The sequence below is a fragment of the Xenopus tropicalis genome, chromosome 6, assembly GCF_000004195.4.
Source record: "Xenopus tropicalis strain Nigerian chromosome 6, UCB_Xtro_10.0, whole genome shotgun sequence".
Classification (NCBI taxonomy): Eukaryota; Metazoa; Chordata; class Amphibia; order Anura; family Pipidae; genus Xenopus; species Xenopus tropicalis.
The window spans coordinates 87,446,999-87,519,087 of NC_030682.2; the positions used below are offsets into that span (position 1 = coordinate 87,446,999).

Consider the following 72,089-nt stretch of genomic DNA (forward strand, 5'->3'; position numbering starts at 1 on the left):
AGAGACTGAGACATTGCATAATCCATTCTGAGTTACCAATAGTAGCACTCCTCTTAGAATACAAGTGAACTATGTATTTGTCAAAAATATGTTTTGTTGCTTAAGAACAACAGAAAGTCCAGGAGGCAGGGAAATGTTGGCTGTTCTTTGACTTATCACCCTCTTACTGGAACACATTAAAAACACCAGATCTTTTGTAAGGGGTGTGGGAGGAAGAGTTTTCCATGTAATGTTTAGTTAAATCCCCCTAATATTTTATTTAATATGTCTATCATTTACTGGAATAAAGGGCTAGTTCACCTTTCACTTTCAACCATCAACAACTCGTAAGGGGGGGGGAGATTTACTAAAACTCAAATTTTTCTCAGGTTTTTTTTTTTTCAAAAAGTCGAATGAACTCATTTCCATGAATGTCAGATATTTACTAAAAATCTGAATTGAAAAAGCAGGTGCGAGAAAAAGGGACAATAACTACAACTTTTTTGAATTGTTGAACAAAATGCACAAATGGACAAAATCTGAAAACATCTTACAATTCGAAGCAAAGAAAGATCTTCCAAGAAAGGGAATCTGACCATTTGTAAATGGACCACTTAGTATGTTATGGAATGGCCAATTCTAAGCAACTTTTTTATTGGTCTTTATTATTTAGTTTTAATAGTTTTTTAATTTTTACTTTCTTCTTCTGACTCTTTACAGCTTTCAAATGAAGGTCACTGACCCCAGCAGCCAAAAAACATTGCTCTGTGAGGGTATTATTATTGTTCCTTTTTATAACTTATTTTTAAGTCTCTCATTCAAACCACTCCGTGGTTACTAAGGTAATTTGGACCATATAAACCAGATAGCTCCTGAAATTCCAAACTGGCGAGCTGATGAACAAAAAGTAAAATAATTAGAAAACTAAAAATAAACAATTGAAAATTGTCTCAGAATATTACTCTTTACATTTTACAAAAAGTTAACAAGATGAACAATCCCTTTAAATCATTTGCTTAGTTTAATATTATCATTAAGTAGTAATCAGAACACCCATTTAAATTCCAAAGTTAAAACAAATCCTTGTTGATGGTTGAAAGTGATTACTGAACTTCAACCCATTCCTTTGTGGTAACTAGTGGTGTAACTACGCTACAGCAGACCCTGTATAAATCTATATCCATGTGGGGTGGTATTACCAATAATGTAAAGTCACATTACACCATTGGTGTTAACTACCATTAAAGATTATTATATAGAACAAGGATCCCCAACCTTTTTGACCTGTGAGCCACATTCAAATGTATAAAAAGTTAAAGAGCACCATAAGCATGGAAAATATTCCTGGGGTGCCAATTATGGGCTGTGATTGGTTATTGGTAGCCTAATTCTGGACTGACTGCCATTTTTATATACAACCAAAACTTGCCTCCAAGCCAGGAATTCAAAAATAAGCCCCTGCTTTAAGGCTACTGGGAGCAACATCCAAAGGGTTGGCGAGCAACATGTTGCTCACTAGCCACTGGTTGGGATCAGTGATATAGAAAGTGAGTGAATTTTTCTGTGATGAGCAATAATCTCACATTTTATTAAATTTGCCCCTTAGTCACTGAAATTGCATATTTAAATTAGAACACATGTTTTCATCAAAATAATATAAGAATATAAAATTATTTCATATGATAAGGAAGACTGGCATACTAATTCTATTGCAGGGCCTTCCTAGTTTCTATAAAGGTGTTGAGGACTCCAATTCCTCTACTATAAGCATGAAATGAACACCATAATATCCTATGGGTCAATACATAGTACAGATATGGGACCTATTATCCAGAATGCTTGGGACCTGGGATTTTCCAGATAACAAAATTGGTCAATTGGATCCCCATACTTTATGTGTAATGGAACATGGGGTGATTTGTAGCCCATGGTTAAATCTTGCCTGAAGTTTCCTACAGGAATTTCCCCATGTGCCATTATCCTAAGGGGCACATTTACTAATCCACGAATCCGAATCATGAATGGGAAAAAATCGTATTGGAAACGAAAATTTCGTAAGATTGCAAATATCACGAAAATACTTACGAAAAAATCGTATTAGTCACGATAATATCGTATTGGCGATCCGAAAGTCACAAAATTTTCGTACCGAACAATTGTAAACAGCAGTAAAACCTTTCCGATTTTTTCGTGCAAACTTCCGAAAAAGTCGTGCGCCATACGAAAAAGTTGTGCGGACGCTGGAGAAAATCGGCAAAAATACGCGCGGAGCGTTCACATGAACGATCGAGCGTTCGTGCTTTTGTAAATGTGCCCCTAAGTGTTCTGAAAATTAATTTAAACATATAATAAACCCAATAGGATTGTTTTGCCTCTAATAAAGATTAATTGCATCTTAGTTGGAATCAAGTACAAGGTACTGGTTTATTATTATGTAGAAAAAGTAGATAATTTATAAAAACAAAAAAATAGAATTATTTCCTTAAAATAGACTTTATTGGAGCCTTTCCATAATTCGGAGCTTTCTGGATAACGGGTTTCCAGATAATGGATCCTATATCTGTACTGAGTAAAACATTAAAAGGGATAATCATATAATCGTAAATAGAAACTGCTGCCTGGTTGCCAAGGTAATTAAGCAGATAGCAGTAGAAATTCTAGTTTAGGGAGCCACTGAACAAAAAACATTAATATTACAAATACCACACAAATAAGAAAATGACAGCTAACTCCAAATTGTCTTAGAATACAGATGTTTGCATCAACGTTAATGTGAGCTACCACTTTTCTAGGGATCTCATAGCAGCATAACTGCGCATTTGTGCCAGCCCAGTGATGATTGGAATCAGATGTTCAATGCACACTTTGCTGATCTGAGGTCAGTGGCATCAGGGGTGTTCATGTGTGCTTAGGCACTGCATTCCCATGGATTACTATTGGAAGCAATGAGAGGTGGATTAGGCACATTTTGCTGTTTTGCTCCTTATTACAATGGCATTTAAAACACCACATATATTATACAAAAGTCTAATCATGTCAGTACTTTTGTCTCCAGGTATTTTTAGCCTCATTCTGGTGTAGTGTATGGGGGGGAATGTGACACATTATCTCCATTCCTGACAACTGCCTTAGCTTTAACCTTTACTTATCCAGAAAGCATCAAATTATGAGTCGATTTTAAGCAAATAATCTAATTTTTAAAAATGATTTTCTTTTTCTCTGTATTAATAAAACAGTACCTTGTACTTGATCTGAAATCTGCATGATTTCATATTGGTGCAAAACAATCCTTTTGGGTTTACTTAATGTTTGAATGATTTCTAATATATTTAAAGTATGATAATCTAAATTATGGTAAGATTCCGTAAAGTCTAGATAACAGATCCTATACCTGTCAATTTAATTTTAAGTTAAAACTAAGTACAATATCTTTACATTTCTCCTCAAAAGTCACTTCATAATACACAGAGAACATAGATGATTATAGGAAGAAACTAATAATCTGCTCAAAAGAAATCAAATTCTGCATGTAATATCTATTTTGATTTTTATTCTTAGCCCCTAGAAAAATGTCTGTGTGATTTCATGCAAGGGATTACACCACAAAGGGAAGCATGAATCAGAAGTCTCTCCAAGAAGGAGGAAATGAAACCCCAGTGACATCATAGGGTGTTTAGCTAAAATCCTGGCACAAAGCCTTGAATTTAGGTTTTGTCTCAAAAAACCGGCAGTGTCTGTTGCAATTTGGCCCAAGTCCACGGTTCTCACAACACATAATTCAACTTTAAAGAGGCTTGTATCTATAAGCTATGAGCACGTTCCCAGGATCTTTCGTTGTTCTTATAACAAAAGGAAAAATTGTGCTTGCTGCTAAATATTTTTCAATTCTAAAGTTTGCCTGCATTGAGGGTGTGGCAATATGATTCCTACAGACAGATAAATAGCTTTTCTACAGTCACCAATATCAGTATTACAAAAAAAAATACTCTCATTAGATCACAATTTATTTTTACATGTAAACAATGTGAAATAGTGTGTAAAATATTATAGTTTTTTTAAACAGATGTTTTACCTTCAACCTTTGAAAGTTGTTGCTCGTACTTAGGAGAATCTATTTCCTGCTATTCCCCTGAGTTTTTAAATTTACTTTCTGCTAAACAATAGAAGTCAGTTATGCTTTATGGCACATATTTCTGATATACTCCGGGAATCAGAACCACTACCCCACATGAACAGAGCACTTTTAGGCTTATGGCACGTATAGCATTTTCATTGGTATAAATAAAGGGGGGGGGGTCAAGGTTAGGTGTGATCTGAGCTAGGCTGGCAAAGAAATGCTATAAAAGGGGTTAAATATGTGATGACAGCATCGCTTAAAAAAAATATTGCGTACAAAAAGTCAGGGTTGCCAAAGGAGCACAATATCATGCCAAATGATCATATCACAACAAAGGGGATACTGGCTATTAGTGTCAGCATACCTTCCAACTAGTGATCTGCGGTTTGAGAAATACTCTGCACCTGACCCTATACCACCCGCTCTCAACCCTAACCGTACAAAACCTGGCTTCTTGCCTTTATTTTTAGACACATGTCTACCCCGCAATGATGTCACAAAAGGGGTGGGGCGTGACGGGTGCACGCCTATAAATTCCCAAGCTGGAACCGGAAAGCCAGCAGTGTTAGGTCTCGGGTGGGGCGGGTGAGCAGAAGCGCTCAACCCGAACTCACCTGCGACCCACAGGTGATGTGCCGAGGTCACCCCGAACCGCCCGACCCATGGGTAACGGGCCAGCCCACACATCACTACTCCCAACATTTAAACGCAAAGATGAACAAAAAGGAAAGGTGCACGTATCGCAGCTACATTTTTTTCAGCATGGCCCTTTTTTGTGACCACACCCCCTAAATGCCACTCCCATTTTACAAAATTTGACAGATTATGTAACATTTAAAGACATTTCTGGAGGTTTTGGGGTCTTGGTTTATGTGTTATTACAGTTTTGCTAATGAAGGTGAAATTGCCCTTTGAAGATGCAAGTTCCCTCAAGAGACCTGTTTATCGCAATTGTATCTAAGTACAGGTGTTGAGTATTCTGTGCTCTCTGCCAAAAGTCTACTTAGCTAATTAATTTTGAGAATCTTTGTATCTTTTTCAGTGCAGGAGATCAAAGGGAAATGAGGGAATTTTCAATAAGAATCTGGGACTGCAGGCTGAGCTGGTAAAATCGTCCTGCGTAAATTGGGACAGTTGGGAGGTATGGGTCAGGACTGAAACCTGTTCAATCTAAAACAAAGTACATAAAAACATAAAAAACAAGTAAATTATTCATCAGAAAAGTCTTTTTTTTCCTTTGAGGCTTAACTAAACTTAACTTAGTGTTCTTCCAGGTTATGTAAATAGTTTTATACTTTTAAAGGTCACTTTGTTAAAGTTTCTCATAATTCATATTCAGCTGAACTGAATCTTAACTCCAGCATCATGTGCTCTGGATAATTGGAAGCTGTACGCCTATAATTGGCAGGTGCACGCCTATAAATTCCCAAGCTGGAACCGGAAAGCCAGCAGTGTTAGGTCTCGGGCAGGGAGGGTGAGCGGAAGCGCTCAACCCAAACCCACCCGCGACCCACATGATGTGCCGAGGTCGCCCCAAACTGCCCGACCCGCGGGTATCGGGCCAGACCACACATCACTACTCCCAACATTTAAATGCAAAGATGGACAAAAAGAATTGGTGCACGTATCTGGATAATTGGAAGCTGTACATTTTTGTTTCATAATGATTTGTTTTTAACATTTTAATATGCAACAAGGGTTTTGATTCCAAAGTCAGTGAACTCACTTGGCTTATTTTTCAATTCTGGGCAAACATGCATCTGTGCAGTCACCGATTAAGAGTCATTTATGACCCATAAATGAAAAGTGCAGCCGCAATCACCTAAAGTTTGCTGCAGTTGTTGAGCAAAAACTTCCATTCATCAAAGGTACAAGTTTTGGAAATGTGTGTTTATTAAAGAAGAGGAACCCTAGAGCTACTGCCACCTGCAAAGGTTGTTGTAACCTGTGTAAAATATTTAATCTGACGCAAATTAATGAATCAGACACAACATCCCATAGAGGCCACAATCACTCTAGGATTATTGGGAGAAATGCTGCTTTGCCGATAAAAACATTGCAAAATTTAACTTTGCACACAATAGATCTATATAAAAATTACTACTGTTATTTTTTTCCAGCCACATTCAGGCAGAACTAAAACTTTTATTATTTGCAGTGGGTTACTTGCAGGTGCTAATTTGCCAGGTGTTGATAAATGACCCCCAGTGAGCTGTACAAAACCGGAGTACTAACCACTGAGCTATTATGTTTTGTGATCTTGAGCAAATTATGTAGGATATTTCATTACTACTGTATGAGTGAAATGAGTGCAGCTTTGGTGCTAGTCAGGTGATTGTTGATTAAAAATAAAGACTGCCACATAGGTGCAATTTAGGGGAATCTGGCAAGTTGCAACCCTTGTTTGGCCTTCTTAAAACTACTGTGATCAAATGCTAGCTTGATCTGTTAGTGATAGTATACTGTAGTATTAGAATTCACATTGCCCTTTCTAAGATTCTAACCTGATTTTTCTGTTTTTTAATCACAAAAACGTTAACATGACAACGCATCATTTTTAAACTGAAACTTTGCACATTTTGTGGGTAGATTTTGAGAATCATGTTTCTATATCACATACTCTGCTTCCTGCTCAGTGACTCACATCAACATGGGTGACACATTCACAGGAACTTCTGTAAGGAAATTATTCTACAATGGAGTAACTGTTTAAAAGACAGACACTCAGAAGCTTTCTGATTTTGTTTTGCTTCCTTGGCATCTTCGGTATGTTTAAAACTGTATTAGACACACTGTATTATAAACACTGTATCAGAAAGAATTCCAGTGGGCTTGTCTAAAATCCTGACACGTTGAAGTATTTTCCTGACACGTTGAAGTATTTTCCTTACACATGTTTTCTAAATTAATGTCTGTTTATTTCACTTAGGAACTGCATCTGGCCCAGGGACAGTCCTGCAATATAAGTGAAACTTGGCATCTACAACCAAAGATCCCAAGGAACACAGAATGACACCTAGTAACTTTGTGCAGTGCTATGCAAGAAATGCCAAGAAAATTGCTGCTGAAACCGGGGTCACACAAGAGAATCAAGATGAAAGGGGTATGTATAAAACCAATATGAGGGCTGTTATTGGTTTGCATGTCTGGAAAACATAACTGAAATAGAACAATGTTGGGCTATATAGAGGATAGCTTCTAAAGCAGTGTTTAAGGGCTGTATTTGGGTAGCACTAAGTAGTACTGGAGTTCAGTGTCCAACCTGGGCAACAGGTTTGTATCTTCTTCCAAAAAATACTGGCAGGTTATTTGGTTAATGACATTGACCCAAATTAATTTGATAGGGATTATCAAAAGAAAATTAGTAGCCGCACATCAGGTCAATGTACCTGCTGTTCAATGTACAATGGATAATAAAAGACAAGGGATTGAGGATGCACAAAAAGTAATAGATTACTGTACTAACAAAAAAAAAAGAAACCTCTTTATGGGCGCACTTTTCCCAGCTGTTTCACTCAAACACAAATTTGGCCCCCATCTATAATCACTAACTTTTGTTTTATTCATTAAAAAAGGAAATCTTTGGGCTGTATAACTAATAAAAAGAACATAAAACACATAAAAGATATTAAAAGGGTTAATATAAACATCACAATTCATATTCAGTCAGAGATTTTCATGGACAAGCTAGTATTTCCTATTATGTATCAAATACCCTTTAATTCACAGGTAGTATAACCTAGTATATCCTTATCTTTTACAATAGTCGGAATATTATTATTTATATAACCTTAGATGCTATGTTTCAGTTTTATGCACTGATGGCATCCAGCAACATCAGTTAAGTATGTGAACAAACTTGGCTGTATGGCCTGGGAACTATGGCTGGATCTGTGCTATACATGAAGTTCTAAATGCATTACTAGTTACATATATATATAAGTACATATATAGAGTAATTTATATATCTTTGCACACAATTCCTTAGCAATTCCTTAGCACTGCAATCATATTTTTATAGCAAGAACCGTATAAAGATTCTTATAAGAAGACTTTTATTATAACTCCATACAATGACTGCACCTGGGTCTTTGTATAAGGAACATTGATTTAACTTTTAAAAAAGCATCCATATCAGTTTTTATTAAAGAACAGCTGTGGTTGACAGGATAATAAATTATTGTTCTGCAAAATTTTCTGTTGTTGCGATTCCTTGCGGGATCAGTGGAGATTTAAGTGCAAAAGTGCTGATCCTTAAAAATCTAATAACAGTAGTAATCATTTAACCCTGCAGTGTTTCTTAGGCATTGTACTCACCAAGGGACACAGCCTGGAAGCATAAGAGAGATTCAAGAGATTCACAGATAACCGTTCTATCTGTGATGCAGTTGAACAAGGAAAATTATTCTTGTACCTTTTATCACCGCAGAGAGAGTGACTGGAAAAATATTTTCAGCCTTGGCTTGACAAGTAAGGGAAATATGGCTCTCATTACAGCCCAGCTGTATTTTCTCTGTCTTTAATGGCCAATATAGTAACATAGTAAGTTGGGTTGAAAAAAGACGTACGTCCATCACGTTCAACCATAATGCCTATATATAACCTGCGTAACTACAAGTTGATCCAGAGGAAGGCAAAAAACCCCATCTGAAGCCTCTCTAATTTGCTGCAGAGGGGAAAAAATTCCTTCCTGAAATATCATTGTATAATATACTTTGCAAGGGATGAAAACATAAAAACTAGATTTTAGTGAGGCATATGTGGACTGCAAGGAGTTCACTTTATCACTTGTGGACCTATATCACAGAACACACTAGTGGGCCCACAGGACACTATTCCTCTACCCAAACCAGACAAATGTGCGCACAGTTTAGCATGTGATTTTGTCCTTTGCCCTTCCACCATTGTGCAATGTTTCAGTTTAGTCTTACAAAATGTTTGCCATTCATTTATCAATTCAGCAGTGTATCTAACAGCATTGCCTAACTCAGAGGTTAATTCCCTGCCAGGAATGTCACTGATAACATGACAGGTTTGTTTGCAAACCTCTAACGTGACCTGCCAGGCATAATTTTCTGAAACCATATAGGTACTGAGTATAATGAAATAAATATATATCAAAGTAGTCCTTAATCTCAGTAGTAGATTTAGTCAGTCCCATAACCATCTCTTTCTGCATTTTCTGCATATTTCTGCATTCACTAATGCTTTTCCACTTATATTTACAGTAAAATCTTTTAAATAATGGTACTGGGAGAAGTTGCTGCCATAAATGTAAACTGAATATTTTAATTATTGCTAGTGGAAGAAGTTGTTGCCAGAGTTAGGGTAAAGCTGGCCATACACGCACCGATAATATTGTATGAAACCCCGTTTCGTGCGATATTTGGTGCGTGTATGGCAAGTCGGCGAGTCAACTGATATCACAGGAGGCTGCTGATATCGGTCGGCCAGGTTAAAAGATTTTGATCGGGCGCCATAGAAGGCGCCTGATCAAAATCTGCAGTCAGGGCTGAATCGGCAGAAGGAGGTAGAAATGCTATTGTTTCTACCTCCTTATCTGCTGTTTCAGCCCTGAACGTTAGTGGATGATTGTACGATCTTTCGTGCGACTGATGGTCGCACGAAAGATCGGAAACCGCCATGTGTATGGCCACCTTTAGAGATGACAGGGCCCTTGCAATACAGCAGGGCTGATTTACATAAATCACAGATGTCCTATATGCAAAGCTCCAGCTGTTCAGGGATGCAGTTTGCAGATACTAAAATATCTAATAACCTTGACATATGTTCTTTCTTACTAGAAAGTTATCCATCTGATGTTTATACCTCAAAAGGGAATCCGTTTTTAACCACCATTATTATCTCTTAGAGCGAAGACAGATCAGGTGATCTCAAACATACAAGTTGCCGCGTGCGAAAATACCCATGTGGGTACAGGTATAGGATCCCTTATCTAGAAACCCGTTATACAGAAAGTTCTGAATTACAGAACAGCCATCTCCCATAGACTCCATTATAAGCAAATAATTCTAATTTTTAAAAATGATTCCCCTTTTCTCTGTAATAATAAAATAGTAGCTTGTTCCCACACCTTGTGTCTCAACCCTTTCTCATTGTAGATTGTAAGCTCTTTTGTGCAGGGCTCTCCTCGCCTCTTGTATCGGTTATTGATTGCTTTATATGTTACTCTCTATGTCCAATGTATGAAACCCACTTATTGTACAGCGCTGCGGAATATGTTGGCATATGTTGAATATGTTAATAATAATAATACTGGATCCCAACTAAGATATAATTAATCCTTATTGGAGGCAAAACAATCCTATTGTGTTTATTTAATGCATAAATGATTTTATGGTAGACTTAAGATATGGAGATCCAAACTATGGAAAAACCCCTTATCCGGAAAACCCCAGGTCCCAAGCATTCTGGATAACAGGTCCCAAACCTGTACAAATCACGGTTACTTTAATAGTCACCACGACTAGATTTAAAAAATCATGAAGAAAAATGACCCCATCTGTCTTCACTTGAGACTTTTTGAACTGATATTTTTACTTATATATGCATTATTATTGTGTGTCTCTGAAGCTGGCAATCCTCTATTATCTCTTAAGAAGCATTGCAGAATCAGAACTACATAGCAAAATTCTAGTGTGGATTCACTGCATGGCACTGCATCACATCCCTGCCACCCTGCTCCCCATTTGACTTGGGGGTTATCAACAGGGGTGCTTGCCGTTGGCGCCACCTACACTGGGCCTGACACTGCAAATAGGAATAAAAACAGTTAAGTGAACAGCTGGCAATAACAAGTATTACATAATTCCCAAACATCAGCATGCTGTATACACAACACAGTAACACAGAACTCTATATACGTGGCAGCCTGAGGTCCAGCTAATAACAGAGTGCAGTGAGGAATTTATGTGGGCAGTTTAGAAGTTAACATTATGCATGATAAAAACCCTCACTTAACAAGCAAGAGAGACAGTCTCACAAAAAAGAGAACCCTGTTATTTCTCTTTATCTGGCAGACACACCATCAAAGCATTCTGATGTAATGCATTGCTTTTTCTTTTCTAAAGGAAAGAAAGGAGACCTGGGATTAAGTTTGGCTTTCTCTGCAAAGACTTGGCTGCTGCCAGGCAAACTGACAGCAACCACATTACAATTCTTAGCATAGTTTGACAGTGAGCTGAGATTCTAAGTGTTAGATTCCATTTTAATAAACTACACTGAATAACAGATTTAGATTTATAGCTCACAATATGTACTGGTAACTTTTGCAGAAAATACAGGTGGGTGAGCAGCAAAAAACATTCATATGTTTTGAACAGTCCTTGCTGTGATTGCTATTGGCATATTGTTATCAGAGCACTACGTTAGCACACTTTATGGGATGTTTTTCCCATCTCCTTCCACAGAGCAGCAATTAGCTTTTACTGGGTTAATATAGTTACGGTAATTAAAAGCAAAAGGCTGCTATTGTTTACTTAATGGAGATAAACTTTGCTCACCTCCTATGTTTTTTTAGAACAAACTGACTATATAATCATAATGTAGATCATTGTTACATCATGATACCAAGACCATTTACGTAAAGAACTAAGGGACAGGTTTAGCTGCAATACCAAAAAGGCACCACAAAATGAGATTTTCATGATTCCATTACTAGAAGTGACCCACACAGGCAAGGTGGGGTGCTCCTTAATAACTTCTCCTTAATAACTACTCAAAAAAGATAATGTTCCTAATAACATCCTATACTCCTAAACACATTTTCAGGTATTAATATCTCTATAGCATGCAAGCCAAGAGATGAAAACCTAATGCATAGGCTGATAGTAAGGTCATTAAAACAAAAGAATATTTATTATGTTATTATGTGTTATTATAAAAATATGACATAAAATGAATTTTCAGTGTAACTTTTAGGGTCCTCATACTTCATAATTACCAGACTTTTCAATAGACAAAAACAAAGGCTGGGAGTATATTCCTGAGATGATGCTCAGTCTCTGCCCCAGGCAAACACATTCTATTTGATAATAGTTTCTATCAATGCTTTATATACAGGCTAAGGGAAAGGGTAACTCTCAACATGTCTCCACATGGGTTAGAATTAAAAAACATTTATTTTGTAGTAGAACACAGTCTTGTTTCAGTTTTTTATGTATGGCTCTAAATGTTTGTGTTAACATCTGGATTAAAAGAGACGCACATGCTTCCCATTAGACACTGAAATTGTTCTGCCAGTTACTAATACAGATTATATACAATCAGTTCCTGTTATAGGAAGGATAACTTGCTTTCTCCACCCTTTGAATAAAAGCATCATTTGGGCTAATTTGCTCTTGAGATTTTCCCCATGTCTAATGAATTTACTTTTATTATGCCCAACCCCTACACATGAACACAACCGCACAACATAATAAAGCTGCAGTGTACTTTAATTCTGTCTACAAGACATTCTGAAAACATCTGGAACTACAGAGAGCTGGCTACCATCATGCCCTATTGGAAGTGCAGGACCTAAGACTTACAGGAAGTTTATAACAATATCCATTATTATTGTGTATAAGAATATGGATCCTTATACAGAATCTTGAGCGACAGCAACCTATTATCAGTCCTTTGCTTCCAAACAATGCCCCTTCTCGAATTTACCACTACTGTGCTACACAAAATCTTATCCCTTATGCACACCTTTATATTCTATGCACAGTTGCATTTGTAGCAACATCTGGGATAGAAAACAACATCCGATAACTTGCTCTGGCTTCCACAGATTGTTTTCAATTACCTAAATCCATATAGTCTATTATCTGTTGTTATTAAACTAGGAAAATGTTACAAGGATTTTTGGAGTGGTGTGGGTAAATGAGTCCCTATTGCTTCCTTCTCTAATCAACATGATGGGACACTTGTTGTTTTATGTAGAATTATGGTTCTTGTTATCTTGAATACAATTTACATCTATTTATTTTATGTATAGGTTTCCTTCCTTTTTCTGTTCCATACCCAGTTCAGTTTCCACAAAACTAATTGTACTTTCACTTTTAGAGCCTAACTAATTATTTATCAGAGAATATAACATTACATCAGGTTTAGTACTTTGTCATTAGATACCCGGATTCGATTCTGAGCATGTTTTTTGTTTCATGCCAGTGTGTTACCAACTTATACAGCATATGCTTTGAGTGCCATATGGATAACCCATAAAATCCTTTTCCTATTTTTTTTGCCTTGAACTCAGTCATTCAGTATACTGACCCTTCACTTAAATCTTGTTTTTTTCCATAAATGATGCACAAAGCACTTGATCTACTGTACATCGCTGCATACATAAGTAGCACTTTATAAATAAAGATATACATACATATATACATATATCTTATTCCCCTTTCTGTAATTGTACTGAAAAATTCTAAAACTATGCAATAATACTGCACATTACCTGAAGGTCTACATTAGATTGAGGGCTTTTGTAATTTTTCTAATTAACTTCTAGTCATATAAATCCATTGAATTAATATAATGCCACCATGTGGATGCCCAAGTTTTACTGATCCAAGCAACCAGCCAGTGAAGTGACAGAATTTCCTCTAGGAAAACAATATTCTTTCACTCATGTCCAAAAGGGATATATGGAATATGGCATGTTCTACTGTCATAAATTTACTTGAGATACATCAAACTGTCAAAGCCCAGGAAAGGTCACCCTGGGCCCCTTTGCGACTGAGAGGTCTGCTTCCTCTGTAGTTATGCCACTGCTTATCAACTAACATCTTTCCTAAAGGCATTAGGAGTTAAAAAAGGGAGCAATTCCGGAACATTTGCAAGTCAAATAACCCATAGTCACCAACCAGAATTTAGACATGCTTTGCTGTCTTTAAATGCTGAAAGCAAGTACAATAGATTAGTGAGCGCTACAAAAAGGTAACATTTTTTCATAATAAATAAAACTAAATCTGTGGTAGTATAACAAAATAGGATTTACTTGTTCTTTATAAAGCAGTTTTATATGGGAGTGTTATTCATTGTCTACAGAAGTGACAATTTTTGGATACGTTTGTGCACTTTCAAAGTACAAAGTCACATTGTATATACCCAACAAATATTGGCAAGTAATACAGATTCCCCATAAATACATTTCCATGGCTCTTAAGCTTACATAGTAAGAATATATACTGAGAACATTACCATCAAACTAGAAAAGAATTTGGAAAATAACAGTGTGTACTATAGTTATGCTCATGGCTTAAATGCTTTAAATAACTGTAATTAGAACAATGGAATCATCTTGATGTCTAAACATTTATAATACATGTGGAGCATTGCTGGTCAGACTAGAGAACGATTTTTACTCTCTTCACAGACAGCATGGCGGTGCTTAAGTGTTCCAGATTCCATCTCTGAGCATGGCACATACAGTGACTCAGTCTTGTCCAGATCAACCCATTTAGCAGCCTTATGTTAATAGATCCGATTAAATGAGAGTTAAATACTGCTTCAATAAGTTGTACACCTGCTCCAAAGTTAGATAATAATGGCACTGTATATCAGGTGCAAAGGTAAAATAATACAAACCAAACGATCTAGCATATTAATCCAACATACACAGAAAAAGAAATATATTTAAACTTCACCAAGTGAATAAACAGTATTTGAATGCTGACATCTGTGCAAGAAGTTTTGTCTTTTCTATAATCCATAACTGTGTATGCACTTCCCAGCTTGTACCTCAGATGAAGATGATTCAGTGAACTATGTGCTTCAGTTTCTGGTTGTATTTTACAACAGTGTTGATTTGGCAAAAGGCATGAAAAACTGCATACCCACGAGATCCATGGGAGGCCTTGACTACCACTTGTATTACACTGCTGCAGTTGATTTACCAGTCAAGCCTTTAGCCACAATGCGCCTCACCCGGACACAGATGGTCTCCATTATAACTAATTCTCTAATGTTTGAGGTGTTTGAGCAGCACCAGATCCTTCTTTAAGGATTTAATGGAGTTTATTAATGTTATTACAAAGTTCATTTCTATATATGTAATATTGAACTTGTCAAGGAGGGTTTCCATCTGACTGGTAATTTACCTGCCTAGCCCAAGTACTTGCCATTAAATTTGTAATAGCTAGTAAATCCAGCCCCTGCCTGCCTTTAATCCAACCCCCAGTCCACCCCTTACTTCTCTCCATACTCACCAAATCACCTTTATTCATACTTGATGATGCAGCTCGGTCCCCTTCATGATTAGACTCTGCCCCATGAGCTTTCTGGATAATGGGTTTCCAGATAATGGATCCCACACCTGTACTTTAATGTCAAAGACAAAAGAAATGTAGGATAGGATGTAGTATGATAGGGACTACAGTATTGTGTTGTTAAGGCTAGGGCACGAGCAGGGTTGTATAAAAAATGCTGCTTTCACCCACACCGGGTTTCGAATGGCAAGCGCAGGAACTCAATAAGTGAGCAGTGGGGCGCACATTATTTTCATCATACGCAAAAGTAGTGGTGAACAATTTCCCGCTGCTAGCTTTACTAGATTTAGATGTGGATCAAAGCAAAATCTAGGTTTTCTTCGCTTATATTTGACAGCCTCTAAAAAAATCAATTTTCTTGTCTTGGATAAAAAAAGAGAAACCTCGAATGAAAGATGTTTGGACTAAAATAACTATATGTGCAGGAAGCATTACCATTCAGAACTGGCAACATCAGATTTAGAACATCAATTCTGAGAGATTTAATTGAATTACCCAATTCAAATAATTACACATCACACATTTTTAGGTTAAGGGGGCTTCTCTGTAAAGCTGGTCATAAACTATATGATCCACTAGTTAGGTGAGGCAACCATATGAGCAGGTCTTTCCCCCGATATGCCCAACTAAGTGAATAAGATAATGTATTATAATTTCTTTCCTTAATCTCTGCTTAACTGATATTTTGTCTTATGGCCTGTATTTGTTTAAATTAGAATTAATAAAAATTTATAGAACTAGTGAAAAAAATACATTTGTCAAAGCTCTGGTATGTAGTGCTCTTTACAGTCACAGTACCATTAAATAGCACCTGCTACTGTTTGTGGTATGGGCTGTATAAATTGATATGGCAGCAAGAGTTCATATATACAGATATGCAGAGATGGGATGTTATATTAATTTACCAATTATTGCCCTTATATGTTACTATTTATCTAAGTGAAACTACATGGAAGGTTATTCCTATTTATAGAAGCAAACATACTGACAACTCTTTTTTAATTATACACTAGCTGGAGAGGAGAATTAATCAGTTTATAACCAACATTACTGTATTTACAAGTTCTGGTTCTGAGACATTTATGGATTGATTCTTGCACTGGCCAAGATCTACATGTACATTAAACATGGACTCTTTGGGGTGGATTTATCAAAATTTGAGTTTAAGCTTAATACATAAAAACTCACCCACATTCTATGCATTCCTATGGGTTTTTAGAAGCGTATTTATCAATGAGTGAAAGTAAGAACTCACCATTTGATAAATCTGCCCCTAAATATCTGAAAACACTGTTGTGCACTGCTGGGTAATAGCTCTGGACATCCAAACAAATTGAAAGCTTCTTGTGTTACTCTGGCACTAAAAAGTTTAAAATTAATCCTTTGGCTGTCGCTAAAATCAAATACTTCTGACTGGCAGTGCTTTTGAAGTCTCAAGGGCTTGGGCCTCTCTGAGATGCACTATATTTAGAACCAGAAGTCTTGTATTACATGTGGCATTTACATTAATAATAAGTAAATGCCTACTAATTATTCCATAAACTGCAACTCATTTTTGGCATGTTCCTTAACTGAATTCAGTATGAACACTCTAATGATGGGATTCCTTTAAGATGACTTATAGGATAAACAGTGTATGACGCAGTGTATCCTTGGAAATCCTAACAATATCAACACTCAGCAGTGCAGGCCTTTTCCTTTCTGCGTTGAATTCCAGATGGATGCCAGTTCTTCTTTAGTGTTACAGGAGTTGCACTTTATTTCACATAACCATGGGAAAACCAGATCCCCTTTACTGAAACTGGGAAATATCTGTTTAACCTTTAAAAGACTAAGACAATGGTTCCTTGCAAAAGGGAAAACAAGGAATTCGGGCACAGGAAGGAAAGTTTCCTGTACTGCGTTGAAACAAATTTCCTATTTAATAGGAGCCTCTTAATGTGATCATAACACTGCATTACTGAAAGGTCATGTGAGTCATAAAGGGGCAGACAAATACACAAATATGCAAAAACAACAACTCTGAGGTATGAAAGTATAACACATTTACATATATACAGATAGTGATACATACAAAATGCACATTGAAACCAATGCAATTTAAGAGGAACTGATTTAATTCCATATCCACAGGAACTAATTTCAACATTTATTACATCATGCACTTTGGTGACACTTTAAATATTCCTACCTTTGATGCTATTCAGTGTACAATAGTAAAAAAAAGAAATGCATTGAACACTGTGAGATGCTAGAATGATTTCATGCCCCATTCATGTATTGATCCCAAAGGATAGCTTTTTTCCAGAAGGATAAAATAGATTTAATTAAACCTACAACTCACACCGGATGCCAAGATAACAAAAATGCATTCTTGGGTATTTTCCTTTAAATGAACATGTTGGAAATATATATTTTTAAGTCTTAATCTGCAATAGTTTCCAGCTGAAATCTATTTAGAAACAAAAGCATATTAAATAATAACCACATTGCTTCATGAATATTTGCAACATCTGCATATTTTTATACCACACACAACAATGTATCCATTCTTTCTCTCTCTCTGTATAGCTATAGGAGCTATTATCCGGAATGCTTTGGAGGTGGGGTTTTCCAGATAAGGGATCTTTCAACCTTTCCCTTAATTTGGATTTCCAATACCTTATGTCTGCTGAAAATCATGTAAACATTAAATAGATCCAATAGGATTGTTTTGCCTCCTATATGTATTAATGCAGTTTAGTTACCATCAAGTAGAAGGTACTGTTTTATTATTTCCAGGGCTGTAATTGGGTCTGATGGCATTCTAGGCGTCCACCTAAGTGCACCCCATGGAAGTGATGTCATGAGCAGCATGATTGTGATATTCTTATATATAGACACCCAACAAAAGCTGCCGCCCAAGAGACAGGCCCTTTGGGTGCCAATATATTTAAATACTGCCCTGATTATTACAGAGAAAAAAGAAATAATTTTTAAAAATTATAATTATTTGTTTAAAATGGAGATAACCTTCCCATATGAAAGAGTTTTCTGGATAAGGCATCCCATACAGTAGCCCTGTTTCCATTGACATAAATTTAAAGCAAGTCACAACTACAGCCTGTCTCTGGAAATTAAACTATATTCTATATTATATTCACTGTAAATTAGGTTTTACTTGGGAGTTATCATACTGTACATCAATATTTTCTAATCTGTCAAACAATAATTTTTGTGTAGGGCCCAGAAACTTCTAGTTACGTCAGTGCTTGCTATCTTGCCACATGAAGCCCACTGACATCTGAACTTCGCTTTGTAACCATATTCCATTTTACACACTTGTTTAAAAACAGAAAATGATTTATACAAAAATCACCACTTTTAACTTTCTATATCAATTCAATGATACATAAAAACATTAACCCCCTAAATAAAGCCAAAGTTTTCTTGATAAAAACTCTATTGTGCTAGTTTGTTTGTGCCATAGTACAACTGCCCATAAATCATTTACTTTGTTCTGGAACATAAATAAAGAGCTTTGAGAAATGTTTGGGTTGCAATAATGGTTTTCGGTGTGTGTGATCCTTGTGCTTATGTATCTGCCTGGAATGCTTGTTTTGGTCTGACCACAGCTTCAAAATACATACAAAGATTTATTTCTAAACAGTTGCCTTGCTAATTCACATCTAATGTTAAGTGAGGGCTTTCCACACAGTAGTGGTCCTGGAATTGCTTAAAGGGGATCTCCACCCAAAAACTTTACTTTCCAAAAATAAAAAATCTTCAGTAGCATTAAAGAACATGTAAAGGGTATTTCCTAACATTTGGCATTCAGTTGTGCATTAAATCACTAAGGGTTTTCCATGGTGCCAGTGTTCCAGTTTGAGAAAACTGCACAGCCTGTGGAAAAACTCTAAGCTCTGTATTTACCTTTTAGTCTTAATGGCTTTTGGCGTATGGAGACCGCTCTCGTACGGTATAATATGTCTGGGTATTTGTCACATTGTGGAGTTGTGCAATGTGTAGCACTATTGGTACTCCCTGGGGAAAGGGGACTCTGCTTACCTCTGGTAACAGGCTGCAGCATTACTCTTGTACTTGAAACTCTATATTAAAAGGCAAGGTTATTTGTAAATCTATGATATGAAAACATCTACTGGTTTTGTCAGCGGCTAGATATGGCTAACTCCAGAGGAAATAACTGCCCACAAAGAAGCATATGCTGGTTTGGGAATCTGATGGCAACAGTGGTCATAAAGATGCATTACAGGGAAGAGAGTTTCTCTTTGCTTTAGTTGATATAAAATGAAAGTGACTGACTCAAGGCCTCCATCTCATTTTGAACTGCACCCCCAACAATACTCAGCCTCCACCAGGGACACCCCCTACCCACATTAAATACATGACAGATGTGCCCTTTGGAATTATTTTTAATTTAAGAAGCACTGTTACACCAAGTAATTTCTATTTTCTGTATTTTCAGCTACTGTTTTCAGCTACTGGATTCCATTTTATTTTGCCTTAGTTTACAAAACAAAATTAGCTGGTCAACCCCTGACATCTTTGTTAAGGACAGCAATGTATATAATTTGCTATTTTTCTGTAAGCCAGTGTCACAGCCAGCAGCAAATATCTGCCTTTGTATACAGTAGTTAGCAAGCAGCTATAGATGAGACACATATTGTGTCAGGTCCAACTCCAGCTGTAGCAGCTCCCAACCAAGTCTTCAGAATAGATGCAAAGCAGATGGGGTGAAAGCATGGCAAAGCATACAAGGGCCTTAATAAAAAATAATATAATTTACTTTGCATCTGCTGGCCATGTTCTTTCAATGGCCAGATAAAACAAGTGACATCTGGGCTTTGCTTTCTAGAGGGTCGTTGCATAGTGTGTGTTTCTTTACCAGGGAAAGCAATACTTCCATATAGCCCCCCTGTTTCTGGAACAGAATAAGCAGTGTTTTTAGGCATGGCGCAGCAGGGCGGTGCTGGAGGGCCTCTGTCCCGCTAACCTGGCATGTGACAGCCCTGTGGTGAGATCGCCTTGCTGAAGGGCTGACCTCGCTGTGGAGGGATCAGCATTCCTTGCATGGAGAAGCCAAGCCCCTTTTTGTAGCTACACAGCTGGAAAGTTGTGAGGAGCCCCCGGTCTGTGCAGCCTTCAGTATGTGGGAGAGAGGGAGGTCCGGTCTATTCTGTAAGACTAGCAGACACACACAGGCAGCCTGGGGGTGGGAAGCAAGAAGTTAAGCGGACACGTAGCTGCCACAGCCCTTCTGACAGCAGCGCCCGCTCTGCATCCTCCTCTTCCTCTGCTGCGACTCCCTCAGCAGCTCGCCCCGGGGAACATTCTCACAAGTGCTAACTTTTGTGAAACTCCCAAGAGCGGCTGGGTGCTTTATTAGAGACATATGGGGGCTTCTCCTTACTATGCAGGGATGCATTGCACAATGTGGCTTTTATGTGCGATAAAATAAGGGCAGAAAAATTCCTTGCGACTGATGCGCTCGCTTGGATGGGGGGGTAAGGAGGGCTCGGAGACATTTCATACACTGCTAGGGCAACTGATCAGGCGGGAGAAAGTGCGATGCGCTTGGGGCACCGACATCTGGATTCATCAGAAAACCAACGACAGAAGCAGCGCTAAGCAGTAAGCGACAGAAGCAGCACTAAGCTTTGTAACTAGCCCTGGTGTCTCTCGTTGGGATGTGGGTGCCAAGGCCGGACGAGGGGTGAGGATGGCATCGGCTGTGTTTGAGGGCACCTCCCTGGTCAATATGTTTGTGAAAGACTGCTGGGTAAACGGGATCAGGAGACTTATCATTAACCGCAGGGGGGACGAGGAGGAGTTCTTCGAGATCCGGACGGAATGGTCAGACAGGAACATATTGTACTTGCACAGGAGCTACTCGGACCTGGGGCGGCTCTTCAGGAGGCTGCTGGACTCTTTCCCTGAGGATCACGGGGAGTTGTCCCGTTCTTCTTTGCTGGAAGGTTTGTTTGTTGCAGCCTCTGTTTCTACACCAAGCCTTGTACAGGTGCTAAGGGAATGCCAGGTTTGTGGGGGAAGAATATACTGGCAAAGCCCAGAAAGTTGCTTACAGCTTCCATAATTGTGTAACTAGTGGGGCTGAGTATAAACATGAAATTGTGTTGCACTTAACATAACCCAGTGACAGTGGCATAGCCTTGCCCCCCTGCAAAAAAGTTTTCAAGCCCCCCCCCCCCCTTCCACATATGTTCTCAGGGCAGGCAGCATCAGTGGGTGCCAGCGAATAACTTTGGTGACTGGCAGTAAGTGGCAATGGGCAGCAGGCCAGTGAAGCTAAAATTGTACAGTGGACCAACTCTGGTCTCCTCTCTGGTGGCAGGCCAGCATAGGTTAATTATACTGCAAACACTGTGCCTACTTTGCTGTGTGGTCATGGGGTCTGCTGTATGGTAGCTACTCCACTGCACAGTAATACATGCTAGTATTTAGGAAACAAGGCTCCATCCTTTTGCCACAGTTTTGTTATTCATGGGTGCCCAGTTTCAATACTTTTTCCTTATGCTCTCTGTGAAAGATGCTTGTGGTTGCTGGGAAACATTCCCTAGATTTAGGAAAACCAGTGCCTCTTCCAGCTCTAGTTCAACATCCACCCAGCATAAAGGCTAATGGGTTGCTGAGAGTTGCTGCTCAAATAGTAATGCTCTGTAGTGTCACTGGCTGAACTTAAAGTGAGTGGCTTATTTGGGGGTTTTAAACATACTTAATATAACACATAACTGCTGAGCTACAGTTCCCAGCATCTTTCCTCAGCTAAAATGCCTGTGGAGCCATAAATTGAATATCCAGTATAAATTCTGTGGGAATTTCGGGCATTATTTGGCCCTTTGAACCAACAACAGCTATTTCTCTTTTTGCTGCTCACGTGTTTATGAACCAATTAGATTGCATACAGTAGTGAATGCAGCAGTTATAAACATTCACTCTTGGTCTGGAAGTTGTTAAGGTAAGTAACAAGTATAGGATATCCTGTTACTAGTGTCCCTTTCAAGCCTTTTTGAACACAGTCTACTATTCTGTGGTATTACTACACTGTTCATACTCTACTTTGTGCCTTAAAGAATGGGAAGTTGGATCAGGGACTTAAATTCAAGGGTGGCCAAACACACACACCGATATTATTGTACAAAATAAGGTATGTGACGATTCAGCTTTAATGTTAGTAGAGAAAACAAACAGTGTTTCCCAAAACCAAAAAACCTTTACAGAGTGTACAGTAATTGCCCCAGTACATGGAAACTATTGGTCTGGCCTTACAAAGCCTGTTTTTAAAGGCAGATACAATAATTTGAGCAAATAGTATAATGCACATTATTCAGTTGTCACATATTTGCTTCTATTCCCATTTAGTTTTTAACCCTTTTACTGCCAGCCGTTTTGGTCAAAGCGGAACTTGTATTGCCAGACAGTTTTTGAACATTTTGCACTGTTTCACTTTTGGAGCCTTTCCTCGGGGCGACTTTTAGTTTACCCAGGAAAACAATATATTGTTTTTTTCAGGACAACCTAAGCTTTCAAAATATGGTATGGTATTTTTGTGTAATTCCAATTCTGTAACAAGATATAGGCTTCTAAATGTCTAAAAATGAAAAAAAAATCAAATTTTCCATAATATAAACACACATACTAGAAACAAAAAATATTTTATGCACAAATATACAACTGATTTGGAAAGTCCCATGTCTCCTGAACGTGCCAATACCAAATATATATAGTTTTATGGGGAATTCTCACTTGTATAGGTCAAAAACTCCCAGCAGTACACTACCAAATTTCCAAAGCACTGCTCCAGAAAGCTGCATACTTAAGATTTCAAGGCCAAAAATTCCACTAACAGAAGGTTTATCCCAGAAAATTCTACATTTCTGGAAAGAACAGATTCTGGGGAATACAGAATAGGTAGAACTGCCTGTCTACTCCAAACTACTAAGTCGCAATGCTTTCCTAAAGTTATTGGTTTTTATCAAAATTTGTGAAATTTTTAAAAAATCGCTTCGAAGCTTCCACTCTATAGTATCTTATTTCCTACAGGTCATAAAGAAACCAAATAAAACACCCTAAATATGAACTTCAGGGGTCCACTGAACAGTTTGATGCCTAATATTTATAGGTTTAGCTAAGTATGTGGCATGTAGGGGCCCCAATGGGAACATACCCCCATATGATCTATCATTTCTGTCATTTCAGCTCCTGCAAAATCAACACATTTAGGCTGATGCCACACCAGGCGTAGGGCTGATTTTTTCGGCAAGCGGAAAAACGCTTGCCGAAAAATCAGCCCTACGCCTGCTACTTGTGCCAGCACCCGAATGAATGGGATACGCTCGGGTGCAGGCACATGTAGCCGATATACGCACGAAAACGCGTGAGAATGCAAAGTCTCGCGTTTTCTTGCGTATATCGGCTACTTGTGCCTTCACCCGAGCGTATCCCATTCATTCGGGTGCAGGCACAAGTAGCAGGCGTAGGGCTGAATTTTCGGCAAGCGTTTTTCCGCTTGCCGAAAAAATCAGCCCTACGCCTGGTGTGGCATCAGCCTAACATCATTATATGTGGGATAGCGCTAGTAAAAAGTATGCTCATCCCAGAAAGTCATATATTTTTGAAAAGTACACATTCCCCCGAATCTAAAATGGGTACCCGTGTCTTTCTACTCCAAAGTACCAAGCCGCACAGCTTTTCTAAATTAGCAATTTTGATGACATTTCCAAAAATTCCCTCAAAGCTTCCACTTTGCAGCATCTTATCTCCGACATAGCATTAGGTACCAAGATAAAACACCCTAAATTTGAACGCCAGGGGTCCACTGAACAGTTTGATGCCCAATATGTATAGGTTTACCTAAGTATGTGGCATGTAGGGGTCCCAATGGGAACATACCCCCATATGATCAATCATTTCAGCTCCTGCAAAATCAACACATTTACATCCTTTATGTGGCATAATGCTACAAAAAAGTACACTCACCCCAGAAAGCCATATATTTTTGGAAAGTACATATTCCCCCGAATCTATAATGGGTAAACATTTCTTTTTGCTCCAAAGTACCAAGCTGTAAAGCTTTCCTAAGTTTGCAGATTTTTATGACATTTCAGAAAATTGCATAAAAATGTTGCAATTTGCCGCATTTATCTCTCACAATTTCTTGATAAAGATCAGATAAAGGCAAATCACCCCAAATAGGAACACCTAAGGTCTACTGAACAGTTTGATGCCCAATATGCATAGATATAGTGCTGGGCGGTATACCGGTAAAAACCGATCACCGTTTTTTTTTTTGAAACCGATATGAATTTTCTACATACCGGTGTGCTGAATACTTCCGGGTGCGCGCGTGACGTCAGCGCGCACGTGACGTCAGCGCGCACGTGACGTCAGCGCGCACGTGACGTCAGCGCGCACACTCTACAAAAGCGCCATCGCTAGGACGCATTCAGAGTCGGATACCAATGTGAGCTGTTGGGGGGTGCCTGGCCAGTAATTATATTTTATGTGAAGGGGATGGGGTTGTGTGGGGGGGGGGGTTATATTTATGTGAAGGGGATGGGGGGGTGTTTGGGGTGGGGGTGGGTTATACTTATGTGAAGGGGATGGGGTTGTGTTTGGGGGGGGGGTGGGATGGGGTGGGGTGGGGGGTTATATTTATGTGAAGGGGATGGGGGGGTGTTTGGGGTGGGGTGGGGGGGGTGTGTGCGGATGGGGGGGTGTTTGGGGTGGGGGGGGGTGTGCGGATGGGGGGGTGTTTGGGGTGGGGGGGTGCGTGCGGATGGGGGGGTGTTTGGGGTGGGGGGGTGTTTGGGGTGGGGGGGGTGCGTGCGGATGGGGGGGGTGGGGGGGTTGCGTGCGGATGGGGGGGTGCGTGCGGATGGGGGGGTGGGGGGGCTGTGTGCGGATGGGGGGGTGTTTGGGGTGGGGGGGGGTGTGCGGATGGGGGGGTGTTTGGGGTGGGGGGGGGGTGTGCGGATGGGGGGGTGTTTGGGGTGGGGGGGTGCGTGCGGATGGGGGGGTGTTTGGGGTGGGGGGGTGTTTGGGGTGGGGGGGGTGCGTGCGGATGGGGGGGGTGGGGGGGTTGCGTGCGGATGGGGGGGTGCGTGCGGATGGGGGGTGGGGGGGCTGTGTGCGGATGGGGGGGTGTTTGGGGTGGCGGGGGGGTGCGGGTGGCGGGTGTTTGGGGTGGTCACCTAATCATGCATGGGGAAAAAAAAATACCGTCAAATACCGTGATACCGATATAATTTTGAAAAATACCGTGATATAAATTTTTGGTCATACCGCCCAGCACTACATAGATATACCAAAGTCTGCGGTATGTACTGAACCCAAAATAAAAATAGCGCATATGGATTTCTCGCCTGCTAACTCAGCTTTTGCTCACATAGACCCCTGACAGCGTATTATGTGCAGTAACCCCCCCCAAACTATACAGAGACCCCCAGAAAACCATATATTTTTGGAAAGTACACATTCTGCTGAATTCAAAATAGGCAAAGTTATTTTTGTACACCAAAGTTACATATGGCAAAGCTATGCTAAAAACAGATTAGGAACACTTATACAAGGATAAAAATGCAATAAAACCACAAAAATTGTGCAAATCAGTTAAACGACAAAATAAGTCACACAACAGTGTAATTAGTGGTCAGAATATCTGATCCAATAGTCACGCTGTCAAAATAAACAGTTTTTAGGAAAAAGAAACTAAAAACAAAGTGGTAAAATGAAAAAAACAAAGCAAAACAAAGTGTTTGTGTATACATGTGTGTACATGTGTGTACATGTGTAAAAGTTGTGTGACAGTGTGTAAAGTGTGTATATAAGTGTAAATAAGTGTATATAAGTTTGAAAAATTAAAAAAAAACAAAACAAAAAATAAATAAATAAAAACAGCTAAATTGTGTGCTGTAAGTGTGTGTAAATGTATGTAAGTGTGTATAAATGTATGTAAGTGAGTGTGTAAGTGTGTAAGTGCAAAAAAAAAATCAGCTTTACCTGTCCTGTGATCTGATTGCTGCTCTTTCCTCCATGCTGCATCCTGGACCAGGAAGTCAGTGGGCCGGCGCTGGGGGGGAAGGAGGAAGCAGGAACAAGCATGCGATCGCGTCTGCTGCTTGTAAGCCAGTCCTGCGACGATCGCGTTGCAGGACTGACATGACAGCCCCCCTGGCTCGTTGCCCAGGGGGCTGTCATCGCTTCGAACTCTCTGCAGCGGCAGCACATGCCGCCGCTGCAGAGAGAATCCTTCATCTGCTGACGGCGTATGGGACACGTCATTGTCAGTGAAGCCCTTTTTCTGCCACAACGTATCCCATACGTCGTTGGCAGTAAAACGGTTAAAGGAATCAACATTACATTTTAATTATACAAACATCATAATGTATAGACAGGTAATAGAGATTAGATGTGTTGCTCTAATAATACTGTAGGTGTTTTCAATGTAGTGAAAGTTTGATTATTTTTGTTTTCTAACTTGTAGGTGACCGTTCAAATTTATTTGCTGATTAGTTGCTTTTGGCAACATAACCATTGCTGTTGGCTTACACACTATAATAATCATGCCCCTTAATGTAATTAAAAAAATAATATAGGCTCTTTTAAAGTGAAACAGACTGTTTCATGTGTTAGTATCACTTTAAAAATATTCCCTTCCTCAGCTCTTCAGACGAATTTTCACCTGGGTAGTGACCCATAGCAACCAAACAGTGATTAGGGTTTTTTAGCCAGATAGAGGGAGAACAATGAATCAAATATCTGATTGGTTGTCATGAATAACTGCCCAGGTGCAAATTAGACCAGTGTTTATAAATAACTTTTATTTTGTCCACATTTTTAGGGACCTCTGGACAAAGCTTGCAGCTGCTGTAAACAGACCCTTTAGGGTAATGTCCCCACCAACAAAGAGAATCACCAGGAATGGTCTACACATACCTTCGGTTTTCCAAAGTTGTGCGAAGTTGCCTGCAGGAAACTTTGTTCATCGTTGGAAAACTGAAGCATTGTGTAGGGGTAAGCAGAAGAGGCACCTGCCTAGGGTGCAATGGTGGGGGATCTCTGGGGGTCCCCTAGTCCTGGCCGATCTGTACTGTCCTTCTCCCTCCACCTTCCGCGGTGAAATTGTGCATGCGCATGTTCGCTTGCACGCACATGGAGCAGGAGGGGGTGCGCATGTTTGTTCTTTGGCATGTTGGTGCACAGGGGTCGAGGTGACCGGCTTGGTTGCCTAGGTTACCCGACTGGCTGGGCCTGCCCCTAACCGGAAATGACACCGGTCTGCAGGAGGACACCCTTTCTCAATACAGCGTGGCTGATTACAGGCACAGCTCCAGGAATACCATTTAAAGAGGCCAAAGAACTACTCCTTAGGACACAACCAGTGGGACAAAGTGCACGTTGTTTTGTATTTTGCATGTTGCACTTGCATGATAAATTAGCTCTAGTATCCTACCAGATGTTTAGAGCACCCCCAGCCTAACAGGAAAGTGTAGCACTGGAAGGTATCAGAAGGATGGGGTTAGGCAAGGGTGCACATTGATACTTCCTAAAAAAACAGGAAAGTGTCAGGCATCTCTGAAGAAAATGCAAAGTCTACATCAGCATTTTGTGCTGCTCTCTGCAAATCTGCAAAGTATGAATATATGATTTTTCCCTAACATCTTTCTTATGGTCTCACTCATTTTGCTTTCTGTGCTACAGCATTGTGAAAAACTGATTGCGACATAGCTTTCTAATGATGAAGCTGAAAGAAAGGAAAAAAAATCTTGATTTTGCTTTAAAACAGCACTTCTCCCTTTTTAGTATTGCTATTTTTTTTTTTTTGCAGAATCCTGATGCAGCTGAATCACATAGTCATGTGATTTGTGCAGTTGGGTTTAAATAAAGAATAATAGCAATTGCTTTTCTAAATTACATATGGCGATGATTTGCCTGCTACCCTATAGAAATTTGAAAAATGGGTTTGCAAAATAGGTACAGATGTTATTAAATGATAACATACATATTAGTAGAGTCATAATTAAACACCTGCTAGCAAGGGTTGATGTTGGACTGCATGGTAAAATTATCAATTCAGTTAGATGCATGCTGCAGAGTGAACTAATTTCCAGGCAAGTGCAACCATGCAGCATGCATAACTGCTAATTCGCTATGCATGATGTTGAATCCGTATGTTTTCTTTACTTCCTGCCCAAGTGGAGCTTACAGTCTTATCCAGGGTTCTCCAACCACCGGGCTGCGGACCAGTGGTGGGCCCAGTGTCGGACTGGGGTGCCAAGGGCCCACCAGAAAACCTTAGAACTTAAGCCCACTCTCCCCTTCTCTGGTCCCTCACTTTCTTTAATCTATTAATTACTTCTTTTTACATACTATTAGCTATCCTTTCCTCCATTTCTTCTGTTTCCTCTCTTATAGAATTGAGTAATGGCCATGGTATAGGCTTACAAAACAGATGGTTGGGTGAGCAGGAGGGCCCACTCACTCCTGGGCCCACAGGGAGTTTTCCTGGTATCTTGGTGGGCCAGTCTGACACAGGGCAGGCCATGTGCTGTGTTTCTGTAGTTTGGTTTTCTTAGCTTGCCTAACTGGAAAACAATCTACCTTTTAAAAAAAGTTAGTAAAAACTGTTGGATGTCATGAAACTGAGCATTTTTACATTATACATTTTGGTATTTAAAGGCAGCAAAGCTGAAAATTGACTTAGTATTAGTATTGTAGCTTATTGTGGTAACTTTCAAATAATATTTTATGGAGAATCAGAGATTGTGTAGAGCAGCATAACTGGCTGATTTCCAGAGTGTTATACTGTGGCAATATGAAAACACTACACGTGGCAATTTATAAAAAACACATGTGGTTTAAACTCGTAAAAAAGAGGGTCATTATTTTTCTTATAACTTATAAGAATATATGTACTGAAAGAGTTTTTAAGCCACAAACAGAAAAATTCAGAGTCAGAAAACTAGAGCAGACATTTAAGGACTTCCTGACAATACAAAAAGGCTGGGGCACATTGTGAGGGATAAAAACATGCTGAAAATATTTAAACATTGTAATATATGTGCTTTGTTCTTTTATCAGCATCTTTCTCCCCAAAAGCAAGTGCCTCCCAGGTGCTGAGGCATTAGTACAAGTATAATTAAAGTAAATATGCCATAAGAACAAGGAAAATTAATACAATGGGACGCAGTGCCTTAAGTAGAAGTTACTAGGCTCCACTGCAAAATCATTTCAGGGAACTACAAAATCAGGTATTTTGCCAAATTAAACTACTTGTCAGTGTCTCTTGGGCCCCCTATACCTCCCTGGCATTCCAGTAGATGCAGGGTCTGCTTAATCTGTATTTTTGCTGATGAACTACAGATATGGATAACAAATATATCAGTAGGATTATAAGTGGGTATAACAAGTTCAGTTCTGACTAGATGCTGGTATGATCCATATACCTGTAAGTGTTTGCCTATGCAATTTGCTGCGTGGTGCAACATCTTCTACTAACACACGTACTAACTGGTTTCAGTATATTCTTCCTGGGTCTGTACCCAAAGGAACAAAAACCCTTTCTGAACCAAGATGAAATTTACCAGTGGATCACATTACTCTGCTCATGAGCAAAACTTATTTGCAGATGCACTTTTGGGTGCTTTTAAAATATAGATTGCCTGACGAATACTGAACGGGCAGGTGGTTTTTTTACCACGCCCATTTTTGCAACCACACCCCTAAATAAAACCCATTTGACTAAATTTGCCAGGTTATTTAAAGTTTGTACACATTTCTGGGGGTTTTGGAGTCTTGGTTTATGTGCTATTATAGTTAAAAAAGGTGAAATTGCCCTTTAAGCTGCAAGCCTCAGTTCCCCCAAGAGGCCTGTTTAGCTTATTAGTTACAATTGTATCTCAGTGCAGGTGTAGCTTGTTAACTTTCAAAAGCTACTTTTTAATTAAATTTGTATCTTTTTTAGCATTCAGTGCAGGAGATCAAAGGGAAATGAGGAACTTTTCAGTATGAATCGGGGACTGCGGGTTGAGCTGTCAAAACAGGGAGTGTCCTGGAAAAATCAGGAGAGTTGGGAGCTATGAGTAAATTGAACCCTATAACGCTTTAGGGCTCTGGCACACGGGGAGATTAGACACCAGCGACAAATATCCCTTGTCACGGGCGACTAATCTCCCCGAGTTGCCATGACCCGCCATCCCACCGGCGAACAGACTCGCGAGTCTTTTTTGGCGATTTCGGGAAATTGCGCCGCCGCGTGTGCCATCCCGCCAGCAACTTACATGTTCGCCGGTGGGATGGCGGGTCATGGCAACTCAGGGAGATTAGTCGCCCGTGACAAGGGAGATTTGTCGCAGGCGACTAATCTTCCCGTGTGCCAGAGCCCTTAACAAAATGGAAACTAATTTGCATCCATGTTGGTGCATTGTGGGCATGTTGTGATGAAACTCAACTTTGTATGCATCTTCAATTATGCTGAGATTCTGTGAAAAAAAGACAACTGTGGTTAAAAAACATGGTGATTTGGCAAGTGAATTTCGCATATTGAACTGGTTTTGTAAATAAGCCATACAGACTACTCTTATCTGAACAAAAGCTGTGGCTTTTTTCATAAAGAAACAGTAAAAGAGGATAAATAATTTTTTTTATATTCAGGAAGTTTATGTGTGGGAAAAGAAAGAGGAATCTTACCATAAAATTACATTCTAAGACAATTTCCAGTTGCAGTTTATTTATCATTTTAAGATAATTTCAATATTGTTTTGTTTCGCTTATTGTAGCAAAAATTTTGTGTGAATGTTAATGGGGTAATATAATAATAATAAAAAAAAAACATATTTTCAATATACAATGTATGCCTTTCTGTGAGCAAATTTTCATTTCTGCAAGTTTAATATAGCTTTTGCAGTACTGGAATATTACATTACAAAATGCAAATTTTAAATCTTGTGCAATTTTTTTTATTTACCACCTTTATTACATTTCCCCTATGAGTATAAAAATAGGTTGTAGTGTGCACAAAATGAAAGATAAGCAATGTAAAAATAGTATTAGGCTCTAGTGATGCATGGGCTACCTTGAAACCCACAGGACCTGCAGTTTGAGTGGGTTTGGTCTAAAATGTGGGAATACATACGGGTTTTTTGGGTTCAGGGCAAACATCTCCTGCTGCTCCCATAATATTTTGTAAAACTGCTTTAAAGGAGAAGGAAAGGTAAAAACTAAGTAAGCAATATCAGAAAGGTCTATGTAAATACAGCCTAAGCACTCACAGAAACACTGCACAGTCCTCTGTCAAAAGATTATGTCAAAACAAAGGATTTCTTGTCTCCTTTTTTGTAAACATGTTCTTAGAGTATCTGACATCCTCTCTCAGAAAAATCCTTCATTCCTGGGCTAGAGTCTGCTTAGTTCTCTCCTCTCTCCCCTTTTCTGCTACCCCCCATAATTTTTATGAACTCACCCCCCCCCCACCCTTAGGATTGTGGGATCTAAGCTACAAGGGCTAGAGCTGCAGCAGGAAGCTACTTAAAATGGCAGCTGCAATCATAAGAAAACAGAGAAAACGTCTAGGGTTCTTTACTCAGGTATAGTAATGCTTTCTGCAGAATAAATATAGTGTTCTAGGTGCCACATCTATTGCCAGTAAAATGCCAAAATTACTTTCCTTCTCCTTTAAGTTTATTACGTCAACAATCCCACCTTCCTATGTTAGCTGAACTTGAACATGAGCAGCTGGGTGGACACTAGCAAAGTGCCCGCCTAGTTGCTCCATCCCTGTCCTTCCTCTGGAAAATCCCTTCACTTGGTCACTAGATTATACATAGCAGCGTTTTGTGGGTTAGGATCAGATGCAGGTCATAGCTTTGTGAAGCCAATAGTACTGCACTGTATTTGCTGAAATTCACAGTTTTATTGGTGTTTTTAAAAAGATTATTTTAGAGTGGGAGAGAGGCTGGTGAGGAATGTATTTAATTATTTTTCTCCCTCACCCAGACAAATTTTCCCCACTCTGTGTTTTTTCTTCTGAGGAGAATACTGCTATTAGGCTTATGGCGTGCTTGTCAGCTTTCTATGCTGGTGTTTAAGAAGAAGTGAAGAAAATGCAGATTCAGCCCCCATTCACTTCCTATGTGTGCACATTGACAGGACTTGCATCTCCCTGTCAGGCTGCACACAGCCTGAACTGCTTACCAGAAATGCAAAGTTGAGCATCTTTGTTCCAAAGTCCATCCCATTGAATGAAGTGACAGGCGGATCCCAGTTCTGTCAATGCCCACACATAGGAGAAGAAACTGCTGTGTGTGCCAAATGTATCCATATTGGTGCACTGTGGGCATTTTACAGCAAATATAACTTTGCTTGGATCTTTAATTACGCTGTTATTTTGGTTAAAAAAAAACAACTTGGTAAATTTGCATGTAAATTGGTAAATAACCTCTACATCCTGCTATAACCAGAAGCTGCTCCTTGCATTAAGAAACAAAAGGGGAAATACTTAAAAATCTTCAGGAAGAGAAAGAGCAATTTCACTTTAAAATTAAATTCCAAGATGATTTCTAGTTACATTTTTAGTTATGATTTTAAGATATTTAACTGTTGTTCTGGTTCAGTGGCCTAGCAAAAAGGCATTTGTATAAATGTTAGAGTGAAAATTAAGTTGTACTATGGGACAGAAGGAAGATGGATCAATTTCTTTACTGTCAGAACATGCTAAATTGATAATAAGCATGTATAGGCTTTTATTATATATTTTTTATTGTATATGACAATAAAACTTAAAACTTGAAACTAGGCTTATTATCAATTTAGCATTTTAAGTTTCACTTCAGATGGAGAGAAGTAATTTTTAAAAAGTTTTTTAAAAAATGCAAAAAAAACTTCTATCTGCAGTGTGCTAAATATTTTTTTTAAAAAAAATATGATTATTTCTCAAATATTTTATTCAATATATTATCCAGCTTCACAAAGAACAGCTTGGTTCAATCATCCGTCATGTTCATTATGCTTTCTTCTGACCTTGATTCCAGTCTAGTGATCCTCCTTAGTGTCGCCTCTGACCCTGAAACATTCTCTCTGTAACTGCCAGTCAGGCTAAGGGGGTGGTCACTTGTCTCAGCTACTTGTAAATAGAACATATTAATGTTTGTTGCTCTTTTTCCATTGCCTTGAAAAGGATACTGCATCAGTTGGCAGGAAAAAGGCTGTGAGATGCCAGCAACTGACAGAGAAGCTTTGTGTGTGCTCTGCAGATTGCCCGAGGATGCTCTTTCCTCTTGTGTTCAACTTTGGCTCTTCAGCCTTTTCTGAGCAAACACTAAACTTCTATCCTCACCCAGAGTACTTCTGTGCAATAGGGATAGCTTCATCCTTCTCACTTACAGGAGAGCAAGCCTTTTCAGAATAAAGTCTAGACTGACAGAGCAATAAAAGGCTTGTTGACTTGAGAGCATAATCAAGAAATATTCTTTCATAAGTCTAATATTGTTAGGGGAACATAAAACTGATTTATAGGAAAGATCATGTAACACATGTTTAGCCAGAGCAGCAGGAATATGATAATGGCAGGGATGCAAGAAAATATTTTATAGAGAACTGATCTATGGTTAATTAACATGTCATTAAAAGCCCCATAGCCCCTACAGAAATTTTCTCTTATATAAAATACTAGTTTGCAGAACATCAGTTTAGGAATCTCAAAAATCTAAAAGAAACTGTGGGGATGATTTGCCTATATCAATGCTAAACTGCACCAGTTCAGTAATCACTAGCAACCAAGCAACTATTAGTTTTCAGTCAGCTACAAGTTAAAATATGAAAACAAATGTCTGATTGGTTACTGTTAGGTTTCAGCTATTATCTGACAGGTTTATTCTGTTAAATATTTAATACCAAAAACTGGACTTACCATAACTTCTTTCCTCTGGGACACCTGAAATTTTGAGGCCTTGTGTAAAGCACCTTAGTGCAGTAGAAACAAACAATTGATTGTAAATGTTAATCTACCTGTTCATAAAAGCACTAAGATGCCATTTCTAAAAATGCAATTTTCAACATGAACTGTAGAACCATACAGTAACTGCGCAGTGATAGTGCTTGTGGGAAATAAATCATGTCAGCAGACATTAGTAGGTGTAATTTAGGAATAATCTTGTGAGCAGTTATATCTACTTTTATGTGTAACAATTATTCTTATTGCCCTAGCATATAAATTAATAAATGGTGACATCAGGTCATAGGACCCTATAAAAATATGAAGGGAGATCTGCTTGCAGATCTTTAAAGAACCTGTGGGCTATAAAAAAATGCTGTTGCTGAAAACAGTAAGGGTTACTTGGGGGAATTATTTTTACTATTCCTAATCAGCTAATTGACACTTTTAAATCTTGGTTTAGTATTGGTTTGGATCTATCAACGTCTTACAGCAGCAGCCTCCTTCAGAAGACAAGGCATTTCCAAACACCATCTATTTAATGATCCATCTTAGTCAGAAACATATATGAAGCCTTCAGACCTTAACCAGTCTAGTTCTGTCTAGTTTTAAGTAGCTTCTGCCTTTTTTGGCATAGTCTTTGACTCCGACAAGTTTATAACTGTTCAGTCCTTTGTTTGCCATCTCCTGGAAATACAACAATCCTAAACCAAGCATAGCATGAGGGTTTTGGGCTCCATAGTGGCCTCCTTAGTAGCTGTTCCAGTGGAATATCGTAACCCAGAGGCATCAGACTCTCCCAGAGGACCTCTCTTTTAGAGCTAGTAAGAGCTTGTCCTGCATGGTGGTTCAACACAACTAACCTGTCCAAGGGCAGACTGTGGATACACTGGCTGATCATTCCCACTGGTGCCAGTCTAGGGGATCGGGGTGTGGTTCTTCAGAACCACACACACAAAAGGGAACTGGGTCACCAGCTGAACCTCTCCTTCCGATAAAAATCCTAGAGTTACTCGCTGTCAATTTAACTCTCTGGCAGGTCCAGCATGCAGGTCAGGCTATGAGGATTTGGTTGGACAGTGCTACAACTATTCCCCCCCAACAAAGGGGGAACCAGAAGCTGTGAGGCCTTGAAGGTGGTAAGTCAATTTTTAACATGAGCAGATCACTACAAAGCTTTCTGATCAGCAGTCTACTTCCAGGCAATAAAACTGGGAGGCACACAACCATGACCACCAGGGCATCAATCCTAAAGAATGGTCTCTCAAGCAAGAAGTGTTTTTAATATAGCAGAAAGGTGGGGCTTGCAGAGGTGGACCTTTGGCCTCAACAAAAAAAAAATTGCCTGTGGCCTATTGCCGAGACCTGTTAGCATTTAAAGTGTATGCCATGGAAATTTCATCTGGCACACATCATCTTCTGCTCAGAGTCATCAGGAAGATAAAGAGGGAATAGTGCAAAGTGACAGTGCACAGTGATCCTAATAGCTTCCTATTATCACTGTCATTGACCCATCAAGCATCCCAATCCTAAGATCCTGAATTTGACGACATAGCTATTGAATTCCCAGTTCTATAGATACAGTATATTGTGTGTCAGTCCCTAAGCTCAGCAACTGAGCAGCACAGAGCTTGTGCAGTGAACCAGCAGAAAAGAATATGGGGAGCTACAGGGTGCATCTTTGGAGGCACAGATCTATACTGCTAAAGGGGAGTGGGTGCCTTGGGCTGGTAAAGAAGCCCAAAACATAATGTACAACATTTCTGCCATTCTTCTTTAATTAGGTTTTAGTTCTCCTTTAAGGCCCTGTCCAGTTATAGTTTCTGGGTGTCCGTTTTATAAAGCTATTACCAACTGCCCTTAATAAGGGCATTCACTTCATTTTGGTATTAATGGACAGGATTGCTACAGGCTTTCCTTTGGCAGGTTGTAGTCACACTTATGGAATTTAAAGTTACCAGTTAGAGAGGAGATCAATATTGTACAAGACTAAAAGGGAATTTTCCCATATCAGTTTAATATCAGATAGATGGAAATATACAAGAGGAAGGGTTGCTATATTTAGTCACGATTATGTTATTTGATGTGTTAATGTTTTGACTGGACTATGCATGATTTAAGGCTTCAGGGTTTCCTATTATTGTCAGATATATTGTATGATAATTGAGCCTGTTTTATTGTCTACTTTAGAAGCAATGAATAATTTAGTCAAACTGGTATTAGATCAGAAAGGCAGAATTGCTGCCTGAAGTTTAGGGAATTGAGATCTAAAATGATTTGTAACTATAATCTTGGAAATCTGTATTTTACATTCAATCCCTTCATGGCCTAGGCCCCAGATACCTGAAGGACTTGTTGCAACTACATCACACCTCCCACAATCTTAGATCAAATGGATCCAATAATCTGACCACCCCCAGAGTTCAACTGAAAACCTTTGGATCCAGAGCTTTTCTGTCATGCTGCCCCTACCCTGTGGAACTCCTTGCCAAACGGGATCAAGACAGCTCCAACTTTGGACACGTTTAAATCAAAACTGAAAAGCCACCTGTTTAACCTGGCATTTATGTCCACATAACTTTTCCTCTGCACACATAGATATGTACTGATCTGAGACAAGCTTATGCACTTTGGGTCCCACGGGAGAAAAGCGCTTTACAAATGTTTGTTGTTGTTGTTGTTGTTGTACAGAAAATGCTAGAAATATTTGCCTGCAGTGTATCCAGAAACCCAATATCCAGAATACTCCAAATTATGGGAAGGTAATCTGCCACAGTCAATTTTTAAACAAATAATCCTAGTTTATGTTTAAAACGTATTACCTTTTTCTTTGTAAAGATAAAACAGTATCCTGCTGTACTTGATTCTAAGTTGCATAAATCCAATACAGGATCTGGAAGATTCCAGTTCCCAAGAGTTCCAGATGATTGGTCTTATACATGCATAAGTCTGTTTATGAGAACAAACAGCAGCTCCTACTTTTTAGGTCTTTTGCTCACCTGCTCTTTGCTACTTTGGTGCGTTCAGACTGCACTTTTCTAGTGTGACACCATAGGACTTGAATTCTGTTCAGTGACATATTGTCATAGACACAGGCCCTGTGGTTTCACAGATGAGGCATTTATTAGAGAATGGCAACTACACATCCACTCGTATCCACCAGCAATGAAACCGTAGACAGCCTGCACTAAGTGGTCTTGTTCCTAGGATGTGCCAGGAACACTGTTTGACCCCATCAGAACACTGTTTGACCCCATCTGCCAGTCACAAAGGCAGGCTCCAAACAGAACCAATTAGTCCTCTGTCCAGATGACAACTACAGGGACCATAAGGGGGGATTTGGACCAGTGATGTCACTGGCTCCGGGCATTGTATGGCCTCACAGCGTGGGTCAATCATCTGGGAAGGAAGGCTGACTGTAATTTACATTTCAAACCCATAGACAAATGGGAAATTTAAACTACATCCACAATAAGGGTAAGGCCTCACAAGGCAGATTGTCAGGCTATATATGCGTGTTCCAGGTACCTTGTGGATTCAATGCTTCTGGGTGCAGACACAAGCATATGGGCAGCTTGCCAGCCTGCGCTTATACCCTACGAAATAGTATACATTTACAGATACAATACAAAATAACAAAGCTGTTACATTGGCTAAGGTCACTTGGATAGTAAAGGGGGGGAGCAGGAATCAGAAGCAGCCCTATGGGAAATGTTTAAAGAGCTGATCATGAACTCCATCCTTCTTATGTTTATAATTGCCCAGTTTGCACAGAGATCTAAAAACCTATAGAAAGTCTGGCTCATAGATAACTGATATGTTATCTATACATATCTGTAATGTTTCCCATTAGTACAAATATCTGAACAGTATCCCTGTGTGCTACTTTAATATTTATGTCTATGTTCTTTCCTTTGCAAACTTAATAATGCAGTAATGTGGAGAGGTAGAATTTCCCAGACCAAGGAAGGCACATATCACATTTCCTCCTACCTGTGTCACAGTTTCACGGGAAATAGGCACAGCCATATAATGATTTCCCATCACCTGTAAGAATATGTTTTGTAAAAAGGCAAATGTTAAATCTTAGAATAGTTGTACTTTGCTTACATGTAGCACTCCCATGTGGCACCCAAACTATTTCATTATTTCTACTATTTCATGTAAGGGCTCTGGTACACGGGGAGATTAGTCGCCCGCGAGCAGGGAGTTTTGCCGCGGGCGACTAATCTCCCCGTGTACCAGAGCCCTAAGAGTTATAGTTCTGACACCACTTAAGTGAGGTCCAATTTGCATTGGCATCAATATTCCTTTAAATAACATTGGCATCAAGCATCATTTTTACTGGCCAGCCTTGTAAAGTACTGGCCACGTGGCAACCCTAGATGCATGCTACAAACCATTGCTCATATTTGATCATTTACAGTGTGCTAAATAAGTGCTCAGCTCTAGTAAAGCCATTGATGCTAACTCTTATTGAGTTAGAGTTCAGATTTTCATGGATTCCTGTTAGACATATGCTTTCATTTAGGCTAAAGTGCACCAAAAAATGGCTGATATAACCAAAAGATTGATAGGCAGTAACAAAAGTATCCTACGTAACTGCTGAGGAATGTAGAAAAATGCCTGATTCTGCCATCATTACAAAAGCTCACTGGCTTTTTATGGCTTGGGCCAAGTTCTTTGGAAAAAGAAGTGTGAAAACATTTCTATTTCTGGGAAAATTGGCTGACTGAGGATTTAGAAATTCTGTGGAAAGGCTGGTAAAATGTGGTGTTTTTGTTCTGCTAAATTTTTTGGTTTCTATGGTAATGTGAGCCAATGTTTATAAAAAGTACAAGAAAAAAAGAATGACAAGAAGAAAGGAACATACATAATTATACAGGAAATTGCTCAATCACTGAAGTTATCTTGAGAGTTAAGTAGGATGGCAACATTTCTGGAAAAAATACTGACCTTCACAAATATTGTTCCTTTTTATTAAAAACATTGACATCAAGTATAATTATTACAAACAGGGCAGTAAAAGGGGCCAAGTCACACCCCTACAAATAACACACAAATAACTTGATTACAGCTGGATAGAAACAAGTGCTGGTGTGCAGAGCTCAAAATTGGGACACCATTAATCACACACACACACACATTCAATCCAAACCCATTGCAGTGTGCGGCACAAAGGAGTCCTATACTTAATGCCATCCTCAAGCAGCTTTGTGTATATAGTAGTTACTGTCCCGAGGAAGGTTACCATAGCTGCATGGTTACAGAGAAACTTGCTGTGATAATGTTAGGATTGTAGGGTGAGTTGTAGGCTGGCTAGTGAGGAATGAATTAATATGCACTGGCCACTCAGCCTATCAGCATCAGACATAGGTTCCTTAAACCTCTTGCGTACGCTCTCATTTGCCAGTTCAATCTCGTCGCTCACACAGCTAGTACCTTTGCAAACCTTCAGCATTACCTGGGAGCCGAGCTGTGAGTTGTTACAATAGTTCCAGTAGTCAGTAGTGATGTGCAGGCCGGGCCAATACCTGTGGGTCGTTGGCGAGTTCCGGTTGAGTGCTTCTGCTCACCGTTCCCCACCCAAGACTTAACACTGCCGGCTTTCCGGTTCCGGCTTGGGAATTTATAGGCGTGTGCCTATCATTGCAGGGCAAGCCGGGTGCGGGTCTATAAATAATGGGGAGAACCCGGGTCAGATAGGGTTAGGGTTGGGAGCGGGCGGGCAGGTTAGGGTCATCACTAGTAGTCAGCCTTGCAGCTATCATGCTGACAACGAGTTACAGACTTGTTACTTTGTTTTGGGTCTCAAGCCAGGGGGATCCAATAACAGTGTAACTTTTGCCTTATGACAGATAATGTGTAGAGTTCTCTATAATCCGCTAACTTATAATGTGGGTGCTACGTGTTACTAGACTAGGGCACATTTTGCAAACATTTACTATTGTAAGCTCAAAAAACTAGTACATATGTATTGGTAATCATTTGCTGTGTAGGTTACTGAATGTTGTCCATGTTGCTGAATAGTTGTGTTTTATTCCTTCTGCTATAGATACTGAATTTCAAAGATTCAGTGGGCGTCCAATGAGGTGCAAGCCTCGCTGTTTACACTTGTTTGCCACGCCATGTTGTTTTAGTGTAAGTGAACAATCCAGTCAGTAGTGTAGTGTACTGTAAAGGTAATGGGACCTGCATCAAATCATTTTCAGTCCCCCAACTGCAAAACTTTGTTGAATATTAAAAATGTGCTAAAGAAAGCACTGATATGGCATTACCTATGAATATGGTGCAGACTAATTGTAAAAACTAAGGAAAAAAGCCTTCAGAATACCCCTGGGTCCCACAAAGCTGCATAGCTGCATGGCACAATGAGTTCATCATGGAGCACCCTTATGTCTGACTTTTTGAAAAAACTCTTTTTTCTTCTTTTTCTGCTCCTTATGTCTCCTATCATGCACTAAACACTGAGTTCTTTGGGATAATTGTGGTTGGTTCCTCGGATTCAGGAAAATTTGGCTTTGTCACCCATGTAAATAGATTAGGCACTAATTGCGGTGCAAGTGCTTGTTAAGTCACCACAAAGGGGTATGCTTTTGCACACTGGGGATGATCCCTTATTTTTCGGTAAAAAAGATTTTATGGAAAGGACAACAAAGGGCTAAAAATGGCATTATGAGAATGCTACAGATGCTCATATTCACCCTAATTGTTGAAAATGAGAAAAACAAGTCCATAGTAAAATCAGTTTATATTTAATAGACCTATTGCATAGATCTGGTGGGTGCTTGCATTTTTTAAAGCTTTCCGGCTAATATAGGTCTACTAGATTAGATAGGGGCAAATCATCTTTGTACTGTCACACACACCAGCCTGTAAGGATGTCCATTGAACATAAATGAGCAGCCTGTTCTGTGCTTAAGTGCATGCAGAAATATATATATATACATTTGCTAATATCTTATGCAGCAATGCTTCATAAAATATATGTATTTTAACATTATCTTCAGGTTAACCACAAATGACAATTTTTTTTCTAAATTGTGGATGATGTTGAAATGTAAGGACCATGCATGTGTATTATTTATAATATTAGTATATTTTACTTAACCTCTGGAAAGAAAATTCAGTACCATGAACTAACAATAAAGAGTAGAAATAAAGGATCAGTTTAATACCAAGAGAATTTCTGCAAGAGAACATTTAGGATAAAACTTTTTTAAACCTAAGAAAATTCCAGAAAACTGAGCTGCTTATACTGGTGCTTCAGAACAGTAAAGCATTGTATGTAGCCTTTCATATATTTCATTTTCCCCATGTAGTGCAGTATGTCAGATATTGTTTCTAGATTTGCCACCAGAGGGATATTAATGCCAGCACTCAAGTCATTGTCACTTGGAACAGTATGTTCCAGTTTTGTAAATACAGGTATGGGATATCTGAACTGGAACCCCTATATCCAGAAAGCTCTGAATTATTTAAGAATATCATTATTTTTTTAAATTGATTTCTTTTTTCTCTGTTATAATAAAACAGTACCTTGTACTTAATGGTAACTAAGCTGGATGAATCCACATTGGGGCAAAACAATACTATTGGGTTTATTTCATGTTTAAATGTTCTTTAGCATTGGTTATCCAAATTACAGGTATTATGGATAATAGAGCCTATAAGTAAAATGTCAAAGTAACTGTGTGTACTGAAAGATGTACTCCATTTATGTATACTTCTCAGTACTGATTGCCAGACAAAACTCTCTGAGAGGGGTAGAATGACACTAAAATCACACTGACATCCTATTGCATATTATCAGTTTAATGTAACTACTGTAGTCTTTACTGCCAATGTTCCCTCTATTACTTTTGTGGAATCATTATGTAAAAAAAAATGAGGGACACATCCCACTGTGCACACAAAAATAATTTTTTTCTGAGCACACAACCACCCAAAAAAATCAGAGGAAACATTGATACAGGGACATTTGTTTATTTGCCAATACAGTTCCTTTACAAAAAGAACACATTGAACAAGTTGACTGATATATTTATATATTCCCTTTATTTTAGGTCTTATTACTATTAAAGATGCTCATGAAATTGAAGCAAGACTTAATGAAGTAGAGAAGCTTTTGAAGACAATCATAAACATGCCTTGCAAGGTATGTATTGTGCTGCTTGCCATTTAAGGAAATATTAAAATATCTACCTCATCCCTTTTAAAGATTAACATGTGAGGACATATCTTAATGTTGAAATCATACTCTGTGTTTGTGTAAATGTAGAAGCTGCCATATAGTGGTACTTTGTAAAAACATTCACAGGCAAACAATCATATCCTCTGTTGCTGACCACAATTGCAGTCTAAAGTGAGCATTCTCAGTGAAATTCTGCATGTAGAGGTAAGAGTTCCTTAATATATAAAGGAATTATGAACACAATGTATGAGACCACTGACTGCATAAAGACATTGTTCCAGAAGGACAAAATGCTCAAGTAAATCCTTTTTTCATGAGCTTGTCCTGTTGGGCTTATGAAAAAAGTGCATACAAACTGTCTGTACTTCCAGATATAAATATAAATGTATTTTTCTTTACACAGACATTTCTATTTCCACCAGATTAAATGAAAACCTTGATAGGCTCTCTCTAAGTTGTAGGAATTTTTTTCCTCAACCCCCACTTAGGCTTACAGAGTCATTCAACCCCTTCCTCACCTTTTTCCATTGTAAAGTGATGGATTCTAGAACTTGAAGTCCCCTGCTTTCCATGTCTCTTTTCTTCATGTCCCAGAATCCATCACTTCACAATGGAACAAAGCAAGGGAGCGATGATATAACTACTTTTAGAAGCAGCGTGAAGATTGTTTTTTCAGATCTGTACTCGGTAATTAGGAGGTAGAAAGTCTCCTAAATGGGAAGCACTTGTAAAGAGTGTACTTTTTAATTTTTAAAGGTTTTTCCATTTTATTTGCATATGCTTATGAAACACATGTAGGATCGGCCCCCGCAGATACACACCTTTAGAGTAAAGTATTGCACGGAGTCCTGAACTGTTCAACTCGTTTTCTTTAGTATTCAAGATCAGAAGTGGTTCTCACATTCTTTGAGAGGTCTCCGTTGGATCAAGTATTAAAAAATGATAATGTCCACAAGATTCAACCAAGCTTCCAGAGTCCCATTAAAATATCTGGTAAGTGTATGAATTCTTTTATATACTGTTTGTGAAAAAATAGTTCACCAAATGTACTTTACCTGGAGCTGAAACAGTTTTTCAAGTATGACTTTCTATTTTAAAAATCAGGGTATGTCTTAGTATGTCTTTTCAAGCATTGTTTAGCATGTAGCAAAATATAATAACATCCTAAAATACTGAGTTGTATAAAAAGAATGATTGGTGCATCTTTGCATTGTTGCAGCAAGTGTATCAGTTCTGTTTCTGTTTCAAGGTAAGAACCCTGACTCAGTCAGTACTTCAGCCCTGGTAACTTTTGTAGATGATTCTCTTTTTCAAACCAGAAATTTGTCTTTCTTAATGTAGAAAGTAGAATTAGGGGTGCCATTTGGTCTCCTTCCCTATTCCCTATTCAGTCTGTTGCTGCCATTTTGCCTTGCACTAGCATAAAGCTGGCCATATATTTTACGATTACAATCTTTTCTGCAACCATTGGTCTCGGGAAAGATCGTTTGTATCTTCCATTGACGTTCAGGGCTGAATCGTTAGATTGGGAGGTAGAAACAGTAGGAATTCTACCCCTATCTGACGATTCAGCCCTAGAGCAACTTTTGCTCTGGCGCCTTCAACAGTGTCCAAACAAAACCTTAGAGGTTTTGTGTTGTCAGGCTTTCCCACAGATTAAAACTTTCCCACGAAGAAACACAGAGCTACTAGTAGAAGCTACTTTTCATGGCTACTAAATGCCAAAAAATACCCTGCCATAGACAATACTGAGATTTGCCTCTGCTAAAACACATGTAGAGGCAGTTTATAAGTAAATGATCAGCATTGTCTCTTTTAGAAGCCGTGACAAGTAGCTGCCACTAAGGTGCTCTGTGTGTCTTCACCCTTAAAGGGCGGATAAGGATTCCAGTAGTGTGTTGTTGCATAAATGAGAAAAAGTGCAAAGGGTTTTTGTTCCCTTCCTAAAAAGTAGAAAACATTTCTCTTTGAGTAATGATTTTACTTGATGTACTTGGAGCCACCTATTGGTCAGATAAAGTGCAAGCCGCTCATAACTGCCGCTCATAACACTTAACTGCTTCTGAAATGTTTTTGTTCTGCATAGAGAACAAATGAAAGAGACTGTTTACTAAAAAATGAAAGTTTAACTGGGGGTTTTACTGTTCTTTTTCTTTTATGCTACTAGATTAAGAAAAATTCTTGCCTAATATTTAAAAAGAACATAACTTTTTTGGAAAGCCGCATTCAATACTTGAAAAAATATGGACATTCTCCAGTTTTGAAGAGTTTAAGAGTTTAATTTTCTTTTTTAACATTGGGGGAAAAATAATAACACCATTTTCAGACAATGATATCAGTTAAATTTATCTTTTGCATTAACATTTGGTGAGAGATGATAAAATATAACACTATAACAATATAACACAGTGGGAACTACGTCTCTGTAATTCAAGAGAAAGTCTTATCCTGAAAATGGGGTACAACGCCAGTAGTGATTTGTAGTTATTATTACATCCATTATTTATATAATTTTACAGTTGTTTACGTCATTTGCTGAAAGCTTAAATATAATTTTAAACTAAATCCCAGAGCAAAGTAATTGTGGTGGGTTAGCCACCAATTTTTTTTGTAATAAGTGTCTATTTCACAGATACAGGCATACTGAAGTTCATAGCGGAGGTGGATTTATGTGTGCAAAAAGCATGTACTTTCTACAGGCACCACTAGATGGCTATATACATACATATAAAGTGAAGTAATATAGCATTGCTCTACTGTATTGTAATTATTTTTTTTATATAGCAGCACAAATATATGCAGTGTTTTACAAGGCATAAAACACTAACAGGTGTATAGTAACAATATGATTGTAGAAATAATAAGTCCTAGGTGTTTCTGTACACTTGGGATGAGTTCCCTGCCTGGAAGACCTTACAATTTATCAAGAAGAGGAGACAGAAACAAAATAAGGAGGGGAAAGAAGTGCATAGGGCAAAGGGGTTGTTGCTAGAGCAATCGAGAGGTGGGGGGAGGAGGAATCAGCAAAAAAGGTTTTATGCATGGCTTAGCTTTTGGGGTAAACTGCATGGTCAGTAGATTGTCTTGAGCTGAGCACAGGGCCCGAGAGGGAGTGTATGGGGAGATGAGAGCTGATATATAGAAAGAAAAACAAGAATGCTGGGCTCTAAAGGGCAGGGTAGGAATTGTAAACTTAATGCACTGCTTGACTGGGAGCCAGGACAGAGGCTTTGTTAACTGGGAAGCTACATTAAAATTCAAGTGCAGTTTCATTCTGATATCTTTATCTTTTATATATAATACAGTAAGAGCATTCTTTCTGGTAAGGACACAGTGATGTGCATCTCAAAAAAGGCTTATTTTGATATATAGTACCTCATTACAAGTAGTGAAATTACAAGGATATGATACCACACAATGTGGTGGGTCTGCAGCTGCTGTCAAAGTCACAAGCCTGCCTTGGGGACACTGCCCCATCCCTTACAAGCCACACACAATGAACTGTAATATAACTTACAGGCATATGGTACCACATAGTGAGGTGAGTCTGTAGCACCTCTCAAAACAGACTCCCTTCTGTACCCAAACAGTGCAGGAAAGGCATCTGGTTGGAGAGATCCCATGCATAGGATATAACACCTAGTGCTTGTGGTGTAATATTAAAGTAGACTGCAAAAGTGCCCAGAGAAGCTCCTTCTGCATGTTCACTTTAATAGTACAGCAGCCTGGCAGACTAATAAACTGACCTCTGATGTAACTGGGGCAGAAGGGTATATGAATAAGCATTCTCTGTAAAAAAAAAAATATAATATGTTGGTGCTATAGAAATATTAATAAGCTATCTGCTTATATGTAACAGGAAACACTGTTACAAGATACATGCTACATCGTTAACATAATAGGATATACATATATATTTTTTTAAAGTAAAATGTTTGCATTGCTGAGAACTTCTATAGAATGCTGCAAGTCTTTTGGTCTGATATGTAGCTGGGCCTGTACCCAGCAGTGGTAAACTGATGAGGCTTGCAGGGAACAGACTACAATTTTTTTGCACTGTACTTTGGGTTTATACCCTCTTCAGTTCTATATCTTTACTTAATAAATAGCTCTTTTTGGGAAAGTAAGCATGTTAGTCAAAATACAGCAATATTTGTTATTTGGGCAAATACCGAACCAAATTAGAACCATGATTTGCAAATGCAAATTAGGACAATAAAGGGCTAAAGAGAACTGTGTGCTAAGCTTCCGTGTTTATGTAACAAAAAGTCACGGGATTTTAAGGATTTGAATTCGGTTTTTGCCCGAATCCTGCTGAAAAGGGCCAAATCTTGGCCGAATCCCGAACTGAAACCTGCATTGGGTACATCCCTACCCATTATAGCACCTATAGGCTAATGTGCTTTTATGACTTTATTGTGTAATTGTGTAAACTTACATTGTGCTATGCTTGTGTGCTGTAACTGCTTTGTGAGCAAATGAATAATGGGTAAGAGAATGCCCATGGCCATAATGATCCAGATGGTAATAAAGATGCAGCTTGAGTCAGACGTACAGATGGATTTAACTATTGTGGTGGGCACAGGATTGTGCCAAGTTTTGCACTTTGCATCTTCCCAGCTCTTAGTAATTGTGACCCAGAAGCTCTTAAATCTTACATTTATAATAAATTGATAAATATTTAAGTATTTGCTGTTGCTTTTGGAATGCAGGATCACAGAAATCCAACACTTGCATATATAATACTGATTATTTGAGCGCTAAAAATTATTTTGTAGTTTATTTCAACATTATACTAACCAATTCAGCATTTTTAATAATACACCATAGATCCAGTAAAAGAATTTTCTGCAGTAACCCCAATCACTCCCAAACCCCTATTCCTCAATGGGAATTCAATTCCCGCTATCTATACATACCTGTATCCATTTTCTTTTGTAGCCCAAATTATTTATATCTAAGGGGTTCCCTTAGGTCCCCCAGCTTGATTGTAGTTTGAAATCAATAGATATTTAGCATGACAATTTCTTTCTGAGGCAAGTACTCCAGTGTCTAGGTGATGCCAACTTCAGGTTATTTATGGGTAAAGCCAAGCAAGCATCCTGCAATTTTTATGATTACAAAGCCATTTCTTGGCAGTGAAGTATTGATTGTATGATAGATCATCTTACTTAAGTAAAGTAAAATAAAAACTGCACTTTGATCAGTTAGAGAACAATAAAGTAATAGTAAACCCTTCTTTCAAATAGATGTAATTTTGCTTTTAATGAGTACTGTGCAGAATTGTTTTGCCTCAAGTAAGGATTTTTACACACTACAAGGTACTATTTTATTATTACAGAGAAAAAGGAAAGCATATTTAAAAATTAGAATTGTTTGATTCAAATAGAGTCTATGGAAGATGGCCTTTACATAATTTGGAATTTTTTGGATAATGGGTTTCTGCATAAGGGATCCTATACCTGCACTTGAAAAACCTGAAAACACATGTATTCATAATTATCAAATGCACAACCATTCCTACAACCAATAGAACAATGTACTGTTATTATAATTGTGTACCTGTAAATGTGTTCAGTTCTTGTATCATAATAACTACTTTTTTGGGCAAGATGCTAAACTCCTTTTTTTTCAATCCTTTTCAGAAATCATGCGTTCCAATGGATTCTGTTTAGCAAACACAGAAACCATAGTGATTGATCACAGTATTCCCCATGTTAAAGATCCAGATTTGGATGTTGATTCCACAGATCATTTGTGAGTATAAATAATTTCTGCAATAGAAACTATTCTTTTTTTGCCATGACTTCTTTATGAGATAATAGTATTTTGTCTCTGCACACCTCAGAAGTGAGTGTAACCCTCTGTGCATGCATCTTCAGAGGGGCCTGGCTTGCACCTACCCTGCCCTTCTGCAATGCAATAGTAAATATAGTAAATATAAAATAGTTTACATATATTTTTGTATATTCAACAGGATTGTTATATAACAGGATTAGTAATTATAACAGGATTAGGAATGAATAAATTAGTGAGCTACAGGCCCCTGCTTGTGCCTTTTGTTGTCTGCATAGAAACTGAAGCCTCAGTATGTTTATTACAGCTACTGAGAAACTACTGCCACCTGTGTACCACACTGGGTCTCATATGTCATTTTTCTTGGCCCAGAACAGTAATTCCGAAATATTGCCAAATAGTTTGTTGATCATAGATCATCTATTATTCATTTACGTCACAACCCTAAATATCTTTTTGAGAGTTTCATTTGAATCAAGTGCTGACTGTTGGTTTGAATTGCTGAGCAAAATGCAATGTATTACACTTTAGTACTTTAGAACAGAAATTAGCATCTGGCACTCTAACCTAAAAAAGAAACTTTCAACTAATTGGATTGCCCATTCTGCATTTCAGGGGTTATATTAATCTGAATATAAAAACGTGTATTGCTGGGGTATGGGTGGAGCAGAAGCAGCCACGTCACCTGGCAGAGAAAGAGTTAAATGTGCAAATGATAGAGAAATGCTTAAGGCATTTATTCTTATTCTTTCTCATTAAAGGTTTTAAGCAAACTTAAGGGAGTTTGTCTTTCTTTGATTGCTCTGTAGCATGACCGAGTTCTTTTGGTTTGAGTAAGTCCCAAGTGAAGTGTCAGCTGCTAGGTAACCATTAAATGGCAGTGCCAAGAGGCACACCCCACCCCAGCTGCCTTAGAGTCACTAAATGACCTGCACCTCTGCGACAAGGTATGAGGCAGAAGGGTTGATGCCTACGTTGCCTCCCCTCACCCACCCTTCTCTAACAAAGAGCCTTAGGTCTCTGCCCTCCAAAACAGGGAGCAGAGACCTGCAGCAATATATGCACAGTGATATGCATAGTGATGTGCATGCTGGCCTGAAAACCTGTGGCTTTACCTGCGGGTGGGAGTGGGTTCAGGCCAACACACTCCAATATATTCAGGTCACAGGTGGGTTCAGGCTGAGCTCTTTCTGCTGCCCCCCTTGCCCGCGACTGTTTATAGACACACACCTGCCCCATCCCCTCCATGATGTCAGAGGTGGGGCGGGTTGGGTGCAGGTCAACCCGCACATTTTCAAGTGGCTGATTGCAGGCTTTTTTTGCAGTTTGCATGCTGCACATGGGTTTACAATTTGTTTTTTTGTTTTTGTTTTTTTAACAAAGGCTGTTATTTTGGAGCTGCATCAGCCCAAGATTGACTGCTTAAGGTAGACCAGAAGTTACCTTGCTTCTAGGTCTTGCGCATAGTATTCTTGGCAGTTTATGTACTGTATATTTGTCCAAAGCTCTGCAGGAAACTCCCTTTGGCCATTATGTTTTTAAAAAGAGGTTCACTGGCCCAAGGTTAAAGTCAGCAGTTTTAGTCACTGGGTGGGCCTAGTGTTTTTTTACTTTTGTTGTACTGCAATGTGGTATAACATTATTTGTGTACGAGAAATTGACACTGTGCGACCTCCATTAACAGCAAAAGTGACCTCCATTAACAGTAAGGGCTATATAGCACAGGGGTACTGGATATTTGCTAGCACATGGGTGGGGGCTGAACAATCAGAACAGCAATTGCGATTGCACATGAGTATCAAGCAGTTCCAAATGAAGCAGTTAGTCTTGCCTGTTGACAGTCCCCTTGCACTCAAATGCTCTAGAAATTGCATGTTTATTGGGTATGCGTACATACACTGCGTCGCGTACTTACACAGGAAGGAGTCAAAAGTCTCTGAGCTGCACTGGTATAAAGGGTTTTACTTAAAGTAACAATTCAGTGTAAAAATGAAACTGGGTAAAATGGATAGACTATGCAAAATAAAAAATATTTGCAATGTAGTTAGTTAGGCAAAAATTTAATCTATAAAGGTGTGAGTGGATGTCTAACATAATATACAGAACTCTACTTCCTGCTTTCAGCTCTCTATCCTCTTAGTTAGTCAGTGACTTTAGGGGGGGGCACATGTGAGCACGCAGGTCAGATTCAAATGCAAACTGAACAGTTATATCCCATATGCACCCCCCCTCAAGTCACTGATTGGTTACTGACTGCTAACAGCTTATGGGGTTATGTAATAAAAGGCACTAAGTTTGCCCAGGAGTAATAGCCCATAGCAACTGATCAGCAGGTAGCATATACTGGTCACCTGTTTAAAAACAAACATCTTATTGGTTGTCATGGGTGACTGTTCCTGGGCAAACTTAGTTCCTTTTATAACATATGGGGGAGAGCCGTAAAGGAGGAAGCAGTGTTCTGGCCATTATGTTAGACATCTGCCCGCTCCAGCCTTTATAGATTACATTTTTGCTTAACTAACTATATTGAAAACAATTTTAATTTTGCGCAGTTTAATTTTTACACTGAACTGCTCCTTTAATGCCTTCATTACAAACCCAGAAGAGTACACAGGACAGCATGCAAGGTAGGCAATCAAATGACTAAAAATCAAAAGACCAAGCAGGTTTTAAAAGTAATCAAAAAGCTGTACAGAGGTCGGCAGAGTATTTAGCAGAGCACTTTACAAATTGCTGAGATACGCCTCTAAGAAGCAAACCTTATCTGAAGCAGGCAACCTTAGCTTTGTTCATAATCCTCTTTTTAAAGATTTGATTTAGAATCCTTCATCTGTAAACATGCTTGGAAATATCTCAGTCAGGTTTTTGAGCTGTAAATGTCAGGGTGATGATGAACGGAGATTGCAGAGCAGTAATTATAGGGCAATTTTAACAATCCAAGCAGAAGATATTTCTGGGATTTGGGCAGTAGCATCTGAGGCAACACTAATATCAGGTTTTAGGTTATGGGGTTTAAAGGCATAGTATCATATTTTGTGGCTTAGTTTGTGTATCCAGTGTTGCATATATAAGTCATATGTATTTGGTGATTATTGAACAGTTGACATCTGGGCTCATTAATAAATGCAAACCCCACATTAGGATAATTATTAGCTGTTAATTGCTGGCTATTATTACCCCTCTCCACACACACTTTAATAGTACTCATAGCTTTTTTAAGCAAGTTCTAAACAGCCTCTCCATTATCTTGTTCCATTGTAAAGCGATAGATTCTGGGACTTAAAGTCTTTCTGCTGTCCATAGTGGGTGATGTACTGATTGTCTGGACAGCCAAGGGACTTCCAGTACCAGAATTCATCACTCCACAATGGGAGGGGTTGAGATACACTATACTGTTTCAAAGAGTTTAATTGCAATGCCCAGTGGTGAGTTGGCTTCTTTTTGATGCTTCTGCATTTATTAGGTATATATGAGATTTACCCAATATTTTAATGCTCACTTTGTATTGGAAGTTAAAGAAAGTGAAATTAATAGAATTGGGATTTTTTTTTTTTGTAAGTTTTTCTTTATTGGTTTTTACAACATTACACAAAATTAAACTTTGAGATAGAATAGAAAAGAAAAAAAAAAAAAAAGAGAAGATAGATAAAGGTGGTGGTGGGCGCCCATAATTACTCGGCTACCATTTATGCAGGTTAGATACAGGTAATTGTTAGAGCTTTTTATACCATTAAGCTAGCCATTTTGGTCTGCTGTATTGTGCAATCGTGGGTCCGCCAACCAGCGGCTCCAGACTTTCTCGAACTTGGTTGGACACCCTCGAGCGAGATAGGTGAGTTTTTGCCGTGGCAGTATATCGTCTATTAGCTTGGTCCAGAATCTAAGCATAGGTGGCTCAGTGGCCTTCCAGGTGAGTAGTATGGCTTTTCTGGCGTAGTGCAAAAGATGTTGCAGACATAGTCTGTCTCCAGGGGGTATGGTGAGGCCTTCAGTGTGGCCTAATAAGCAGAATGTGGCTGTCCGAATATTCGGTAGTTCCAGTGTAGAGCCGAGATAGGTAAGTATTTCAGTCCAGAAACGTTGGATTTTGGGACAGTCCCAGAACACATGCAAATAGTTACCCTGAGCTAGATTACATTTCACACACACATCTGGGTAACCCTGATACATTTGCGCCAGCCTGTGGGGAGTTAAATAGACTCTGTTGAGAAATTTAACGTGAATATAGCGGTCCCTTGTAGCTATATTTATTTCAGAAATTTGCTCGAGTATGTCCTCCCAGGTTTCCCTATCTAGCTGAGGAAGGTCTTGGGCCCATTTCAGTTTAATGTGGTTTACTGGATCAAAGTTATTTTGTAGAAGTATAGCATAGAGCCAGCTGAGTGGTTTGGGGAGGTCAGGTCTGTGTAGATACCGTTCCAAAGTACTCTCCGTTATGCTAGGGGGTTCCCTAGAGAATTGGACCTGGTATGCATGTTTCAGCTGGAGGTACCTGAATACCATGTAACTTTGCAGACCAAATTCCTGTTTTAGTTGGGCGAACTGCTTAAGTGCTCTTTGTTCAACCACGTCGCTTAAGCATTTCACCCCTACAGCAGCCCAAAGGTTGGCATCCGGGAAGAACTTAAATTGTGCAAGGGAGTTATTACCCCACAGTGGTGTCCATTTAGACCAGCTGCCTGCTTTTTGGTGAAATTGTCCTACCGTACTGGCAAAGACCTGGGTAACAGTCTTCATTGGGGGTGTTAAGGGGTAGAGTGGTGGTAGCCCTCTGTAGAGTTGGTTAGCCAGTGCCTCGAATGAGGAGATTACCGCAGCTTCTAATACTGTGGCTTGGTTGTTGGGGTCTGGGGTTAGCCACCACCTTGCATATACCAGTTGGCTTGCGTAAAAGTATAATTGAAAGTTAGGTAGGGCTAAGCCTCCTTTCTTAACCGGGGATTGGAGCATTGGAAAACTGATTCTCGGTCGTTCCCCCGCCCAAATAAACTCTCTTACACATACGTCAATTTCCCTGAACCACTTCTTTGTAGGCGAGATTGGCGCGTGGAATATGTACAAAAATTTTGGTAAGCAGACCATTTTTAGGATGTTGATGCGGCCAGGTAGAGAGAGTGGCAGATTGGCCCAATGGTGTAGCTTGGATCTGAGGGACTTAAGGGCAGGAGTTAGGTTCAGCTCTACAAATTGTGCTAGGTCGCTGTGTATCACTATGCCTAGGTAAGTGAAGGAGGTGACCCATTGAAGTTGGGGGCCGTGCAGTGGATCTCTGACACTCTCACTATCAATAGGGAATACCAGGGATTTTGTCCAATTGACCTTGAGACCTGACAGACCACCAAATCTCAAGATCTCGGTGAGAAGTTCCGAAAGGGACTGCTTAGGATTAGCCAGATACATTAACATATCATCTGCATAGAGCGAGATTTTCTCCTCTATTTTCCGCAGCTTAAGACCTTGTATGCCAGGATTATTGCGTATTCTGATGGCCAGGGGCTCTATGGCCAGTGCAAACAAGAATGGCGAGAGTGGGCATCCCTGCCTAGTTCCCCGTGCCAGGGGGAATGTCTGTGATAGTTCCCCGTTGACTAGGATCCTGGCAGCTGGTGAGTCATATAGGGCTTTTACCCATGCAATAAACTGAGGCCCCAGCCCATATCTTGCAAGTAGGGCCCAGAGATACGGCCACTCCACGGTATCGAATGCTTTTTCGGTGTCTAGTGCCACCACTACTCTTTCCCCTCTATTGTCGTGTTTGGCCCAGATATTGGTATACAGGCGCCTGATGTTAACATCCGTGGCCCTACCTGGCATAAAGCCAGTTTGGTCGGGGTGTATTAGGAGTTCTATGACCTGCTTGAGCCTGTTAGCTAGAACTTTGGCCAGTATTTTGATGTCAGAATTTAACAATGAGATTGGCCTATAAGATCCGCAGTTTTCCGGGGGTTTCCCTTGCTTTAGAATTAGGGAAATGGTGGCTAGTTTGGCACTCTCTGGTAGACGGGCTCCCTGCGTGACTTTATTGAACATATTACATAGTTGTGGTATTATTGTTTCTGTGTTTGCTTTGTACCATTCAATGGGCAGTCCGTCAGGACCGGGGGACTTCCCATTGGGGAAACTGTCTATGGCCACCGCGACCTCATCTGGAGTAATTTCTTTATTTAGGGCTTCAGCGTCCCTGTAACTTAATTGTGGGATTGGTATTTCGCTACTGGGTTAGGGTCTCTGGTGTATAGTTTATTTTGGACTGATAGAGGGTAGTGTAGAAGCTAACAAATTCAGCTTGGATTCGGTCTTGTGTAAGCACTTCTTGGCCGTTAGGGGTAAGTATTCTTGGGATGGATGTCACTTGCGTAGGCTCCCTAGCAAGAATGGCTAGCAGCTTACCGCATTTGTCACCTTTTTCATACCAGGAGGCAGCCCTTGTGAGTTCCCATTGAGTGTGTTTATGTATATACGCTAAGTTAACGTCTCGCTGGGTAATCTCAAGGGTTGCCCCTTTTGTGTCAGATGGGTCGTTAAGATATGCCTTTTCGGCTTCCCCCTGAGTTTCCCGTAGGGTTTCTAGTTCAGAGTCTTGTTGGCGTCTGGCCTCTTTGATTAGTGAGATGTATGCTCCCCTTGAGTAGGCTTTGCTTGCATCCCATACCACTTGGTGGGGGGCTGTTTCTGCGTTTATCTCCCAGAATTCTCTGATTTGGGATTTAAAGGCGCCTTGGACAAAATTGTGTGTGATCCATTTAGGAGGTAATCTCCACTGCCTTGGCCCTTTCCCTTCACTCAGCCGCAATTCTAATTGAAGAGGGGCATGATCTGAGCATATTCTTGGGGCATAGGATGTACTAGCCACCATCTGCAGAGCAGACGGGGAGGCTAGTGCCAAGTCTATTCGGGAAAGAGCAGAGGTTGTTACTGTATAGCATGAGTACTGCTGTAGCGTTGGGTGCAGCCATCTCCAAATATCGGTTAAGTTTGTGGCTCTCAGCCAATCACCAAATGCACTTGTTTCCCCCTTGAGTGGTTTTAATCTATCTTGTGCAGGGTCAGGGACTGCGTTAAAGTCACCTAGCCAGAAGGTGGGGTAATCTCCCAACTCTGCCACTTTCTCTAGGATGGTCTGGAGTGTAGTTAGCTCACCAGGTGGGGGAGAGTATATGTTGACTAGTATGAATGTTTTCATGTTTATCATGACTTTTAGGATTATGAACCTTCCATATCTGTCTGTGACTATCTTGTCTACTTGAGACGCAATTGTTTTCCTAAAGAGTATAGCCACTCCCCTTGAGTATGTGGAATATTCAGCGTGGAATGTGGGGTTTAGCCAACGCTTATTCAGAGCCCTTACCCTTTGACCCACTAGATGCGTTTCTTGGAGTAATATTATGTCAGCCTTGAGCCTTTTAAGGTGGTCTAATATTACTGCCCTTTTGATTTTATCATTCATACCCCTGACGTTCCAGGAGATTAGCTTAATGGTCGGCCCTGCCATAGTACACGTCTTTTACATACAGTTACTAACCCACAGACTGGCGCATTTACTGTAGAAAAACATAGTGTGGACGCCCATCCACCGGCATAAATTAAAGTGTTATGAATAAGAAATAACAAAGAAGAAAATAGTGCAATTCCCTCCCCAACTGTCCCCCCTCCCGGTATCCCCCCAAAAAACATCTGGAGATACATTAATCCCTTAACTGGTTTCATGGAGTAGGAGCCTGGAGCTATAGCCAGATAGTCAACCAGGCTGTGAACAGTGTCAACTTAACTTTTAAGGAACTGGTTTCTCTGCCGTCGCTTTCAACTGGCAAAGTTAAATACAAGTTATTGAGGTAATTGAGGGTCTACTCCGCTGTTTCCCTCGCTTGGGCCCCGTTGTGGAGTGTACTTTAAGTGCTGTGGCCCTTCAGTGTACCCGTTTTCCCTGCCCATGGCCTGTACGGTGGTTGCGGTTCCTGTTATACTGGCAGTAAAGTAATGCAGGCTGTCAGTGTCCCCAGCAGCGTCTTATGTGTGACTTCTGGGCTCTTAGAGTTAGGCGGCCCAGTTGCCTGGTTACTTACGGCACCATATCGGATTGCTGCTAGGTGTCCTGTTGCCTTGGAGAGTGCGCTGGACTGGGCCGCTGTGGGTTACGTTGTGGTGGTGATGCGCGGGATTCGATCCAGTGTTCCGCCCCGGCAGGTTGTTCAAAAATGTGGACTCTGCCTCCGTCCATGACTCTCAGCTTGGCAGGAAAAATCATGCTGTAGTTGATTCCCAGGTCTCGTAGGCGCCTCTTGACTCCGTAGAAGGTACCACGTTGACGCTGGAGTGCTGCAGAATAGTCCGGGTACAGGGATACTCGGGTGCCTTGGTATTGTATATCTCCTTTCTTTCTTGCCGCCTGTAGTGCGATGTCCCGATCACGGTAGTTTAGGAGCTTAATAAGGAAGGGCCGTGGAGGTGCTCCTGGAGGTGGGGCTCTTGTAGGGACCCGGTGGGCCCTCTCTGCGACAAACTGTTGCGTAAATATGTCCATTCCCAACATTTCTTTGAGCCACTGCTCTGCAAACTGCTCAGGGTTTTGGCCCTCGCTCCTCTCAGGGAGTCCCACCACCCTGATGTTGGAGCGCCTCTGTCGGTTCTCCATGTCTTCCATGCGCTCAGTGGCCTGCTTTAGTGCTTTATGTATCTGAGCGAGTTCATTTGGGAGTGGAGTTGTCCTATCTTCTAGGATGCTTACCCGCCCCTCGATTGCACCTGTTCTTTCACGTATATTCTGGACATCGTGTTTTAGTAATGATAGCTCCACCTTCACCTCCTCTATCTTGGTGGTCAGCGTGGCGGTAAGTGTAGCTTGGCAGTTTGCAATTGCCGTTAGGATGTCCTGTGCATTAGGTGTAGGGGCGTTTGGGTTACTTGGCTCCTGTTCCACTTGCGTCTGCCGGTCGGGAGATGGAGGAGTGCTGCGGGCGCCATCTTGGATTATAGTGCGCGCATACTGCTCTAGTTTTGCAGCGGCGTCTGAGCGTGTCTTCTGCGTATGTTTCCCCATTTTTCGGGCTCCGTGGCACCAGGGGTTTAGGGGTAACGAGCTGAGGTAGTTTGGTATAAATCTCGGGGTCCTAAGTTGTAGTTTCAGGATGACTTTCAGCGGAGCAACCTCACCACGCAGCTTACTAGCTCGGCATGCGGCTCCGCCCCCCTAGAATTGGGATTTTAGTTTCCTACACATTGAGTGGGCCCTCACTGTAATAGGGCACTTTAACTAAACTGCATTAGATACAAAATATTTACTGCCTCATATTTTAATACCTAGTTTACTCTGCATTTTGTCTTCATTGCTTCGCCACATTCTAAAAAATGGGACACGTTAATTAAAAAGTTAATTTTGCATTACTGTACATAAAGATGGATTGTGGGATATGCCAATAGTAAATCAACTAGTTAATGTACCGGACTCCAAACTGCACAAGCATGCTAGCCTTACCTCAACTTAGTCTTTACAGGTATGGGACCTGTAATCAAGAATGCTCGGGACCTGGAGTTCTCAAGATCAGGGACTTTTATGTAATTTGGATCTCCATATCTTATATCTGGTAAAAAACATTTCAAACATTGAATAAACCCAGTAGTTTTGTCTCCAACAAGGATTAATTATATCTTAGTTGGGATAAAGTATAAGGTACTGTTTTATAATTGCAGAGAAAAGGGAAATATGTTTGGAGCTTTCTGGATAACAGGTTTCCGGATCCCATACCTGTTTTCTTTCTTCTTTATAACATGCCACCTAGAGACAAGACAACTTTTAGCTGGGTTTGTGACACATTGGGGATAATGAAAAAAGAAAAATCAACCTTTGCTCCAGAGTCATTAAATCCAATTAGAATTTACTGGTCTGCTGTTTGAAAGGACACATTTAATTGGATGCTGTAGGTTACTAGACCAGGAGCAACATTTATTAAAATTTTGCCATTATCAGGTGCTCAAGTCTAGTCTAGTTTGTAGAATAGGATTGAAAACTATCATTCTGTTGATGAAACAGTCATTGTAATGGTTTCTCCTGCAGAACGGAAATAAAACAAGCACTGAAAAAAAGGTTGATTTTGAGCACAATGATCAGTACTGTGATATGATTCAACCTAAATTCCAGTGATAGCTGAATTTCTTCATTCCCAAGCTGAATGAATCAAGTGTGAGTTTAGGGTTTAACACAGAAAAATTCACCCACTTTCTGTTCATTAAAAAGCTATTTTTAGAATAATATTTACCAAATAATGAACTCTAACTTTCGCCCATTGATAAATATACTTCTAAAAACCCATAGGAATGAATAGAAAGTGGGTACATTCTTCTATGGTAAACCCTAATCTCACATTTTGCTAAATGTGCCCTTTAATGTTGTTACTCAGTGCTTAGCTAATTACAGCCATGGGTACTTTGCTGGTTTTGAACATATAGTATAGAACCCCTTTAATTTCCAAAAAAGGGGATGAACGGGAATTTATCTGCAGCAGCTGTATTTCAATCAACACATTTAATGAAAAGATACTAGGATTGTGATAAGGAATTGAAATATTCCTGTGCATAAGGTTTATTTAAACTATAATGGGAGACAATGGTGCAACCTCTTATTGCACACAGACGGCCTTAGAGTGCCATCATTAATATGCACCAGTCTGTTTATTTAAATGAGTTATAAATGAACTGCGATCCTTAATAAATTAAATGTTGTTACTCAGTAATTAATGATTAATTTTAAATGAATTAATTTAACCAATAAATTGATGATTAAATATAACTTAGACTTAATATGAGGTTGAAGGGAAAATATTGTGAAACTTCATCACATGGCAATAAGAACAAATAAGCCAGATAAAAAAAATATATTTACTAACCTCACACTGGTTATTAATATTTCATATGCTTTTGGAAGCATTATAAATCACTTGGTGCCAAACTCAGTTTAATAATATATATTTCTTTTCCTAGATATGGCAATGGGACTGAATTCCCTCCAGATGCAGAGGACAATGATGATCCATCAGCTTACGTCACCAATTTGTCCTACTATCACTTGGTTCCATTTGAAACAGACATATTGGACTGATAGCTTTCATTTGAGAATGGCTGATCTTGATAAAATCTGTTGCGTGCTGCTGTTCTTATGGGCTTTTTAACAAAGAAAATCCATCGCTTGGTAGAAATATGCACAAAGTGTATACACTGCATCAATGCAGTAGAATAGGTTGATTTCGTTTTTATGCAGAAGATTTGCTCTTTTCAGTATCAGCTCAGCATTGAAAACAGTGGCTGGCCTAGTAGTGCATGATCTCAGGCAATTATTACTGCATAGCCTTAATTGGATTCTTGAATACCAGTAGCACCGAGAAAACAAAAACATTGGAATGCTGGAATGAGTTCATTGTTGTAAGGAAAACAAGAAATAACAAGGAAAGGGTATCATTAGGAACTGCACTTATCAGAAAGTTCTGACAATGTGAAAAGAGGAATGAATGCAGTGGGTGAAGTAAATATACATTAGCAGTAGCTGGTGGATTGTTGTTGTGGGAATGTGTCATTTAAAATTGTCTCCCACAAGCATATTATGAGCAGGTTTCCATTTGTTTGATTCCTTGGACATCAGTATGTTTAAAGATATGCCAAATGCAAGTGACATTTCTTGGATACATTGAGAGACTGTTAAAGCATTGAAAATTTACCTGAAGCTGTTTTGCTACTGAGCAGTGCAATATTAAGCAATATTAAATATACCACTCAGATATTTAATAAAAGGTAATTCTACAATTACTTTTATAAAGGGATTTCTGCCATATGGATATTTTCTTGAAATGGGCGGTCATTTATTTGCATAAAAAAAAAATCTCCTTTTCAGCCCTGTATTCTAACAGGAACTAAATTCTAATGTAAATAATAATAAATTATTGAAAATCCTAATTCTTTTATACAGTGTGTTTAAAGCATTATTTTATGAAATAAAAATTATTACTCACATTATATATCTGCAGTTTATTATTTTGTGGCCTTATATTTGACTAGAATGACAACTATCAGTGTAACAGTTATGCTGTGTAGGCTTAGTTTGCATTTACAAAACATGTAAAAACGTAAACCCTCAATAAAACACTTCCATTATAATCCAAAGTAGGTGATTCAAGCTTAATTGTAGATGCAAGAGAATCCTCCAGTCCTTCATACCACCAGAAGCTTTTTATCTTGGTTTTATATACCATACATATAGTTAGATTGCCATGTAATTTTCCTATAGGATATCTGTGGGATATTGGGCCTGCACCCGGTCTAATTGAAAGTGCTGGACAAAAGCTTTTTTGCTAGAAGGTGATGAGGCTTGTCCATAAAAGCTTGCAATTGGACCATCTTATGGGTTTGTTTCTGATTTTTGTAAGGTTGCCATACCTTCATTTAGGATAGATAAGATATTGAAAGCTGGTGGTTATTTATAGCTATAATGACCCCTCCAAGAAATTTCCTGTGATGCCCACACAGTACCCATCCAGAGCATCTGCTTTTGTATTGGTTATAGAAGGGTCTTATAATAATGATTCATTCAGTTGTTATTAACGTGTACCTGGGATCACACTGAAAAGAAATATAACATGAAGAGACCATGTGGCTAAAGGACAAGCTAACGCAAAATATAAATTTTTGCCTAATAAAAGAAAACAAAATTCTAAGCAGCTTCGCAATATACATTTATTACAAATTTGTAATGATTTTTGAGTTATTTGTATATATAATTGCTATTAAAAGCAGTGTTTGGCTGTCCTTTTCTATTCTCTGCCCTACTGGCTCTGACTGTTGAAACAATGTAACACAAGGCAGCAGACTGACAGACTTGACTTTCTGGAGAAGCCTGACAGTTGCAACATTGTTTAAAAAGTAACAACCAGGAGTTCAGCAAATGCTGCTTTCAAGAGCAATTACATTTACAAATAACTTTTAAACCACTACAATTTTTTAATTATTTCATATTGGAAAATTACTTAGAATTATCTTTTATTATGCAAAAAAATATTTTTGGGGTTGACATGCCCTTTAAATCAAAGTCTTTCAGGTCTGGTAAAAAAAAGTATGGAAGGTAAAAATACAGAACTATTACACCGCTCAGTAAAAGGTGTAGTTCCCGAGGAAATAAGAATCTTATCCTATTGAAAATCTCTTAAGAAACTTTGGGGTGGCACCTGAACAATTTAACAGTGGTCCTTTTCTTTATTGCTAAAAGGAAATCACCCAGAAAAGTGAATTTGGAGTAATACTTTTTTGATAAAAACATCTTGGCTAGAAGGCTTTTTTTCCTCTGTATGGGTTGATGGATATATCTGAGGGTAAAAGAAGAAAGGATGTTTTTTTGAGGGTAAAAGAAAAAAGAATGTTTTGCCACCCCTTACTAAAAGGCTCTAGTATTTGTCAGAGTGACAGAAGTTGTCTAGGTTCAGGGATAAGGAGTACACTGGAAACATGATTGTATTTGATTATATGAAAACATTGCAAATCCCGTTTAAAAGTAACTGCTATAGAAGTCTCTTCAGAAAATTGACCTGGATGAATGCATTTTGTTTCCTTGTATCTTGTCTTCTATCTTGAAATGTATAGCATGGTGGTGACTTCTTTTTGATGCTTCTGTGTGTTCGCAGTCTTTTGTCTACAAGGTCTACATTATGTTTAATGCTTGTCTAGTATTAGTAAATACAGAGAGTAAAAAACTCCACACAGGCATTCCAGCACCTTAAAATTATTAAACCTCTAGCTGAGAAAATGAACTTTTTGTTAACTTTTCCCCTTGATTTATAAAAGTTTGATTTTTTTGGATTCAAATTCCACTATTTTTGGCATTGATGGTAGGACAAACATGAAATAAGAAGTTTCACACCTCTGCTGATATCATAGAAATCTGCGGAAAGTGGATGTTTATTTTGGAATGTAGATAATCATGTTTTTTTGTCTTTGAATACCACTGAGATATTAGTTTGGAATGGTGACATCCAGTACAAAACAAAACTGCTCTCTCTCCTGTCGTCAGTTCCTTTAGTCTGCTGTAATCCATCACCAATCACATTAAATAAAAAAGACTCATTATATTGTTGAAAAGTCAGGCTACACAACATGTCCAATATAAAAAAGATAAATAATTAATCCTGAAGTTACCACTAACTTTGTGATGCTAATCTATATAGCAAATTACATGGCACTTTAATTCTTAATGCCATAATGTTTAATGTCAAATATAGGAAGCTTATATTATTGTCCTATACAAATTCCTATACTACAATTTTCTATACTGTTCTATAATTTTTATATAGAGGTTTTTTGTTTGATAGCTACTTATGTCAGAACAGGGGTATTACAGTGGCGCAGCAATATGAGCCCTTTTAATTAGACTACTGTCTTTATGAGCAGTCAGGTAATAATCACAATTTTTCAGGGAGCATTTTTATAGAACAGTATAACTATGGTTGCTAAACCATTTTCTACCTCTATGATGGGCCTTATGTATAACATTATATTCTTATATGGAGAGGTAGCTAAACTAGAGCATCTTAGGCTCCATAAATTCTAATTTGGTAGGCATAGGGGCTGATTTACTAAGACACGAATTCCAACCGAATTGGAAAAATTCCGTTTGGAAAACGAACATTTTGCGACTTTTTCGTATTTTTTGCGATTTTTTCGGCGACTTTACGACTTTTCGGAAATTATCGCGACTTTTTCGTTACCAATACGATTTGCGCGAAAAAACGCGAGTTTTTCGTAGCCATTCCGAAAGTTGCGCAAAATCTGGCGATTTTTTCGTAGCGTTAAAACTTGCGTGAAAAGTCGAGATTTTTCCGTAGCATTAAAACTTCGCGCAAGTTTTAATGCTACGAAAAAATCTCGACTTTTCGCGCAAGTTTTAGCGCTGCGAAAAAATCGGCAGATTTTGCGCAACTTTCGGAATGGCTACGAAAAACTCGCGTTTTTTCGCGCAAATCGTATTGGTAACGAAAAAGTCGCGTCAATTTTCCGAAAAAAATCGCAAAATACCGATCATTACGAAAAAAACGCAATCAGACGCATTCGGCCCGTTTGTGGGTTAGTAAATCTGCCCCATAGTGTTGAAACGATGCTTTCTGTCAGTGAAGGAAACAGTTACAGATTCATTGAATATCCCTCTATCCAATATGTACTATGACAGAATAATATAGTAAGGACTTTAAAAATCAATATCATTTTAGCGGAATAAAGTACTAAGCAAATATCACATCAGGCTAGCTAAAAATGCAATTTTTTTCATTCTGTTTTCAGTTTATTTCTATGTATATTTATATTGCCATTCAGTATTTGGCAAATGATCCTGCTTGTTCCTGTGCTAACTCCTAGACTGTCACATATAAGACATAGATTAAACTGCATGTAGGAGTTTGCTAGAGAAGGGAGCACCAAAAATAGAAAATTCTACATGAACAGTGCTAGTAGCATATAATTGCATTTCCACAATGTAGCCTTGACAACAGCAGGAAACAAAATTTTTAGGGGAAATTGCATTAAAAGCAAAACATGCCCTCTAGATGGTTGAAATTCAAAGTGGGCCTTACTATAAACTGTACATGCCGCCTCATGCTTGTAGCCATGCCAAATTATTATGGCAGTAGTGAGATATTAGCTTCACAGTATCATTGGGGTTGTAAAGCAACAGTACTAGCAGTATTGGGGGTTTTTCACGGTGAGGGCAGTGAGGTTGAGTGATGTTGTGATGGCAGATTCTGTTAATGCCTTTAAAGGAACAGTAACACCAAAAAATGAAAGTGTATAAAAGTAACTAAAATATAATGTGCTGCTGCCCTGCACTGGTAAAAGTTGTGTGTTTACTTCAGAAAGTCTACTATAATTTATATAAGTAAGCTGCTATGTAGCCATGGGGGCAGCCATTCAAAGGAGAAAAGGCACAGGCACATAGCAGATAACAGATAAAACACTATTGTATTCTACAGAACTTATCTGTTATCTGCTAAGTAACCTGTGCCTTTTCTCCTTTTTTCCAGCTTGAATGGCTGCCCCCAGGGCTACACAGCAGCTTATTATATAAATTATAGTAGTGTTACTGTAGCAAACACACCAGTTTTACCAGTGCAGGGCAACAGTGCATTATATTTTTATTACTTTAAAGCTCTTTCATTTTTTGGTGTTACTGTTCCTTTAAGTAGTGGTTTGGAAGAGTTCTTGAACAAGCATCATTTCTAAGTCTATTGTGATACTAAAATCTGCAATTAGAGGCAGATTTACTAAAACTCACATTTTTTTAATCTTCGAGTAAACTAATTTCCATAATTGTCAGGCATTTATCAAAAAATCAGAACTAAAAAAAGCACATGCGGGAAAAAATTGCTGAAAAGTAGTGAAAACTGCAACTTTTTTTGTCTTGTTGCACGATAACTGCAACCTTTTCAAAAGCCAGCGTTAAAAATTCAAAGACCTCTAAATATTTGAAGCAAAAAAAGATCTTTCAGGAAAGGGAAGTGACATCTGCCATTGACTTCTACATGATCTCGACATGTTTTAGATGGAATATCTTCAGATTTGGAATTGTTTAGCCGCATAAAAAATTTGTTTTAGTGCAAAAAATCTGAATCGTGGAAAAAGAAATGTGAACGTTAGTAAATGCCCCCCTTAGTATAGATGTTGGTATGTATAGTTTATGTATGTGAGTCTATAGATAGGGTGGTATGGCTCTATGTGTGTGCCCTGGGGTTCGCTTGGGGGGTTGAATAAACTTTGGTCTTTTTTTAAATCAATTTAACTATGTACATATAAAACTCCAATCTAAGCTTTTAAGGCCCTAATGATACAGGAGGTTTGTCCAATGGGACTCCTGGGTATCCCATAACAAGCACCTAAATGGCACTATAGGGCTTATTTACTACTGATCATTTTATGACATTAAGGAGTATGCAAAAGTCTCTTGTCTGCAAAGTGTGTCTGTTATCTGTACAAAAATAGTATTATATTCAAAAATGGGCACTCTGCCCCAGTTCTTTCAGATCCTAGCACTACCCCTTATAAAAATTATTAAAAATAATAACAATTAAAATGTGCCCTCGGAATGTGCTTTCTTGCTGCCAGATGGGATAATAGCAAACTGCAACAGATTATTCCCTATTGATTCCCTGCTCTCTGATATAAAGACTAGTATGACCCTCACTCTCTCTTCCCCTACTCACATTGATATGTTAATGAGAAATGTCTTTTGAAAAACTTGCCTTTGCCTTTTTCCTGGGAGACTGAGGCTTTTCTGCTGATTTGTATATCAATTAGATCATCATACATAAGATACACATGCATTCTGCTGACCTAGAACAAAACTTGTATTTAGTTTTAAATTTAGGTTAATTTTGGATCTATAATTCAGCTTGTTCCTACATGCCATTTTTAAAGGTATGTATTAAAATACATACCTTAGTAAATACAAACGTGTACCTTGAAAACTATCTGCGTCTGTAGTCGATATTGTACATTAATATGTAAAATGCATTGGTAAGTGTCAGTGACTCACTCTGGCCTTAAGCAAGTAAATTCAAATGAGACCAAGTTAGATATTAGTAAATTCCAGCATCAGTGTCTAGCATTATCAAAATAAATGGACTGTTATTGAATATCATTATTATGTAATTATATAACACTGGCAAGTTGCAGTAAACAAAAGTTACAGAATAAAATATTAGTGTCAGGTCACTGGAGTGTTAAAGAATAATTAACAAATAAGGTTGCTGGAAAAATTGAATTGTATGTTGACTTCTGATGATACAGGATGCATTAAGAAGGCTTCTTTAAATGGTAGAACTTTGGGAAGAAATTTAAGATTTGGAGGAAAGTGAAGAGTCTGACTATGGAAGGGAAGTCCTTACTATGACCCACTGGACTCGTGGGTGAGATGATGGACTAGGTGCTTGTAAACAAGTTTTTCCAGCACTTTGTAAATGTGTCATACTATAGTATTATTTCTATGTGAGAAATAACGCATTGCGATCTTTTGCGCATGCGATATGCATCTTAACGTATGCAAAATGACTGATGAATCAGGACTTAATTATCGCATGCGATAAGCGTTATCGACCTTTAGTGAATGGGCCCCTTAGAGTTTTGCACAATATAGTATCATTAGCAGAAATAGAAACAGTACTTTCTATGCCCACCTCAAGGTAATTAATAATCAACCTAAAAAGCAACGGGCCAATGACAGACCCCTGCAGTACTCCACTAGCATCACTGGTCCAAAAATGTTCCTTTTACCACTACTCTTCAAGCAGTTGTATATCCAAGTAGAAATATAATGTTCCTGGCCAATATTCCTTAATTCAACCAGTAAGCATTTGTGTGGTGCTGTATAAAATGCTAAGTCTAAGTAGATCACATCCACTGCTGCCCTTGAGTCTAGGGTTCTGCTCACATTCTTAAGGCAATTAGAGAAGTCTGGCATGACACCACGCTGGCACAAACTCAGAATATTGTGATTGTAAGTGTATTCAAGTATCTTGTCCCTTATTAACTCTTTCCAAAAGAATTTCCTCACTCATTTCAGACTAACAGGCCTATAGATTAGAGGATAAGAAAGGGATACCTTTTTGAATTTGTGGCACAGCATTAGAAATTCACCAGTCTCTCAGCACTATGCCAGACCTTAAGGAAGCTTGAAAAATTAAAGGAATACTGTCATGGGAAAAAATACTTTTTTTCAAAATCCATCAGTTAATAGAGCTTCTCTAGCAGAATCCTGCATTGAAATCCATTTTTCAAAAGCACAACAGATTTTTTTTATATTTAATTTTGAAATGTCACATGGGGCTAGCCATATCCTTCATTTCCCAGGGTGCTACATACATATGACCTGTGCTCTGATAAACTTCAGTCACACTTTACTGCTGAGCTGCAAGTTGGAGTGATATCATCCCCCTCCCAGCAGCTGATCAGCAGAACAATGGGAAGGTAGCAAAATAGCAGCTCCCAGTAGATATCAGAATAGCACTCAATAGTAAGAAATCCAGGTCCGTCTTGGGACTCCTCTAGTTACATGGGAGTAGGAGAACAATAGGTTGGCTGAAAGCAGTTCTAATGTGTAGCGCTGGCTCCTTCTAAAAGCTCAGACTCAGGCACAATGCAACGAGATGGCTGCCTACACACCAATATTACAGCTAAAAAACATACATTTGTTCGTTCAGGAATAACATTTTAACCCTTTAAGTGCCAGCCGAATTCGTCATTTCGGTTCCCCCCAGTGCCAGACGTTTTTTAAGCATTTTGTACTCATTCACTTTAACAATGTTTTTTGGTAGGAAAACCTCCACGAAACTAGGGAAATTATATATCGTTTTTTTCGTCACTAATTGGGCTTCGACATACATACCAAATTTTATAACTTTTCTGGAGATATGATGTGTATTTTGGGTGAAATATGTAAAAAAAAAATAAAATTATGAAAAATTTCTGTATATTTTGAGGTTTTTTTCCATAGAAAAGTTAATTTTACTCACTTTTTTTTATTGTTTGTAAAAGCCCTGATACTCCCAATTCCAACGATACCAAATATGTGGTGGTACCCCACAGTTCCTGTCCAGAAGTAACCCCCAAACTAAGGCAATACTTAGTACAATATCACACCAGAACAAAGCAGAAAAGCGCTTGTAACAGTTAATGCAGCATAACTTATATGTAAATCTAAAATATCCCCTCATGTTTGGTATCTTTAGAAACTACAGACCTTCAGGTTTCTAGGTGCAATGTAGTTTTCACTCAAAAGCCAAATACCTTTTGTCAGTGCATTGTGAAATTTGGAACTTTTTATGACATTTTTTTTTTTTTTCTAAAACGTAAACTTGGACGCATGATCAAATGTGGATTTGACAAAAAAAAATCTCATAAAAATTTTCTAGCAAAGGCATATTTGAAAGACAAACTTCTCCTGAATAAAATGATGCCCCATATGTATGGGTGCACATAAAGACATGGGCACCAAACACTCCAAAGCAGGGGCAATGCACAAGGGCAATTACAGCTAAAAATGTGGGGGCTGCGCTCTATGTGCACTTCCTGCAGTTTTTCAGTGTTAACCCCCCCTACCTGTGAAATAACCCCCACAAACTATATATTTCTGAAAAGTGCACACCTTCAGCTATTCAGAGACGCCACTCTCCTCTTTCTACATGGAAAATTGTGGCCGCAGTCCCTTGCAGAAGTTAGCGCTTTGGTCAGAAATCAAGGAAAAACCAGATACAAACCTAGATTTCTCCCCAAAATCTCCATGGCAACTACCAAAAACTTACTAACCATCAATCTGCAAGTTCCCCTGAATAAAACGATACCCCATATGTATGGGTGCACATAAAGACGTGGCCACCAAATGCCCCAAAACAGGGGCAATGCATAAGGGCAATTTCAGTTGAAATTTTGGGGGCTGCGCTCTATGTGCACTACCTGCAGTTTTTCAGTGTTAACCCCCCCTACCTGTGAGATAACCCCCACAATCTATATATTTACGAAATGTGCACACCTTCAGCTATTCAGAGACACCACTCTTCTCTTTCTACATGGAAAATTGTGGCCGCAGTCCCTTGCAGAAGTTAGCGCTTTGGTCAGAAATCAAGGAAAAACTAGATACAAACCTAGATTTCTCCCCAAAATCTCCATGGCAACTACCAAAAACTTACTAACCATCAATCTGCAAGTTCCCCTGAATAAAACGATACCCCATATGTATGGGTGCACATAAAGACGTGGCCACCAAATGCCCCAAAACAGGGGCAATGCATAAGGGGAATTTCAGTTGAAATTTTGGGGGCTGCGCTCTATGTGCACTACCTGCAGTTTTTCAGTGATAACCCCCCCTACCTGTGAGATACCCCCACAATCTATATATTTACGAAAAGTGCACACCTTCAGCTATTCAGAGACACCACTCTTCTCTTTCTACATGGAAAATTGTGGCCGCAGTCCCTTGCAGAAGTCAGCGCTTTGGTCAGAAATCAAGGAAAAACCAGATACAACCCTAGATTTTGGTCAGAAATCAAGGAAAAACCAGATAAAAACCTAGATTTCTCCCCAAAATCTCCATGGCAACTACCAAAAACTTACTAAACCTCAATTTGCAAGTTCCCCTGAATAAAACGATACCCCATATGTATGGGTGCACATAAAGATGTGGCCACCAAATGCCCCAAAACAGGGGCAATGCATAAAAGCAATTTCAGTTGAAATTTTGGGGGCTGCGCTCTATGTGCACTACCTGCAGTTTTTCAGTGTTAACCCCCCCTACCTGTGAGATAACCCCCACAATCTATATATTTACGAAAAGTGCACACCTTCAGCTATTCAGAGACACCACTCTTCTCTTTCTACATGGAAAATTGTGGCCGCAGTCCCTTGCAGAAGTTAGCGCTTTGGTCAGAAATCAAGGAAAAACTAGATACAAACCTAGATTTCTCCCCAAAATCTCCATGGCAACTACCAAAAACTTACTAACCATCAATCTGCAAGTTCCCCTGAATAAAACAATACCTCATATGTATGGGTGCACATAAAGACGTGGCCACCAAATGCCCCAAAACAGGGGCAATGCATAAGGGGAATTTCAGTTGAAATTTTGGGGGCTGCGCTCTATGTGCACTACCTGCAGTTTTTCAGTGATAACCCCCCCTACCTGTGAGATACCCCCACAATCTATATATTTACGAAAAGTGCACACCTTCAGCTATTCAGAGACACCACTCTTCTCTTTCTACATGGAAAATTGTGGCCGCAGTCCCTTGCAGAAGTCAGCGCTTTGGTCAGAAATCAAGGAAAAACCAGATACAACCCTAGATTTTGGTCAGAAATCAAGGAAAAACCAGATAAAAACCTAGATTTCTCCCCAAAATCTCCATGGCAACTACCAAAAACTTACTAAACCTCAATTTGCAAGTTCCCCTGAATAAAACGATACCCCATATGTATGGGTGCACATAAAGACGTGGCCACCAAATGCCCCCAAACAGGGGCAATGCATAAGGGGGGGCTGTGCTCTATCTGCAGTTATTTAGTCTAAACACCCCCATACCTGTGAAATAACCCCCGCAAACTATATATTTCTGAAAAGTGCACACCTTCAGCTATTCAGAGACGCCACTCTCCTCTTTCTACATGGAAAATTGTGGCCGCAGTCCCTTGCAGAAGTTAGCGCTTTGGTCAGAAATCAAGGAAAAACCAGATACAAACCTAGATTTCTCCCCAAAATCTCCATGGCAACTACCAAAAACTTACTAACCATCAATCTGCAAGTTCCCCTGAATAAAACGATACCCCATATGTATGGGTGCACATAAAGACGTGGCCACCAAATGCCCCCAAACAGGGGCAATGCATAAGGGCAATTTCAGTTGAAATTTTGGGGGCTGCGCTCTATGTGCACTACCTGCAGTTTTTCAGTGTTAACCCCCCCTACCTGTGAGATAACCCCCACAATCTATATATTTACGAAAAGTGCATACCTTCAGCTATTCAGAGACGCCACTCTTCTCTTTCTACATGGAAAATTGTGGCCGCAGTCCCTTGCAGAAGTCAGCGCTTTGGTCAGAAATCAAGGAAAAACCAGATACAACCCTAGATTTTGGTCAGAAATCAAGGAAAAACCAGATAAAAACCTAGATTTCTCCCCAAAATCTCCATGGCAACTACCAAAAACTTACTAAACCTCAATTTGCAAGTTCCCCTGAATAAAACGATACCCCATATGTATGGGTGCACATAAAGACGTGGCCACCAAATGCCCCCAAACAGGGGCAATGCATAAGGGGGGGCTGTGCTCTATCTGCAGTTATTTAGTCTAAACACCCCCATACCTGTGAAATAACCCCCGCAAACTATATATTTCTGAAAAGTGCACACCTTCAGCTATTCAGAGACGCCACTCTCCTCTTTCTACATGGAAAATTGTGGCCGCAGTCCCTTGCAGAAGTTAGCGCTTTGGTCAGAAATCAAGGAAAAACCAGATACAAACCTAGATTTCTCCCCAAAATCTCCATGGCAACTACCAAAAACTTACTAACCATCAATCTGCAAGTTCCCCTGAATAAAACGATACCCCATATGTATGGGTGCACATAAAGACGTGGCCACCAAATGCCCCCAAACAGGGGCAATGCATAAGGGCAATTTCAGTTGAAATTTTGGGGGCTGCGCTCTATGTGCACTACCTGCAGTTTTTCAGTGTTAACCCCCCCTACCTGTGAGATAACCCCCACAATCTATATATTTACGAAAAGTGCACACCTTCAGCTATTCAGAGACGCCACTCTTCTCTTTCTACATGGAAAATTGTGGCCGCAGTCCCTTGCAGAAGTCAGCGCTTTGGTCAGAAATCAAGGAAAAACCAGATACAACCCTAGATTTTGGTCAGAAATCAAGGAAAAACCAGATAAAAACCCTAGATTTCTCCCCAAAATCTCCATGGCAACTACCAAAAACTTACTAAACCTCAATTTGCAAGTTCCCCTGAATAAAACGATACCCCATATGTATGGGTGCACATAAAGACGTGGCCACCAAATGCCCCCAAACAGGGGCAATGCATAAGGGGGGGCTGTGCTCTATCTGCAGTTATTTAGTCTAAACACCCCCATACCTGTGAAATAACCCCCGCAAACTATATATTTCTGAAAAGTGCACACCTTCAGCTATTCAGAGACGCCACTCTCCTCTTTCTACATGGAAAATTGTGGCCGCAGTCCCTTGCAGAAGTTAGCGCTTTGGTCA

General features: G+C 39.3%; 1 protein-coding gene across 1 annotated transcript; it reads left to right on the forward strand.

The window, feature by feature from the left end:
- The first annotated feature begins 20,749 nt into the window (after nt 1-20,749).
- On the forward strand, nt 20,750-60,311 carry pxdc1 (PX domain containing 1). The gene is given in 5 exon segments (NM_001130262.1): nt 20,750-21,347; nt 42,388-42,479; nt 43,391-43,508; nt 48,161-48,272; nt 59,286-60,311. Coding segments are annotated over 5 exon segments (696 nt in total). The 5' UTR covers nt 20,750-21,091; the 3' UTR covers nt 59,404-60,311.
- The last annotated feature ends 11,778 nt before the right edge of the window (nt 60,312-72,089 follow it).